Source organism: Notothenia rossii, assembly GCF_949606895.1.
Source record: "Notothenia rossii genome assembly, chromosome: 3".
Taxonomy (NCBI): domain Eukaryota; kingdom Metazoa; phylum Chordata; class Actinopteri; order Perciformes; family Nototheniidae; genus Notothenia; species Notothenia rossii.
This window is the reverse complement of record NC_136901.1, coordinates 17,782,222-17,854,310: the sequence shown is the minus strand read 5'-3', so window position 1 is coordinate 17,854,310 and position 72,089 is coordinate 17,782,222. Positions and strand designations below refer to the sequence as shown.

Genomic DNA, 72,089 nt, shown 5'->3' with positions numbered 1-72,089 from the left:
AGATCTATATTTAAGAGGGGATACAGTGAGCGTTTAACCTTGCAGCGGAGGTGACTTTGAGCGAGTCACAGAGGCGGGAGTTGCTTTTGTTGCCGTGTCTCTACGAGTGAGTCTGTGAGCGGAGAACTGAGAGCGGAGTCTTCCTTTTGAAGATGACCTTGGGCTCAACGTAAAACACACTGAATGTTTTAACACATGCTCAAAGTTGTGTGGTGTTAGGCTCATATCTCTTCCGACAGTCCTTTCAAGGTTCAGAACTTCTGTGTGACAGGTGAAATAGACTGTTGGAATATGGAATAAACAAACAAACAAGCTACCAGTACTTTGTATCGTAGAAACATATCATTAGTCTCATTTAATTATATATACGTCACTTTAACTTTCTTTTCCGTTTAAATTCACGCCAAGCTACTAAATGTTCTCAAACAGAAGGGTTGACCATTGTCAGGCAATTATCATATGGATCTTAGGTTTGATATTACCATATATTCAAGTTTCGCCCGTCTGGCCAACATTTGAATAGCCTGTAACGTAAATTCCCTAGCTGAGACCTCCCCTTTTGGGTTTTTCCTGTATAAAGTGCTTGTTTTTCTGTTGTAACGGTGGTTATCTGTCCTTCCAGCTGGAAAAAGATTGATTCTGTTAAATGCTATAACTCTTAATTAAATAACACCACTTTGGTTTATGGGAATGGGTACGTCAACTTATCCATACAAGCTGGGAATGATTGCAATTCGGGAAAGTAGGATAAGGTTTTTAGTTTTTCATTAGCATTGTCAATCGTTTACCTAAACCAGGGGTTCTCAACCTTTTTTGGGCCAGCGCCCCCCTGTCCATTATCCAGGTCTCTTACCGCCCCCCATCAAAAAAAGTAGACTTATTTTCTTCCCTGAATATTAATGTTGACTAATATTCTGTGTTATATCATTTAAAAAGCATGTCACTGAATGCCAAACAATAGATTTGATTTAACTGGGCAGTTGGAATATCATTATCATTAGTTTACCAGAGAACAGAAAAGCCATGTGAATGTGAATAAAAATGATATTTATGAGTGTTAAACAAACTCAGACAAGAGCAGAGAATACAAACAGACTGCTACGGAACAGCAGCAATTTCACACATGTCCAGTGCAGAACAAACAGTAGGCTACAAAACTGTACATTAGGCCTACAGAACTAACCGGTCGGAAAGGTGTTGCATTTCGCCAAATTGCGGGGGGGGGAAGGTTAGTGTGAGCCCTGCGCTTGGTGGTTCTCCGCCAGTTTCTTCACTGCGGGTTGCAGAGAACTTAGTTTCAGTCGCAGTGCACCTGAGGCCGTCAAGTTCAAGCGATTGCGGTACTTGGACTGCATGAGGAGGACCTGGCTGAATCCCTGCTCCACGAGGTATGTGGTTGGGAAAGCCAGAAAAAGCAGCCTCGCTTTCTCCCAGAGAGCCGGGTAACGCTGAGAGTATTTGACCCACATGTTGCCCCAGCCAGAGGTGCGGAAAATAGCCTGGGCCTCATCGTCACTCTGGATGTCGATGAGATGCTCCTGTATTGCTGGCTCGCATTCCACCACGTCCGCCTGAAAGGGCTGCACCACCCAGGTGGGAACATCGAGGTCCAAAAGATCTCTGAAGCGGATCTTCAAGTCGGCATTCACCATCCTCAGGTGGTCTGTGTAAATGAGGAGGCGCTCATCGGTAAGAGCCTCAAACACCTGCAATGAGTATAACCAGGAAATTGTTATCGGTGCAGAATGTTACCATCCGATTTTAAACTGGTTATTTTATTGCTAATTAGTTTACTAATTGATGTTTCTTTATTCTCATAATACATTCAGAACATAAGTTATTTATACTAACCAGGAACACAAATATAGTGTTGCATAGAGTAGCCTACATTTATTACATGTATTATTTATTATTATCATTATTTAGTAGCCTAGGCTAGATCACCTTGGTCAACAGCGGGAAATGAGCAAACTGCCTCCTGCCTATGCTCTGCCAGTATAGATCCAGCCTGGAGGTGAGACTGTGGATGACCGCCTTGCTCCGGATCAGAGTAACTCCTTTTCCTTGGAGCCTCAGCGTGACTTCATTCATTTTGCCAAAGAAGTCTGCGAGGTACATGATGTCGCAGCGGCTGGATGACACCTGTTCCCCGAGAGCTGCATCCACCTCCTCCAGGAACTCCACGATGCTGTCAAACAGCTCACAAAAATGAGCAAGGCAGTTTCCTTTTGAGAGCCAGCGGACATTAGTGTGGAGAAGAAGAAGCTCAAAGGTCTCATCATTTTCCTGACACAGCTGTCGGAACAATCTGTTATTCAGGGCGTGGGCTTTTTTATTTTTTATTGCCTTTACTGCAACATTGAGAGACTCGTGGAGAGGTGGACTTTTAGATTTGGCCACAAGGTTTTGGCGGTGCAAGACACAGTGGACTGTGAGGACATGCGGGACCTGCTCCTTCAGCAGAGTGGTGAAGCCACGGTACCTGCCAACCATGGAAGGAGCACCGTCAGTAGCACATGCGAGGATGTTGTTGATCGGGATTGACTTCTCCTGTAGATAAGCATCCAGTGCATTAAAAATGGTCTGGCCCTTGGTGTCTGTGACCAGATATTTGGAAAATAAAAATTCCTCAGCCATCTCCTGACTGTTGGAGGTGCTATAGCGGACATAGGCCATCAACAGAACATTGTTGTCAGAAGTGGTTGTCTCATCCAGCGGAAGGCTGAATGGAGTTTCCCGCAGGATGGCACACAGCTGCTCCTCTGTATCAGCGCCCATTTCATCAATCCTGCGTGCTACGGTGTCATTACTGAGTGGGATGGATTTCAGCACCTGTGTGGGATCACGCTCCATCACAGTAGATATGACCTCTTTGATGGCAGGGAGTACCAACTTCTCTCCGATTGTGAACGGCTGCCCACATTTGGCTATCAGCAAGGAGCTGTTATATGACACTATTAGCCCGCTGTCAGTCTGGGTGGTCTTCCTAGCGAAGAGACTGCTGATGGTGCTCCTACCATGTTTCTCTTTGAGGGCCTGGAAGAACGGACGCTCCTTATCTGCCTTATCCGGGTGGATCTTGGTAAGGTGCTCCTTTAAACGTGAGGGTTTCATTCCCTCATTGGAAAATACATGTTCGCAAAGTAAACACATTGGGAGTTGTGCATTGTTAGGAGACGGTATGAAGCCATAGCTAAGATATTCAATAGAGTACTGTCTGCATTTTATCTTTTTCGTGGCCATTTTGCTGATTTGATATGATTTTTGTTGTTTTATGATGCTAATATTTAGGGGGTCAGGGCGTAGTGTCACGATATGGCGGCAAACGCTAGAGGGCTAGCTTGTGACATGACAAGACATCGTGCCGGGAGCGGACTGGAAGTCGTTGTAATTTTGAACAAACAGAGCTCTGTGTGGAGCAGCCTGGCTAGCCAGCTCTTCCATGTCGTAGTAGACATAGAAACGGGTATTATTTTCATAAACTGACCACTTTGTTCGAATCTGTTAGTGGAATTTGTCATATCAAAACATATCAAAATTTAACAAAGTGACACAGATTATTAACAGTCGCGATCCCAAAATTACAACGACTTCCGGTCCGCTCCCGGCTGCTTTTTGTAGGGTACGTTCGTAAATGCGCTCAGAGCGCTCCGAGCGTCCCCATTCCACAGTCCAGAGCGCTGCGCTCTGAGCGCTCACAGCTGGGTGCTCCGACCGAACAGACGGATTGTCCGAGCGGACTGACCATTCGTGCATTTACGAACGTACCCGTAATAACACTGCTGACAGCTGACCAATCGCAAGCAGAGTTGTGGTTTCCTATAGCAACAAAAGATGCTGACAGCTGCTTTTTGTACAGGAAAAGACGCTGTGGCCAGCGTTTTTCATGACAAAAATACATTATGCGTGAACGCCCCCCAAGAACACCTCAACGCCCCCCTTTCAAAAATATTGCTTCCAGCGCCCCCCGATGTTCTCTGAACGCCCCCTGGGGGGTGGTACCGCCCCCGTTGAGAACCAGTGACCTAAACTGTAGAGAGAATGTATGAAATATATAAGAAACAGGGCATTATTTGTAATGAATTTATACATTTCAGTGCCTTTTGGGGAAATATCCTCTCTGTTTTCTGATGTAATTCTATATTAATGTACGGCTGATTCATGAGTTACATTTTTAATATAGTCAACAATGTCATTAAGCTACTTAAGAGATTAACATTGGTACTGTTTAAAGTTTTTTTGTTGACTGTAATTGAAACTCAACACTTCCTGCATGTGTTTCAGAGAAAAGTCTAGAAACATAAAAGGCATGAACTCTGCCTTTCCCTTTTATTTTTAAACATTTTATTTGTCCAGTACGATTAATAGTGACCTCACATAGTATTATAAGCTGAATGTGCACCACAATAGGTAATTCTTTCATTTTTCTCACCTGCTGTTATTAGCTTTATTCAGTATCTGAACCTCTGTGTTATTTGCCTTTTGTTAGCTGTTACAGTATATGAAAATATATGCTTGGGCAACACAAGTTAGCATCTGCTGTGCTGAAGAAACACTGTAACTAATCTGTTTACAAGCTCGTTTTTCTCCTTCTCAGACAGCGGGCCTGCAGGGTGACAGAACATCGGAGAACACAATCCTTCCTGTTTAGCGCTGGCTCGCTCCTGCTTCTGTTATTCAGTCCACAGCTATGCCAAGCGTCTGTACACAATCCTCTGTTGTTTGGGTGTGCAGCGCTAGGTAGCGTTAGCATCACCCCGGCAGCCGAGCCCAGGATAAAGCGTGTGTTTCAAGTGGAGGAATGCCAGTCAGCCCAGAATTTCCCTGCAGCATCTAATCCATGACCACAGACATCCCTCTCATTACCGCCAAATTACATGCAAATTTCCCCCCAAATAAATGAGTTTTAAGTACTTGACAACCTGTCAGCCTTGGAATATTGAATCGTCCTGACGACTAGATAAACAATCAACAATAATCACTCTATGCAAATGTGATATTTCCTGCACAATTACGAACGGGAAAAAACAACCCACTATAAATAACTGGACACAAAGGCATCTGGCATTTGTTCAGGTTTTGAACAGATACGGATGCAAATGAAAGATTCTTTAGGATGTAATTGATTCAAACGTCGCTGCGCCTCCTCTGCCTGCTTTTATTGTTCTTCTCTTCCTCTTCTCCTGGCACTTGTTTTTCTCTCTCTTTATCTCGCCGCTTTCAATATACCCAGATAATGGCTGATGTAAATGAGAGAAAGGGGAGAAGAGAGAAAAGAAGGACGTGAATCACCCTTTTCTGTCTGGTCTTTTCAAGTGCATGCTGAAAGAAAAGGAGATGTGTGCAAAATAACGCGCTCTTATGAAGTGGATTGGAGATGACTGTGGAAGTGAATGCTCTGTCCGTTTGCTTGTGAAGGAGATTACAGTGCACCCCCCCACACCCCCTCCTCCCTCCCACCCGCTCCTCCACAAAACCCAGAGATTAAGACTGACAAGAACATATCAAGTCATTTGAGGACATCGCTCACTCTCATCTTTTGAAATAACTTTTTTTTCTATTTCTCCTCCTTCTTCATTCATCTGTCCACACTCTGATGCATGGGGAGGGGGTTTGTCTTGAAGGTGTAATGTGTGCAGAGTCTGACCCCCGGTGACCAGAAACCTCCAGGATCAGGACATCCTGTGACATCCTAGTGGGAGCTAACGGCTTCATCCCTGCCCAGCACTGACACCTCCCGTTGGGCCTCTCTATTTCCGACTCCTCCCATCATGGAAGCTTCTCTGTGGGCTTCAGGTTCATGTTTTTAGCTGCAAAACACTCACGATGTCAGGGTGGAGACTGAAGAGGACACTATTGTGCCTGACATCCAGTTAAAGAGAAGGGGATGTGGCTAAATGCTGGAGTGATTGCTGTCATTTCAATGTGACGTATCACACCTGAAAAAGTCAAACAATCCAAACTGTCCCTTTATTTATAAGTAAATGGTGTATTCAAATACATCTGAAAAGACAATCCACACACATCTACTCTTTTTAAATCAAATGTCAAAAATCCAATCAAAGTCGCTACTTTAGACACGATCAGTCAAACCAGAATTCTTTAAAGATGAAAAATGTAAACGTTTTTTTACTTTGAATCAGACTATCAAACCCTACATTATGACCTGTCTCTCATTTCTAAGCAAGCACTGTATACTTGACTTCAGTTACAACACTCAATACTTCTGGTGACAAGTTATGGTTTTGGTATTTCGTCCTTTGACCTTGGTACACGCTAGGGCTGCTCAATTAATCGTATTTTAAATCGCGATTATGGCGTACAACGATTAGGAAAACAAAGTAATTGAAATAAAACGATTATTTTTTTATTATTATTATAACTTTTTTTTTTTTTTTGAATTATACTTCAAGTTCAGGGTAATCAACTGTTAAAAACATATTGTTCACATTTTTCTCCAATAAATTGATGTTTTCAAAGTAAATGGATAATCGTTTTTAATAATCGTGATATCAATTATTGACCCAAATAATCGAGATTATGATTTTTGCCATAATCGAGCAGCCCTAGTCTTCAGTACAGGTGGCAATATTGTCGCCTGCCTGAGCTCATCTCTGAAACCGGACCATGTAAACAGGCTGATGTTTCTAGCAAAAAATCTTTAAGAGATGACATGAGCAGCCCTATCAGCATTTGCCATGGTGGCCAAAACATTTTTATTTGGCCTTAAATTGTAGTTCAACATTTATTTCCTGTTACTTCTGGACAGTGGCGGCCGGTCCATAGGGGCGCTAGGGGCGCCGCCCCACCTCTTCCCACATAAAATAAATTAAAAAATATATATATATTTATTTTTTAAATTTTTTTTTTAATAAAAAAGGTAAATATTATATAATTTGTATCAGTAAAATGTATAATCTACAATAAAATCTCGTTTAAAATTGTGTTACGATGTCTAAAGTTACTGATAAGTCACATGTTTCCTGCCTGCCTGGCCTTGCCCATGTATCAACATCATTACCCTCTCTCGCCTGGGCGCTAAGAAATCAGCCTTCATCCAGTGCAGCAGCAGCCACTAGCAGCTGACTGTTGCGAAACATAATTTCAGCCAATCAGCGTTGTCAAATCTGATTATGACCGGGCGCCAATGTCAGCGCCTGGTCCAATCTGTGAGTAGTTTGGACAGTGACTCGTATCCAGCTGACGCACTAGAGCAGAGGATGGCTTCGTGTGCAGGTGGGGTCTCCGGACCTCTGTCCCCACCCAATTCAGTTCAAGAGCTAATCTCCAATCCTTTCGAAAGGAGAAGTTTGGGAGATAAACAGTTGCTAAAAGATCTTGGACCGGACCAACCCGATTTGAAGCTCGTGAAAAAAACAAAACCTATCAACGAGGCTTCTCACGTAGCTGGTACACCAGAAAGGAATGGCTAACTGGATGCAAACAGGTGAATGCTGTCTTTTGTTTCCCATGCTTGCTCTTCAAACAGCCGGGGACAGATACGATGTGCCCGTGGACTGTGACAGGGGTGAACTATATGAAGCATTTGTCCGAAAAAATTAAAAAGCACGAGTGCATGAAGTTACATATGACAAGTACCTTCAAGCTAGCTATGCTAGGCAAAGCTAACATAGCCGCGAAGCTAGATCAAGGGTACAAGATCTCATTGAAAAAACACAATGAAGAAGTGGACAAGAATAGGCACGTCTTGTCTAAAATAATTGATTGTGTGGTATTTTGTGGGGGCTTTGACCTAGCTTTGCGTGGCCACGACGAGACTGACACATCCGACAACCCCGGCGTTTTTCGGGGTTTAGTTAATCTTCTGGCCTCGTTAGATAGCGTGTTGGAGGAGCACCTTGAAACAGCTACCGTTTTCAAAGGCACCTCAAAGACGGTGCAGAATGAACTTTTGGACTGCATGTTATCAGTTTGTAAAGACTACATTCTGGAGGAAGTAAAAAATGCCAGTTATTTATCTATTCAGGCGGATGAGACAACTGACATTTCCACCCACTGCCAGTTAGTGCTTGTGCTACGCTACATTGACCCGCATAACAACGTCCAGGAGCGTTTTTTTGAGTTCATCCCTCTTCAGAGTGCAAATGCTGACACAGTTGCCACCGCGGTGATGGAGATGCTGGGCACTATCCTCCCGGATGGACAACAGGGCAAACTAATCGCCCAAGTCTATGACGGTGCAGCGGTGATGAGGGGAGCTAAAGGTGGAGTTCAGCGGAAAGTGAAGGATGTGTACAGTAGTGCGCACTACATCCACTGCTATGCTCATCAGCTGAACCTCATTATGCAGCAGGCAACATCCCACATCCCCAAGATAAGAACATTTTTTTCAGACCTTGGTGGATTTGCTGCATTTTTCTCCAGGTCATTTAAGCGAACTGCGATCCTGGATCAAGTGGTGGCAAACAGACTTCCTGGCACTTCCAAAACAAGATGGAACTTTCACAGTCGTGCTGTTAACACTGTCTATGAGCACAAGGAGAACATCCTGAGGTGTTTCCAGACAATCAGAGACTCAGGTGACTTTGATCCCATAACAGTGAGAGAAGCCGGGGGCTTTGTGAGAATGATGGAAGATGACGTTTCTAGCTTTTTCCTGACATTGTTCCACAAGAGCATGCCACATGTAGACATGCTGTTTAGCCAACTGCAGAAGAGGAACATCGACTCTGTCTACATCACAGGACTCATCAAGAGGTTCACCAGCAGCATACAAACAATCAGGTAAATCATTATTTACAATGGCTGAGATGTGCTTATTATAGGAAATCTGTGAAACCTAAATGTGATTTAGCTGAACACAATAGACCAACTCATACATACTTACTGGAAATGTATATATTATATCACGTTTATAAGGTGTATCTCTGACTACTATTTCAAATATTCAAACCTAATTTGTCAATTCTTGCCACAATGAGTAATTGTACATGGTTACTCGTGGTTTGGATCAGGGACTCCATTCCTTCTGGTGAAAACAGTGGATCTGTGCAGCAGCTGCCCACAAAGAGGAGGGGACTTGGACATGAAGAGCAACAGCTGTTGGCTAGAGAGGTAAGCAGTAATAGGAACGTGTTCTATGACCAAAAGCTCCTTTCATAATATATAGGTAATTTCATGTCACAATAATGATACATTTCACAAGAAAGCCCATTGTCTGTAAATTCAATAAATAGGTAGGCTAGTTAAAATATCCAAATGGAAAGGCCTATTGCTTATTACATTCTGAATTGTATACACTTAACAAGGCCTAAACTGCAAAAAGTGTCCCACAGTCTCTACATTTCAAAGGGGATCAAGACAGATCAGAAAAGGTTTAGGCCTCCAGAAGCAACCACAGTAGACAGAAAGGGCCCAACAATTAATTAATGAAGTGTAAACATAGCCATTAAATGTATATATTGTAGTGACTTAATTTTAAACAGTAATATTGTTCTGTTGACGCTCAGATAGATGTCCTGTTATTCTGATTCAGTTCCATTCACAAGAAAGCTCTTTGTTTGTTACACATCTTATAAGGGGACACTAATGATATTATGAGTGATAGATGTGAAAAGGTGATTCTGTTATTTATTATGTCTTGATTTTTTCATTGTGCATTATTTCATAGGTATGTGATACCATACTGAAAGATTCTCCTTCACCAAACACCTCATCAGCTCCACCCTCCTGCAAGGAGACCTGTTCCAGCAGCACAGCCGAACATTCCCTGAAGCAGCGCTGGAAACAACTGTGGAAGCCTACCCTCGACTGGACAAGGCAAAGCTCAAAACGGAACTGTCCCTCGTCTATGAAAATGACCAGTTCAGGGCTTGCAGTGGTGCTGTTACTCTGCTCCAGTTCTTTATTGACAACAATCTCCAGGAGACATTCACAGAGACTGTCAGTCTTCTGAAGATTCTGGTAACCACACCCATGGCTACGGCTGAGGCAGAGAGGTGCTTTTCCACTCTGAAAAGAATAAAGACTTTCTTGAGGAACACAGGATCGCCTGAATGCTCTGGCTATGCTGTCAATTGAGAAAAAACTCATTATGAGCATTCCTGACTTCAACACCAGAGTCATTGAGAGGTTTGCCACTCAGAAGGAGAGAAGGGCAAAATTCCTCTACAAATAAAGACACACACACACACACACACACACACACACACACACACACACACACACACACACGACCCTTAAACCAATGCGTTTCATTAGAGACAATTAAACGGCCGCAGATTGTTGTGAAGTTACTTTTGGATACCTAAGATGTTTTGTTCAACCACAAAGTCCAGGAACATTGGGACTGTTTGGAAACCTGTTGCGTTCGACTCATTTCCCCCAGAGGAAGTCGTTTCTTGTTTCCTTTTGTTTTTGTCTTTTTTCTGCCTGTTGCACATTTGTTATTCAAAGCAGTAAAAAAGGTGCTATAGGCCAATAAGCTGGATATCACTTTATATGTAGAGAGGAGGTTTCCCATGGTTGTGTTAGAAGTTTATTAATAAGTGGGCATTTATCACAGAAGTGATTGTTCTGTCTCCACCTTTGTTGCATTGTCTGTGATGTATTTTCCAACGGTTATAGCTCCTCCTGTCCTGTCCCAACAACACTACACGGTTGCAGCTGCACCACATTTTTGGTTTATCTTCGGTGTCGCTTAAAATCTGCTTCCCATCGGACTAAAACCTCCATGTAATCTGAAGACAGATACTTGAAGTTAAACCTTTCTTGCTCTAGCCTTGCCAGTTACATTGTACAAATATATTATCATTATGCTAACTGGTTGTTCGTGTTAGACGATGTAGCTTTTTCATTTCTGAGTTATTGCTATATGTAAATAAGCCTGTTTGTAAATAACCCGAAAACAGAGAAGAAGAACAGACTACGTAGTCTGTTCTTCTTCTCTGTTTTCCGGTTGTTTTCTATTTGTTTATATCTGTGTGTGTGTTAGCTTCACCTTAGCATGTGTTCTTTGCAGGTGTATTGAGGTTTGATTATGCCTGATTTTAGTAAGTAAAGAAGTAACGCGTGTCGGGGCAATGTTAGTTACTGAATTATAAAAGTAGTGCGTTACACTACTTCGTTACCGAAAAAAAACTTTTTACTCACAGCCCCACCAAAGATATTTTCCACCAGCCGCCACTGCTTCTGGACCATGACTGTGGGCCAGCCTTTAATGTTTAACTGAGTGGAATATGTTTTACCAAAATGTTGGCTATATGTTAAGGAATTGTATTTATTTAAATGTATATATGAATGTATAATTTATTTTATATTGGTTTTTCAGTTGATTACCCTGAACGTATAATTCAACAGTTAAAAAGTTCAAATTATTATTTGTATTTGTTTATAAATAGATGTTTTCAAAGTCAATGAATAATCGCATTTAATAAATCACAATTACAATTATTCACCCAAATAATTGAGATTATGCTTTTTGCCATAATCGAGCAGCCCTAGTACACGCCTGGCTTTGGCCTCCAAAAAGTTGATCATCAATAAATCAGTGAATACATAATCCTACAGGCCCATAACTGACATTATCATAGACTTAACCTGTTAAGCCCCAAGCCTGTTTTTCAGGTCTCAGGCTCGAAAATGACATTCCCAGAACAAATGACTATACTTCTAAAAAGGGGTAAATTAATCAACTTTTTTCTCAAACAATGATAAACCTGTGAGTTGGATATAAAAAAGTCAGTGTCAATATAGATGTTTTTCTTTTAAAATAAATTCAGATTGAACATAGTAAAAACATTTAAATTATTAATGTAATCATTATCGGCCGATATTCACTCTTAATAGTTTGATCGGTGCTCTCTATAAAGGCCCATCAGGAGAGCTGGATCTGATCGATATGGACATAAACGCGAGTGAAGTATAACTGGAGGCGAGAGAGCGATCAGAGATCAGCTGCTGAGTCTGACGGAGACAAGCAGCTCTGCATAATCACCTGAAGCCCCGCCCACTGTTTAGCGAGCTGCATGAGAAACTGACAGGCTGCTAGGAGAGAGAGAGAGGGATAGAGGAAAAAGAGAGGATCCGTTTCTCCCGTGTTATTATCCAAAGTTAATGTAAACTTTTGAATCTACTATAAGTAGTTTGTTTGAATGTAATAATTATGTTGTTTGTTGTTTGTGGAAGCGTATCATTTATTGAAAAATGAATCTGAACTTTTCGATCTGAAACGATTATAAACTGAAGCAATATAGAAAAGAGTCCCATTAACTGAGTTTTAAACATCAGCATATACGGTCATAGTCCGGTAATTACCAGAGTAAAAATATATACTCCAAATAAAGAGTTAGATTTTAACACTTTGGGAGTCAAAATGTACTCTAGAACTGGTACTTTTTTTGACACTGTTTGAGTGTTTTCCAACACGTGCACTGTAAACCTAGAACCCTCAGAGAGTTAAAAATGTACTGGTAGTCAGTCTTGTAGTGTCACTGTGCAGAGCTGATTATTCAACACTTTGAGAGAAAATGTACTCCATGGTCATTTTTAACACTTTTTCAGTGCTGTTTAGCTAGTGAACACCAAACAAACAAATTGGGGTGAATCATTAACACTTCAGGAAATAAAGTACACATCAGATTCTTGAAGACATGTGTTTATTTTCAAAAATGTGATTTTTTTATGTGTTTTAAATATAACATCTAATCAGTAGCAACATTAAACAACCCGCAACATTAAACAACCCACAAAATTGCTCATTAGGCCTCTTTAGCCTGGGGAAACACTTTAGAGGTCATCATTCCAAAATCCTGTTACAACAAATGGACAACGTGGAATACCATACACTAGTGCTAATGTGCAAAGTATTTTTCCAACATTAACTGACAAATTGTGTTTTGAAAGTCTACATGCACAGCAAATTCTGTAGTGTGAAATAGTGTTAATTATTTCGAGTTGATAAGTGTTGATTAGGGTGTTCTTTAAAATCTTGCAGTGCTGAAAAAACTCTAAGGCCGTGGTTCTTTTAGGGAGTTGATTGCATGCACTCTAGTTTTAGTGCTCCTTTTTTCTTTATCTCATGGCGGAGAACAACCTGTGTCTGGAAGGGGAGCCTACATTATTTTAAAAAGGTAAGGACCATGTATATTCAATAATTTATGCTGATAATCTTTGTATTAAAAGTATGTGTAAACGTCACGTACAGTAGGGTGGGACTCAAAAGTGTCAAGGCTGGTGTGGTGGCCTTAGTGGTATGATTCTCACTAGTATTACATTGCGCAAAGTCATGTGTAATTTCCATGCAGCCATGACCGTAAGCGGGAAATCAGGTGGAGATGAGTTTCTGCTGTGTTAGCCAAAACGTTCCAAAAACGCCATTGAGTTCAGTCAGCGGCAGTGAAAAGGTAAAGATAAATAGCTACTGATGATGGAACGGTTATTACAATTTTCAATAATATTCTTTTTACGTTGTCTTCTCTGGTTCTTACCACTCATGGTCTAGCTGCTAGCTAGCTCTATGCTAACGCTAGCTCTATGCTAACGCTAGCTCTATGCTAACGCTAGCTCTATGCTAACGCTAGCTCTATGCTAACGCTAGCTCTATGCTAACGCTAGCTCTATGCTAACGCTAGCTCTATGCTAACGCTAGTGCAGGGGTCGGCAACCTGCGGCTCATTAAGCCCTCTGCTCTGGCTCCCTTGAGCTTAGACAAAAATAAGAAGGAAGTTAAATAAAAGTACTTATCTATTTACATTTTGTTGCACGGTTGAACATTTCTCGTATCTTGTATTTTGAGGTGATACTGTGAAACATAAATAAAAAACAAAATGGTTTTAATTAGGTCAACTAAAATATGCGTCACATCCTGCTACGGTCCCGCGCCAGCACCTTTTCTTACAGGTAGAGATGCGCCGATCGATATCGGCCGATACTCACTCTCTGCCGATCAATCGGTGCTCTCTAAAAATGCCGATCGCGAAAGCCGATCGCATAACGTAAAATAATGACGTAAAATACATGACACTTTTCTCTGTGTGCGGCAAAACAAGCTCGCTAAAATGGCTTCACCAGTCTGGCATTATTTTAAGTGTCCAAAAATGACAATAAAATAGCGGTATGCAACGTGTGTGAAGCAGAAATCCTAAAGCTCCACCCGCTGTGACGGACCGGTGAGCGGAGCCAAACACACATTAAGAGTTAGACCTAACACACTTAGCTATTTTATCTACCTCTGGAACAAGCTAAATTAGTTATACATATATTTATTCTTCACTGTCGGGCCACTCACAGGGTTCGTACGGGTGCTTGAAATCCTTGAAAATGCTTGAATTTTTACGAGGTGTTTTCATGACTTGAAAAGTGCTTGAATTTTGGGAATGGTGCTTGGATTTGAGATAAAGTGCTTGAAATTGTAAATGCTTTACTTTTAAAATAAATTGCTGTCTGACTGAATAGTTTGCTTTTTAGATTAAAAGAAAATAAAGAAGTCAGAGCGAGCTTAGTTGCTTCGCTTCTACATAAAACAGCTCCGCTCCGGCCTTCCCGCGCTATGCGCGCGACCTGCAAGTGTTTTATTTTTTGTGACCTGGGCATTCTAATGAGAGAATGACAGTATGCCAGGAGGTTGCTGTTTTGACGAGCGTTGGCTATCCGAAAAGAAATACAAGCTGTGGCTAAAACGACGATCAACCCAACGATTCGCCTTCTGCACAGTTTGCCACAAAGAATTTCAATTATTCGCGATGGGAGAGTCTGCGCTGACGAGCCATATGAAAGGTAAGCCGTAGTAGAGCATTTTGGATTAGGCTAACGTTGCATGTTACGTTTGTTTAAGCTAGTAACGTTAGCGAACTCGATGTGGGATAATTGCTTATGCAGGTGACAATAATAAAAAGGAGCGTACCTATGTCAGTATGTGCGACAGTCGCCATCCTGTGGTTTTCAGAGGATGAAGCACATAAAAGCAATGTATTTCTACTGGTAGTATTTTTCGTGCCTAAACTTGCTCCATCGAAATCAGTCACATTGACCCGAAGACACATTTTGAGTTATACACTGTTGGAAAGAAGATATTCCTAGCTTTCTAACGGAGGAAACATATTTTCGTTTGTATTACTGGTCTGGGGGAAGCTCGCGAGTGTGTGTGTGTGTGTGTTTGTGTATTTTTGCGTTTGTGTGTATTGTGTTAGTTTCCCGGGGAAAACACTCACGAGAAACACCGGCTGTTGTTATGCCTGCTTTGACGTAAAGTTACTCCGTTCTCCGCTTGTAATTATGCCGGTACAAGCTTCAAAGTTGTATTTATCATCTGAATTTGCAGAAACAAGTTTAATATTCTGAAAGCCAAGACTTTGTTTATTTGAAATCAGATGAAAACAAACTGTAACGGACCCTGCCGTGTTATCTATGATTACTATACGCCATACATTCATAATGTCAGCGGGAGGGAGGGGGGAGCATCGCTACGTAAAAGCATTAGTGCGAGGGAGAGCTGTCATCTTCCCTTTACAAGCTTCAAACATGTATTTATCGGGAGACTTTGGCAATAAAAGTTTCATATTCTGAAAAAAATTCCCTGGAAACCTCCAAAACTCTTACACAGAAAGAGGATCTCTGCACACGCTTTTTTTATATCAGCTTTGTGTTTCAATGGTTTTGTCCTAACCTTGGAGACGTATGTTTACTGCCACCCTAAAAGGACCTAAAAAATGTTAAAAATGTTAATAAAGAATTTATTGAAAAGTTAGTTGGCTGATTGTTTTATATTGGCTCAGCCAGGTTATATGGGATGCCCAGTCTATTATATATGATATGGGTCACTCATTTTACAATATTAAACTTTGTTTTCTTATCTTTAATTTTTCATCCTTATGTAGAATGCTATTACGAAACACACATTTGGTTGTTTATAGCATAAAGAACATCTGATTTAATGTGAGGTAGGGAAATAATCATTTGAGTATAAGTATGTGCATATAAATATGTAATTTACAACAGCTGTACGCTGCTTGAAAAGCTTGAAAATGCTTGAAAAGTGCTTGAATTTGACTTTGGAAAAGGTGTAAGAACCCTGCACTCATTACTGGATCATTGAGCTGCATGAGATACTGACAGGCTGTCAGGAGAGAGAGAGTCATTATTATTATCCAAAGTTAATGTAAACTTGAATAATGTACTTCATTTGAATGTAATAATGATGTTGGTTGTTGTTTGTGGAAGCGTCAGTGAATGAGCTCCATTAACTGAGTTTTAAACATCACTTTAAATGGAAGATCCCCATAGACCCCGCCCACTCGATCGGATCGGCGATCGGTATCGGCCGATACTGATTCCGGCGATCGGAGCATCCCTACTTACAGGTGAATAACCTGACCCCCGGCTCAATCAAAGAAAAATAAAAGTATCGGAGGGACACAGAAGGTTTAATTCTGCGTGGATAGAGTTATATGCTTTCACAGCAAACGATGCTGGCTTACCGTATGTTTGATATGTGGAGAGTAGAGATGTTAAGATTCACCGATTCGCATCGGTGCACCGGCATAAACGTTCAAGATGCGAGTGCACCGGTTGAAAGAGTGCACATCGGCTACAGTTTGGGTTGAACTCGCGATGCATCGATTGCGTAGCGTCTTTGCATCGGTAAAAAACCGATTCATTCATATAAAATCCCCTTATCTTGTCAACGTTCAGCAGAGACGATCTTTGATATTTGCTTCGCCACTACGGAGAACGAGAGTCTCAGTTATCAACACACACGGAAGTTGAGGAGAAAGAGAAACACAGCGCAGCGAAAAATACCTACAAATCAAACGTTTGGCAACACTTCGGATTGTTCAAGAAAGACGGTGTAATAGTCATTTATGCTATATAGTTGACCGCAGGTCATGGAGAGTAATAAGGTATCCGTAGACCTTTGTATGAGGTATCTTTATTACTTAACAGGTCTACAGCCATGATACATAGATCCGTCCTAGATGCGGACTTGCATACACACAGTATCACTCCGCAGCCGCACCCCATCAGTAACGTCCTGATGGTATATGTGCGCGGCACTATTACTACAGACGGTCAACTTGAAAAATCACTCGCAAATTGTTAACGATGCCGAGCCGCTTTAAAGTACACAAGTAGCACGAGGAACTTAGCGACGCACATAAAGAGGCGACATGGGGTCTGCGGCTGAAAAGAGAAACCTGAAAGTGAGACATATGAGTTAAATCACTCAGTGAGGTGTTCTGTCAGAGAGAGGTGTTTAGCTTACAGCAGCCTGTGACGGCCAATAATAATTTAAATGTCTTCCTTACTGTAAGCAGTTATGAAATACCTGTTTGTGAAAGGTTATTTGTTTTCTTTATTGTTCATATAGAAACCACTGCTTTCTGCTCACTGGTGTGTTAGCCTCTGAGTGTTAAGCACATAGGGCTGGCAGCTGTATGGGCATTGCTCTATGGTAGCTGTTATTTGCACATTGTTAATCATGAGCAATGCATCCTTACATTGTTTAACTGTGAGGTGTTATACAATTGTACTCTGGAGAGCTTTTAAAGGTAAAAAAATAAACGGCATGATGGGATGTGCAGTACCAAATATGTAAAGCACTTTTTTGTTAATGTATGATTTGCTGCATATAAGGAATAAAACAAAAATCCTCTGTCGTACCATATTGAAGTATCATTATTTTTGCATCGTGTTGAATCGCATCGCCCCGAATCGCATGATGTTGAATCAAATCGTATCGAACTGTATCGCAACAGGGGTGAATCGTATCGCATCGCATCGCCTGGTGTTTCAAAGGTATCGTTAATGTATCGTATCGTGGTAACGTATCGAGATGCGCATCGCATCGGCCTCAGTGATGGAGATGCACATCCCTAGTGGAGAGAAGTTGTTAAAGGTGCTGCAGCCTTTACGTATTGGAGGAAAAACACGGGAGAGGAAGACAGCTGACGATCTTCAGTCATAATTCAATCAGTTTACTCTTTTTAGGGTGCAGCTATATGTTTTATTTATTTCGAAGTGGGTCCATTTTAAATTGTATTAATTTTCTTCAAATGTGCAGAGGACTCTCAAAGTGCTGTGTTGACTTATTTTAAAGTAGGCCTGTTTCTTATTAGAGGTTAAAGAGCATCTTGCAGGTTTTTATTTTTTCTACATTTATGCTTAAACTTGCTTGAAAAATACACTTAAAAAAGTGAATGCAGGATTTGATATGTTTTACGAGACATAAGGGCAGGAATTCCGAGGGAAAGGAGCAATTTTGAGCTCTGCTCTTAAAAACGGCTTTTTTTTAAGGTCATACGTCAAACGCGTCATATTACATCACGCAGGGGACACATCTCCGCTCTCTGACCGCGGGTATAGTGGAGTTGCGTTGAGTAGAGCGGTTGTGTTTTAGTGAGCTGGTATTTTTCGGTAGTTTTACATTGCATTTCACCATTTGTAATCATGGTGCAGTATTGTGTTTGTGCAGGTTGCACAAATACCAGCCTGTCAGGACATCGAGTCCACAGTAAAAAGGACCGGAGCTAGCGTTCGTTCCTGGGTGCGTTGTGCATCCACCTCCCTGCAGCACATACTCTCCACAGCTTTATCAGGAAACCGTATTACTTCTATCTCTCTTTAACAGTTTTATAAATAATAAATGCAAAAAAACTGTATTTTTTGTGTATGATATAATATATACAACTTTATAAGCTATCAAATATGTTTTGCGGCTCCAGACAAAACAAATTGTTGGAAAACGGGGCAAAATGGCTCTTTTGATCGAAAAGGTTGCAGACCCCTGAGCTAGCGCTAGCTCTATGCTAACGCCCAGTTTTTTAACTAGCTTAGTAACTTGCTCACTAGCTATGGCAATTAGCTAACCAACATGTCCCTTTTTATCAAGTGCCAAAACTGATTCTGAATGAGAAGAATAGTGATTTGGGAGGCTAATCAAGCCATAGCTGTTTTGCTAACGTACATTAGCTGGCTTAGCTAGCTGTAGTTAGACACGTTGTGAGGACAGGAGGGGGCTTAACACGTTTATATCATTAAATGAATGTACAGTTGGATCACTAAAATCTGCATGAAGAGGCTAAGCCTACTTAAATGGATGATTACGTATTTAAAACAAAAAAGCTATCCATTATCTTTTAGATTTTTAGATGTGGCAGCTGAAAAAGTTGACTGCTAATATTATCTCCACGCCATTATTCTGGTTTCTTTAAGAAGCCTCATGTTGCTGAAGGTAAAATACCAGAGCACCAAACAGTACATCAGATAAAATCCATCAATGAAGGTGAGTAGCCATCTTGTGTAACAAAATGTACAGCTTTGCAGAAGCAAAGGGATTCATGTGGTATTATTTAAATGGTATCCAAAGCTCATTGGATATGGTTAATTTGTTCATCCTTTATTAGCTTTCGCCAGCGGGGACAATATGATTTTAGCTGCAGGCCTTTTTTGTTTATTTTGTCTTCCAAAATATGCTTCCTAATTCGGAAACCGTTTCCAAATTCCCTCATCTGAGTTAACTTGCTCACTTAGCAGTTTGGCTTAAAGGTGCAGTATTTCAAATGCTGTGTAGATTTGGCATACATTGAGTATAATAATAATAATAATAATAATAATAATAATAATAATCATGATATGTACAGTTAAAAACCTGCCTCTTGTATTTTTCTCTGGTGTCACGCTAATCTTCCTATAGTCAAAAGCAAGTTTGGGCTTTTTTGATGGGGCTGAACTTCAAATCTTTGATGAATCTGACACAGCAGTGGAAGAAGACATCTTTCTTGAACTGATGGAGGCCAATCCCGATTTATGCCTGACAGTATGTGACAGCTTTTTAGGTGAAGGTAAGCTTATCTGCATAATCTGCTGCACAAACGTGTAAAGATGAGACCCCTTTATGTCCTATAGTCTACTGTCTAATCGTTACTAGGTAGATTAACTCAAACAATACTAGCAACCAATAGATCAGCGCCCACTTGCCAAAACAATTGAAAGAATGTAGGTTGGGTTTTGGTTGTATCAGGTAGAGACTGACATTTTGTTGTTGTCTGATTTCTCCTCCTGATAGGCTGGGACAGTAACATGGCTTCACTTGTTGCTGCTCCTCTATCTCTTGACATCCACATCTGCTGGCCGAACCCGGAACCGGATTGACACCTTCTACATTGTAATCGACAAACGGCTCATCCCATGCCAAGCCACCAGCTCATTGGGTGCTTTTGACGAACTGTTCAAATCTCACTATGTGTTCAACCTGTCCTACGAGGAGGCTTTGGTCAAGCTGTACACATTTGTCCAGACAACAGATTACAACATAGACATCAACATAACAGATGAGTCTCCCAGAATCCGTGAGTTGCGGGCAAAACATGTACAAGTGTTTCATACGTCAAGCTGTGCAAAAGACTTGCAAGTCCTTGGTAAGCCATTTAAGAATGGATCACAGTTTCTATCTTAGCAGCAGGTTTAAGTTGGTTTGTGCACAAGATCGTTATAGGCGTCACTTCCTTACTTACATACTTCCTTGTGAAAAAGCTTGTGGCTCAGTCTCCGACGCTGAAGCTTCATGCTACTCCGTGGGAAGGTGGCTTACGTAGGACAAAGCAAATAAATACGCACGAAAATATTCCGATTTATAAAACACTGCGCACGCACGTCCTACGCCGGTTTCCCTTTATAAATCACAATCAACTCGAAATGCGGCGCAGCTTTTGCGAGCTTCACGTAACGCCCATATATGCCTATAAATAGTCAAAGAAACACCCCGTATTAATATTCATTTTGACTGACTGCATGAAGAAGATCGCAGGAAACGAGGACAGAACATAAATAAATAGTCAGAAAAAAATGAATGACAAAAGAAATACACATAACCTTCCTCAGGCAGTGTGTCAGTGTGTTTTTACCGGGGACAGGAGATCCCCATTGATGAGAAAATGTAAAAAATGATCGGGAATCCCTCCGGAGTGGAGTCATGACGACTGGATCTGAATTGTTTTATTTTATTTTGTGGTTTGTGCGCAGCGTCTCCACTGCAGCCTGTGCGTCTCAACCCCCCCGCAGCAACTCTATCCACCAGTTAAGGCGAGACACGGCAGGCAGAGTCCTGCATCGGGTCGGGTATCCGCGGGTACCCGACGGGTGAACCGCAAAAAAAGTGATTCGCGGGTGGTATTTTTTCAAACGCTTTTTTCAGGGTTCGGTTCTGGGTAAAACAAAGATGATGCGGTCGGGTCGCGGGTGTTGCGTAATAAATATATTAAAATAATAATAATTTAGTTTAATGTTTAAATTCTCAGACCTCTCCCCCGCGGGACCGAGCATAATCATAACCTCTGCAGCGCATCTATCTGCTGGTGAGCGCGCCACATTCTGAATGGCTGAGGTGAAGCTCTCTAGCGGAGAATACAGCATTTTCAATAACACTTCCTCAAGAGCGAAACCCAACATCTGGGAGGCTTTTGGTGTCCTCCTAGATGGAGAAAATAACCAACATCCCACGCTTTGTGAGACAAATATGCAACTGCGTGTGTTAATAATTGCACGTTTTCACTGCTCGTATATATGCTGGTTCGGGTCGGGTTGCGGATCTTGTGCCGACGGGTCGGGTTGCGGAATTAATTGGTAATATGTGCGAGTAGCGGGTTCGGTATTGCACGTCGCGGGTGCGGAGCGGGAGCGGGTCTTGAAAATCAGACCCGTGCAGGACTCTTGACGGCAGGCAAAAACATAGTCTTTCATGCACTGGTCAATTTTGATATTTTGTGCTATTTTGATTCAATGACATGTTTTCTTTCAGGCTTTTGGAAGGAAAACGTTCAAAATACACATTTTGGTGTTTATTTTACTATAGTATGTCTATTTGCGTCTGTAGATTTCTCCTAAATTGACCAAAAGTTAGCATTCTAAATGTAACATAAAGTACCGCGACCGCTGTGTGCACCATGTAATCACTCAGAGGTATCGTTGGAAAGCTCCGTCTCTCCTGAACAATCTCATCAGATCCAGATATGGTCATTTCCTTTGTATCAGCAACCAATCGTGAAAGTACAAAGGGGTCTTAAACCAAAAAATGAAATCTTATTGGCTGGTGTCGATTTCTGACAACGTGATTCGTTCAGCTGCGTTACGTGGTGTGCTATGAGACACTCCCTGGTTTAGCTTTCCGCTGAAAATGTAAATCTCAAAAATTACAAAACAGCGAAAAAACGTCCACAGAGGAGACAGAGAAAACAGTTGTCACTTGCACAAAGCAAGGTACAACAAAAAACTAATGACGCCAAACCTGAAATACCTTCACTGAGTGTGTTGATGCGCAAGCTTTCACCCAAGTGCAGGAGGGTTTAGATAGCACCACACAGCAGTGGCTGATAATTCATGTATCGCGGCTGAATGAACTGCTCGGTGGGTTGATTAGTCCAAATTGCGTAGGGATAGGGCTCAAAGTCAATATCGATCCGCAAAACCATGGTTTCTGTATCATATGAGCACTCAAAAATGAAGCACTGCTCATTTGACCAAGCAAATGCGAGAGACAGCTGAGTTGACTGCAGTGGAAAATAGACCTGATAAAATAATTTTGAAGATCCAGCTGACAATTTTAGATCTCTCGCTCTCTCCAGAGGGGCAGGTCAGCCAAAAAGGCCAAACGGGCCGTTGCCCGGGCAACATAATTGTGTTTTTGACTAACGTGACCGTTGGTTAGCTTGAAGAATAACGCTAGCTATACGTCAAATTTAACATTAACTTACCTTTTCACGTTTCCTCCTGTACAACACCGGCGTCCGCTGACAACAGAGTGCACTGTGCACGAGCTGAGCCAACGATCGCCGGTAATCGATCAGGGAGTTTGGTGTGGTTCTCCACACGGACCCTCACTGTTGCGGTAAGCGTGTTGTAACTTCAGGTTGTTGTTGTCACCTCCGGGTATCCTGTGTGCCTGTTCTGCTGCTGATAGCTTATATTATCTTAACTTAAATCGATCGCTTTAAAACTCTTGATCACGGAAACTGCCTGACCTTGTAATCACACGTTACTAGGGGTGTAACGGTACCCGTACCGAAATTATTCGGTACGGGCCCTTCGGTTCGGTACACATGTGTACCAAACGAATATAACGTTAAACGTAAACAATTGAAAACTTGAACAACTTTTTGGAAGTAATCTCAGGTGCTGCGTCGCAGCACTCAGAGTAATTTGCTCACATTGGGTTCAACGCGTCATAGAGCGAGCAAGTAATTTCATTGGACGAGAGGCATACTATGAGAGCTGGTCGGGGGGATGCGTTCAAATTTAGTCAGTCATTTGAAGAACTGTCGAAATGGCGAACGCAGATAAAGTTGAGCTAGAAAATTCTCCAGCATCATTGAAGTCTCCGGTTTGGGAACATTTTGGTTTTGCAGTTACGTACAAGGATGACGGACAAAGACGGGTGGACCGAACCAAAGCTGTTTGTCGGCATTTTTCAACTAACATTGGTTACCCGGCTGGCAATACATCAAACTCGCACACTCATTTGAAAAGGCATCACCCGTACGTGAATATCACCGGTACCAAAAGAAAAAAGACTGAAGTGCAAACCCAACTCCCACTAGCATTTAAGCCTCCACCACTCGCAAAAAGTTCAGACCGAGCCAAAGCTATTACAAACGGCAAATATCCTTATGTTGCCATGTTAGCAAATCGCTACCTGGCTGCATCTGCTACCTCTGTCCCTAGAGAGGGTGTTCTCCACAGCAGGAGACATTGTTAGTGCCAGCAGATCTGCCCTTTCGGCAAGCAATGTGGACAAGTAAATCTTTATTTAAAAAAACATGAAAATACAATGACAAGCAAGTCCTAATGTCAAACTGGCTGCTTAGGTACTAGTACAGTAAAGTTCAAATACAGATTATTTCAGTTCATCAAAATGCTGCACCTTAATATTTATTTTGATTATATTTTGTATTTATTTGAGTGAATACATTATTCACAGTTTAATAATAATAAAAAAAAATATATATATATTTTATGTTTTGTGATAATGTTTTCTGCTCTACCGAAATTATACCGAACCGTGACCTAAAAACCGAGGTACGTACCGAACCGAAATGTTTGTGAACCGTTACACCCCTACAGATGTAGCGATTCATTTCAGACAGTTTGAAACGCGAGGGCCGTGATTTGTACGTGATCTGCCCTCGCTCGGACCTTATTTCGGAAAAATTATGTATTGAAGTCAATGGAGAGAGAAATATAATTTTTCGATCCCGTTTGAATTGTGCCACGAATTACACATGATGCTTCTCAATTTGAAAGATAATTTTGCAAGTCAACAAAAAAAAAAATGTGTCGTAAAACTGTGAAGAAACACATTTTTTTTTTTTGTGTGAAACGCTTAATGAACTACATCTCTGGTCTCGCAGACTGTCACAACAACACACGTCACCAAGATGGCCGTCACTACTGTCTTGTCAAAACAGTGATTGGTTACCCTCACTATCACCACAATGAAACACGCCCAGAATAATGTCATGCAAAGCTGCCTGCCTGCCTTCCTTTGATTCTCTCTGAACTGCCTGACCTTTTTAATGTTTAATGTCAACCATTTGTGCAGATAGCATGAAGTAGAACAGATCGCCGGTGTTAATGTAGCGTTAGCATTTCTTCCCCGGGCTTACAGTTTTTCTCAATCGCTAAACCCACTATTTAGAATCAAAATTCCTTTCATCAAACCAACAGCACAGCCATCGAAACAGAAAACCATTTCTCTACAACAGTATACCATTTATCATTGATATCACACAAAATGCAGATGCTAAGCAGCGTTTTGCAAAACAGATCACACAATTCTCTAACTGAAGTTACAATTCTCTACACAAAGATCAAAAATCTGTTGTGTAACTCATGTCTACAAAACAACAAATAATCTTCTCACAGTGGATAACACTTCCTCATAAACTTAGACCATAGCTACACTAATTGACACTTGATGTGCAAAATATTAACACTTGTTATCAGTCAATCACCCCATTGAAAAAGGTAACTCCATGGAATGTACTGTATACCTTACAGTAATGATGTTACATTGAAAACATTTACATGATAGAATTTGCATGACTGTACTTAAAATATTTTTTTAAATGGTGCCGGTAAAGCTATAATAGTGTTGATATGACTTGCATAGGTCTTTGAGATGTTCATATGGGGAGGATTAGCTATAGCTGATACAACATTTTTACAGTCAATAATTGTGGTCTTTTCCTTTTTGCACATTGAGAAATGTTCTTTTTTGTATTGGGGTGAATTGAGTACTTCACTTCCATGTAAATGAATTGCTCACAGCTGACATCAATGAATTTCCTATAGTAATTGTAATTAGTGAGAATCCTATAAAAGACCTCCCTCACTTCAGTAAGATGTTTGTGTAAACAAAATGGCTGATCGAGTAGGTAGAGGAGCTCTGAGAGGAAGAAGGAACCCTGTTGTTCAGCGAGGAAGAGGGAGGGCTGATGTTCAGAGAGGAAGAGGGAGAGCTGATGTTCAGAGAGGAAGAGGGAGAGCTGATGTTCAGAGAGGAAGAGGGAACCCTCATGTTCAGAGAGGAAGAGGGAGGGCTGTACGTATGCGTGGTGGAAGAGTTGAAAGGGGACCAATGCGAACAGTAGTTTCGGACAACACCCGTGCAACTATTGTGGACCACGTCATAAACCATGGCATGTCCCTCAGTGAGGCTGGCCAAAGGGTTCAGCCCAATATACCGAGATCAACAGTGGCATCCATTATTAGGATCTTCAGGCACGAAAATAGGTAAGCTACTGTAACCCTTTTTTACAGCACTTCATGCATTTCTATTTTGATGTAGGTTTCGATCACTGTTTTTATATTACAGTACATAACATTCTCAAATATTTATTGATAGAACTGAAAGAGCACCCCGCTCTGGTGGCAGACGAAAGGCCTTTACTCCAGAACAAGAGTCTGCCATTGTTGATATGGTTGTGGCCAACAATGAAATCCGCTTAAGGGAGATTCAGGCCAGAATAATTGCAGACCAGGATGTCTTCAGTAACATTCAGTCTATAAGTGTTGCAACCATTGACCGGGTGTTAAAGAGGCAACACCTCAGAATGAAACAGATCTATAAGGTTCCTTTTGAACGCAACTCTGACCGTGTGAAGGAGTTAAGGCACCGGTATGTACAGGTAAGGACCTCAATCACACTGATGGCTTGCCTATATTTTTAGTATGTCTGACTGCTTACAGTAATGTAAAACGGTCCTCTGTTTGTTTCATTTTCTTTAGCGAATGATGGAGCTGGAAGGCAATGCATTACCACATGTTTTTGTATATGTGGATGAAGCAGGCTTCAACCTCTCCAAAGTGAGGAGACGTGGGAGGAACCTTATTGGGCAAAGAGCGACAGTCTTTGTTCCAGGCCAAAGGGGAGGAAACATAACATTGTGTGCGGCTATCTCGACACAAGGCGTCCTTGCTCACATCCCTTTAATGGGAGCATATAACACGCAACGTGTCCTTGCCTTCCTGGATGTCCTGTATGACGGACTTGTGCCACCAGAAGAGAGGGATCAAGTGAGGTCGGTTCACGTGGTCATATGGGACAATGTGGCATTCCACCACTCTCGTGACGTGAGGGCATGGTTTGAGGCTCATCCACACATGGCCATGGAGTTCCTCCCTCCATACTCCCCATTTCTAAACCCCATTGAGGAGTTCTTCTCTGCCTGGAGATGGAAGGTTTATGACCATCATCCTCATGACAGAATGCCCCTTTTGGACGCAATGAATGCTGGCTGTCGGGACATCTCTGCGGAATCCTGTCAAGGGTGGTGTCGACACGCAAGGAGATATTTCCCACGCTGCCTTGCAAGGGAAGACATACGCTGTGACGTAGATGAGGCTATGTGGCCAGACAGACGGCAAAGAGCAGATCAGTAAAGTTATATAGATCTCATTCTCTGCTTTACTGCTGATTTACATCATTTACCCATGTTATTTTTTTCCAGTGTATTGCTATTCGTCTTTTGTTTCTGTTACGGTGCTCTTCTGAAAATGAGACAATAAAAACAATGGCATAGTTACAGTAAGACTCTGTTTTTCCTATATGTAAGTTTGTTTCTCCCAACTTGTCAGTTTTCCGTTCAGTTTCCAATATCGATAGCTTGAGGTTTGTGTATTGATGATTGTAGTCAGTATTTAGTGTGCCACTTAGTAATGACTGTTCAAATAGTCTTCTCATGAGCTGACAAATGTTTGTTTTTGGAGAAGGTATCTGGTTTTGGAAGGGGTATTTTTAGTTTTGAGTGCCTTAGAGCACTTTGCAAGAAATGTATATTGTTATGGTAGAATGGGTTATTATGGTGACCGGAGTTTCAGTTATGAAAACACATTTGTCTCATTAGAGGACAATTTGTTCTGTTTCGATCGACTTATTCTTTTTTGTGACCAGTATTTTCAGTTTTGGTCATGTAAGTGCATTTTGCAAAAGATATTCAGAGTTATGGCAAGTGTGTTTCTGTTTAGATGGCTATGCTCTTGTTTTGAAGAAATGAATTTAGATTCTAAAAAGTGGGTTTAGCGATTGAGAAAAACTGTAAATGGTGTATTATAGAATGATCACACCGGTGTGACAGTACTCTTCAAAGGATTCAGGAAATATGACTACTACTCTTACTGTTGAACATTTTGGGTTACTTGATGTTACTTCATGTTAAGGCTAATACAAATGACAAGGCTAAGACTGTAATGCTATCTAATGTGCTTGCTACTAGCTAGGTAGCTAACTTGATCAAGCCAGCCACTCCTGGTCCTTTCATCAGACGGAAAGCGAAAGAACGAGCAAGACCCATTGCTGGTATTACAGCCTGGTACTAAGCACACAGGCATCTTGTTAAAGTTATCTTATCTTAGCTATCTCTTATATTTAGCGGAGGAAAACAATTGTGACATCAGTTATGACATCACTTACGTGACTCTGGGATTTGTAGTCTTTCTAGTTGCGTATTTTTCATAATCTTATATTTCAACAGTTTTACGACAAACTGACTTTTATGACATGGAAATTATTTTTTTAAGATTGAGAAACAATATGTGTAATTTGTGGCACAAATTAAACGGGATCAAAAGATACGTTTTCTCTCTCCATTGACTTCAATACATAATTTTTCCGAAATAAGGTCCCATGGAGCTCCCCCGGAAGGGGAGGGACTTTGCCACTCTATAGAGTCCAGTAGAGGGCGGAGCCTGTGAGAGATATAACCACAGTAACACACACTGCCACCAGAAGAACTGTTAATTTGCCTACTTAATATCACACGTCCTAAAAACAAACAAAAAAACATTGCACGTCCTGCGATGTGAATATCGCGCTTGCGCATATCGCGATTATCGTCATGAAACGAGCCTAATGGGTACTACCTTATCCTGCGAGCATTCTCCTACTGAGATTTCTATAGACGTAGCGGCCTTGGGGCAGGCCTACCTGGATGCGCGCGCATCTCACCGTACAAAAGGAGGCCTCGCCTCCTGACTATCATCCCTTTCTCTTCAGCGGCGGAAGTGAAATCCACTGAGTATTTGAGACGAGAAAGAGTATGGAGTCAATCCTCGAACACAGGACCTGCCCGAACCTGATCGCGGGGGCTGCGTAGGTGCTCCCCCCACCGCGGCCACCGAGGCCTGTAAGCCGCCTGAGACAGGGGTTTTACGGCCCGGTGCTCCGTCTTCCCGGAGCTGACTGGCGGGGGGAGGAAGTGGCCCGGCGGGGGGAGAGAGTCTCTCCGCCCGGGACGCAAGGGCGAATTCCCGCCTCCTCCCTGTTTAATGCACAGATCACAAGGTATTTTTCCAATAAAATTAAAGTTGATCTGTATCCAAGTCTAAGTGTCCTTTGTTTCCACAATGCTACACTTACACATAATGATGAGTGTACAAATTCCCCACTCGCCGCCCCAGCTGTAGCTCCTGTAAGGGAGGTGGCTAGTGGGCATGCGCAGATGAGAGTGATAAACCGCAGGAAGCGCTATCTTAGTGCTATGCGGGTACAGGGACATTATGGCCGCCGTATTACTGTCAGAGAACACACTACGCCTAGAGCAAAGACTCCAGTTAATGCAGGTTACCGTAGTGGTAAGGGCTGCATTATGGTGGAACCCGCACTCACACAAGAGCGTGCGGCGGTGTGTTCAGGGACCTCAGTAAATAACGAGAGAGAGCCAAAGTCTAAACCAAGGTTACTCTCCATCTAGTCTCAACCAATCATAAATGTATGGGCAACGCCCTGTGTAATCAAATGTATTGTTGCACGAGGTTCTGGGCTCTTTCCAGAAATAGACTGACCGATTCAACACATCCTCACTCCCAGGTTGGCCTATGTTGACGTTATGTCAAGTCCTTAGCATACATTTTCAACTTTCCGGAGATGTCCATAGGCTTCTATATAGCTCCCTAAACGTATGTTGTAGACGACTTGAGATCGCGAGCGAATGCTACCCGCAGATCCATTCTCACAGCGTCTATCAACCTTTTTCTAACTCAATATCAAGCCACACTTATTGTTTATACTTCTTTATTTTAATTGAATAATGTAGGACTTTTGTTGCCGTCAGTTATGGGGAGAGTAGGGGCTCAGAATACTGAAATCTGTATTGTTTCATCGTTTTTTCCTTTTAATTTTGTACTCTTTTCTAAACCTGTGGGGAACTTAGTTCAGGGTTCACCAAGGTTGACCAATGGGAAAGACGTTGTATTCATTTCCTGACCACCATTTGGCTGGAAGACTGGGATACACCCTGGATAGGTTACCTCAACATCACCGGGTGAACACTATAACAGATATTGAACATTTTTACTTTAATTCACCAAACTTGCATGTCTTTGCCCTATGGGAGAACACTGGTGCAGTGGTAGGAACTTCTGAGCAAGGACTCTACAGAAAGGACAAGAGATAAGATCCCAACATATACATTGCTTGTTTAGTTAAATGTTAACAGCGTGATTGTAAAGCGTATTCTGGATGAGTGATGTTAACCTAAAAAATGTTTGTTCATGTTCTAACATGTATTATTTCTGTTTCTTTTCAGATTGAGTGCACCGGCTGTACCAAATGGTACCACACAACATGTGTTGGGCAGCCCTCTATCTCACTGGACTATTACTGCAAAGCCTGCACTTTATAAACACACACACAAATACACATAAGCACAAACACACAAATTCCTTGTTTATGTTCACATGCAGTCCAGGCTGTTGTCATCGCACACTTAAAGCTGAAGTATTAGGTTTTCAAAGGCAACTTTTATACATTTAATTGTATACATACATACACACCTGTACACCCACTGTTATATCATTTGGAATGGAATCTAACATTGTTACGCCCCACAAAAATGGCCCTATGGAGCTAACAAAATTCCACCACTGACCCAAATATAACACGAAAGACACCTTTTAAAATCATCGAATCCATAGGATTTATTATAGACAACACATCAAATATTTCTCCTAGGATGAGAAGCAGAGACACAGCAGTCTCCACCCCAGAGGCTTTTCCCTTCTGCTGCTGCACTGGAGCTTTTAAGCACTTCCTTCTCCAGGTGCACCTCGTCTGAACCTCGTTACAGCAATGCAGCACACCTGGGTAGAGGAACCAACGGGAAAAAGAAATAGGGAATACATGCAGCCGTAACAAACATACTGTAAAGCTAGTTGAGTAGCACTTTAAATGTTTTGGCTTTATGAAACTTGATGTACTTATATGATTCTGTGTTACAGTATCACAGTATTGGAAGTCGCTTTGGATACAAGTGTCAGCTAAATGCAATGTCATATAATGACAATAAATGTTTTAATGTTGAAAAAACGTTTCCAATAAAGTAGTTTTTCCTTCTATAACAGTAATGTAAGTTGTGAAGCTGACAATTGAGCGGCCCGACCAAGCAAGGAGGCAGAGGCAGAACGTCCAAAATACAACCCGTGTGGGCATTTATTAAGTCATGAACACATGACACACCGCCTCAATCCTGCTATTTCTCCCTGACCACAGCCACAAGGATCTCACACACACTCCCTTTCTAACAGCAAAACCCCAGAGCCTAAATGCCCAACCCAATCAACCCAACAGGACACAGGTGAGGGGGGAGGAGACAACACAGGGCACCAGGTGCACACAATCAACGACAGACATGGGGAAAGGGAACACTTTTCAACAACAAAAAACCTAAACAACCCGTAACGGAGGCCGAGATCTATGAGCCCAGAGATCACCTCCGTGACATAGGTTAAAACAAATTTATGTAAAGTAAACTGACATTTGGGAACCAAAAAGTTAATGTTGCAACCTAGGCAGTTAAGCATTTGATAACATTGGGTGTTAATGCTGCAAGAGTGGGAAGGTTGACATAATTGCTTACACGTATAGGCTAGAACAGTGGTTCCCAACCGATCTGATCGGAGCAACTGTGACAAATAATCCAACTGAAACCGGCATGAACAATGACGTTTTAAAAATGCGCTTATACAGAAAAGCCTGGTTTGGACACTTTACGGGCAGAAGAAACATGTCTATTAAAGAAATAATTATACATTTCTGTCTTTTTATAGCTACCAGCTTGAATTAATATTCAAATTAATCAATTATTTTTTATATTTTTATTGTAATGTAGAGACAAGGCTTTTAGTGACAATCATGTATTGCTTTACAATACAATATGTAAATAAAAAATAAAAAAAAAGTCTAAATATGAAATTTGGGCTCAAATCATCTGAGGCCTGGCGCCCCCCCTGCAATCTTTGGCGCCCCCCAGATTGGGAACCACTGGGCTAGAAGGCATGATGGAACAAAGGAATTCTATGGATTACATTTGTTATTTTCAAAGCAATAACATGTGAAGTCTGCAAACATCTTCAATGGTAGGCTACTGTTTCACAAACAACCCAGTGCATAGTTATTCGTTTTATGTTGCTATATATTCAAATTGACAATTTACATTCAATAATAAAGACACATCTCTGATGCACAGTGTAGAGGTTTGTTGTGATGAGATGGATACAGGCAGTGCTTAATTTGTAAATCATAAGGTGCCGGAACGCAAAGTACATATGACAGCTCAGGGATGACGAGACGCGTACAGGTCCCGGAACGTATACAAAAAAGGTGCTGAAAACAACATGAAAATGTCCACTTGCAACGCTGTGGGACTTACAAGCCTCAATTTCAAATAGTATCCATGGTATAAATGTTATGACGATAATTTATAATTTTTTAGGCTAGTACGCACAACATAGGCAAATGCCCACATCACCACAGGTGGGACTTCAGTATACAGCCAGCAATTAATTTCTCAACAGGTTTAACGTGTAAAAAAAATATGTATTAGGCCTATTCAAAGATTGGCACGGCGGCCTATTAATAGACAGTATGTTTGCTCACCATATTTAGTTGTTTAAAACACCCCACATCACGAGCATGTCCGGATTGTCCTCTAGCTCTTTTTTTCTGCTTTTACTGCGTGTGTCTGTGGCAGTTCTGTGTCCTTTGGCCACCCAGGACCTCACGTACGGGACTGGATTGAATTTAGCCAGGGGGGGTCCAACAAGATTTAGGAAGAGTAAAGATGACATGGTAGATGTGAGCAAAGAGCTACGGTTGGGAGTGCAAATCAAGTTCATTTGAGAAAACCCGCGCTCACATTCAGCACTTGCAATGGGAATGCTGTTGACAGCAACAAGTAACTCCATCAGCTCATCGGGGGTGTCTTTACCATCTGAGTCCCTGTACGTTCTGTAGGCCCGTATGACTGCGCGCGGGTTGGCAATGTTGAAGCGCTGACACAGTGACTCGACCTCAGTCTCTCCATACAGCGCACCTGCGTCCTCGGGCCAGTATTGTGCGTAAAGCACCTTCAACTCCTCAATGAACTTGTTATATCCAGTTTTATCTGGCATCCGGCCTCCTTGAGATAACATACGGTCCTCCAAGTTCTTGGCCACAGTTAGAAAAAACTGACCTGTCGCTGGACGTCCCACACTCTTCTACGCTCAATGCGCTCTCCTCTCCTACTGAATCTTCCTGCTGTAAGCCAGCTGATGTCGCGGTTCCGCTCGCCTCTTGCTCCGGCTGTTGTACCGGGCTAGTTGATACCAGGGTACCCACCCGTTGCTGTTGGTGGTCCACCTGGCTGACGGTAGCTGACTCCTGTTCCGGCTGGCGGTGAACCTGACCCGCTGCCCGGGCTTGGCTAGCTGTCGGTTAGCTAGCTGGCTAGCTGTTGCGGCGCTAACCTCCTCCTGGTTTTGACCATCAACATGACCGCTGCAGCTGCCCTCGTCGCTGCTTGTGGAGGCTTTTCTGACTCGTTTTGAAGTGTCTATTACCTCTTCCTTCTTTTTGAAGAAAGACAGTAAATTTAACTGTCTTTTTGACATGCTTGCATTGAATCACCGTTTCTTCCTCTCTGCGACGTGCTCCTCATGTGGCGAATTTCAAAAGTGAAAGACGTTTGTCCGTTGGTCCAGCTTTTCAGTGCGTCAACACAGATCTCCGACTCTTTCAAATCTTAATCTTAATAAACGACATGAAATTCTTGGGATTTTTTCTGTAAATTAATATCTGCATATTTTATTTCATTTTAACCATTTTTTTTAAAAAAAATTTGTGAGAGGTACCGGATCTGCCCAAATAGGTGCCGGAACACAGGGTGGCCAAAATGAAGAGGTGCCGGATCCTGTTCCGGCAGGACCCGGCTCAAATTAACCACTGGATACAGGTATTTAATAAAAATATTGATCGCTTGAGAATGGCTGAGAAGTTGCATCACCATTTCTTCGGAGCGGATCACAGCTTGCCAAAGATGATCTCCAGGCTGCTTTCGGGCTGTGAGTAAACAACTTGTGTTTCACATAGAGGCGGTCTGAAGGTGTGGACAGCTATAAAAGCTACTATACATCACATTAAGAAAGATGTACAACTGAAACTCCGACAAAAATATATTGTTAAAATGATTTTATCAAAGTTTGCAATGTTTTGCACAGGCATCCCCAGAGTCACCTACTTCGTCATGCTCTAGTCGTCACTGTAAGCTTCACGATATCAGCCTCTCACCCACAACCTCACATACGCGTACTGAACGTGCATCAAAGTCTTCCTATTCAGTCAGATATACCAAAAGATGAATTTGAACGACAGGCGAAGCGATCAAGATGTTTCTTTCCTGGTGAGTCAACAATGGGTCCTCAAGGTATACGCCCCGATACATCTGTCGAAAATAATAGAATATCGCCAGTTGTTCGTCCCACAATTTGTTCGGTAACACCTGCACCATGTCTTTTTGTCCGGTCGGGTCTTGGAAGACCGGTGTAGGTACCATATGTGCACGGCCTACCTGATCAGCACGGGGTCTGTTACGCTTACTAATGACGTCACGCATTGGCTGTACGGCAACCCAAGAGGACATTTTACACTGCCAAATTCCGCAAAGAGTATTAAAAAAGTAACAATCAATAGTGAATGTATGTTAGTGGAACTGTGTCAGGAAAGTAAAGTGTTAATTAAGTAATGTTATTGAAGAACTGAAATGCATAAAATGTCAAGTTAATATGTAGCATATCCCTCCGAAATATGGTCGTATAATTTACTGATGATTTAGAATTGATTGAAACTCCAGACTCAACGTAAGAGCTTGTGCCCCTTCGGGGGGTGCTAACATTTAAAAATAAAGGCTTTACTTTCTCCGTCTTTATATGTAGAAGATATCAGATACCGTCATGTTGGTGGGGGTTATCACGACTCGACTACTGCAATAGCATCCTCTACGGCAGGGGTATTCAACTAAAATTCAACGAGGTCAAGTTAGAGAAAATCTCCCCATGCAAAGGTCCGGAACATCAAAATGTCTAAGAAGCTTTATGAATTAGTGTGATATATATTGAAGTAGCCTGTAGCTTTATCAACGTCTGCATGTACAGATGAAGCGATTCATTTCAGACAGTTTGAAACGCGAGGGCCGTGATTGGTACGTGATCTGCCCTCGCTCAAGGGAAAACCTCCAGCTTGACTTGAGACCGCCCCCGTGATAGATAAATGTAATTATAATGAAGCCAGCTGCAATGGATCATTGATCCACCAGGGGGTGCAGTGGGGTTCCACACTGGAGCTCATGTGAAATAAAGTCAGATACAGTATGCTGGATGTACAGCGGAACTTTGTTAAGATCCATATGTCACGGATATCATACTACTGTGCTAAATAAGAGACATTTAATCATTTACAAAACATCACCATGTTGTTATTTAACAAAATAATTGTGTTATTCGAAATAAACGAACGGGAGGAAATGCAGCCCGGCTCTCGATTTTTAATCCTAATTTAATCATCATCTTCACCACGATCATTTATGTTTATGTTCGCCGAATTGACATGAAATCACTGACACATATGAATATACTGTATTCAACTTCATTAAAACGTTATTAACGGGCCTAAACTCAGTAATTCACCAAAAATATGTATATTTTAATGGAGCTTCGTCGGTCGATCAGGATCCCAAAGCGTAGCGGAGGGATCCTCATCTGGATGAAGGGTGTTATTTTCCCCATAAGGAACAAGTCGCTGCAAATTATCCCGCTTATTACACGGCCACATTCTCAACAAAGTAACGACATGACTCCCAATATTAATTGAAATGCTTTTATGGATTTAGAAAATGTTTTTATTGATTTAAAAAATAGTTGTATTGATTTAAATTGACATGCATCCGCTAAGAAAAATAGTCCGTTGTTACCGTTTTTTCAACAGTCTGAATGAAACGGCAGCTCTCAGCTGTGTATTTACACAACTAATGGCCCATCAACCACAGCTCTCTCCCCCCTCCCCCCCTGATCTTTCTTCTCCAGCAGCTAAATTAACAGTAGGTTACTCTGAGTGACCATAGACTGTATGTGACAAGCTTACAGTTAGTGACGTAACAACACCATAAAAGCTGGTGGGTTGAAAGCAATACGGGAGGTAAAAATAACTAGAATAATTGTGATTTATTTATTGTGGCTTTTATGTTTTTAGGTATAAAATGTTATGTAATTCAGGCTTATAGTTCACCCTTCTCTAAAAGCCTTCAACAATGACAATATTCATAGTAATTTAATAAATCCTTCCAACACACATTGTAAAAAATAGCCTACTGTAAGTTAAGAAATCATTCCAATATGTACACCTTCTGATGTAAAAACAATAACATTATAAATAGTAACATAGCTGAACATGGTATTGCACATTTAGCTTTGAGTGTTACTGACCTGAGATGTTTTTATGACATGAATTAAGGTGACTGAGGCTTTTTAACATACAGGGATGCAAACTCATCAGGTATGAAAAAGGTGACAAGGATCCGAGCCCCCGGCTCCCCCACCCCACGGAATAACAGAGGATTTTAGCAGTCAGAACAACTAAAGCAGCAGTGTTAATAATAACAGAAACGCCAAAGAGTCACATCTAATAGAAATATATAAAAGCATTTATTTTAAATTGTGTAGCAGTCAGTTTATAATTTTGGCAGCACTGTTGAGCATTTTGAAAATGTATTTTCATGCCTCTGTGCAAGGCTTAGTCTTTCTATCTTTATAGCCACATGGTGTAAAGTAACTAAGTTCATAAACTCAACAAGGACTATACTTGGGCACAATTTTGAGATATTTGTACTTTATTTAAGTATTTCAATGTTTTGCTACTTTGTTCTTCTACTCCACTACAGTTCAGAGGTACATGGTGTACTTTGACTCCACTACATGTATTTAATACCTTTAGTTACTTTACAGATGTGGATGAATGATGTGAAATATAATCAAGTGTTAAATCAGACTTTAGTTCCACCTGGAGTAAATCCACAAGCTACCCTGCAGTATACAAAGTCATTCAAACTAGCTGCACCTTTAACAGCTTTGAGAACACTTTCATGATCAATCATTATAAAACATATCATATATATTATTCTGAAATGGACCAATCTGCACAATGACTACTTTTAATGTCGCTACTTTCACTATATTTTGATGATAATACTTTTTCTACTTTTACTTGAGGAACATTTTGAATGCAGGACTTTTACTGTAACAGAGTATTCCTACACTCTGGTACTTCTACTTTACTATAGTACAAGATCTGAGTACTTCTACTTTTACTCAATTACAAGACCTGAGTACTTCTACTTTTACTCAAGTACAAGACCTGAGTACTTCTACTTTTACTCTAGTACAAGACCTGAGTACTTCTACTTTTACTCAAGTACAAGACCTGAGTACTTCTACTTTTACTCAAGTACAAGACCTGAGTACTTCTACTTTTACTCAAGTACAAGACCTGAGTGCTTCTACTTTTACTCAAGTACAAGATTTGAGTACTTCTACTTTTACTCTAGTACAAGATCTGTGTGCTTCTACTTTTACTCAAGTACAAGCTTTGAGTACTTCTACTTTTACCCTTGTACAAGATCTGTGTGCTTCTACTTTTACTCAAGTACAAGATCTGAGTAATTCTACTTTTACTCAAGTACAATATATATATACTTATACCACCTCTGTTTATAGCCTATGAAAAAAACTATTAGAAATAGAAGGCTAAAGCTAACGTTAGCAGATAGTGACAATGTATGCTAGCTAGCTAGCTCAACGATTCCTTAAATAATATTGCCACAGAAAAACTTTTCAGTTCACATCACGCTCTGCCGCTCCGACAGGGAGCTCTGCTCTGAACACCTGAACGGCCCGTTCTAACAGCTGTTCACCAGCGGTCCAGTCTGTGCCACAGTGACTCCGGACGCACAGTTAATATTAACGAACGCACCCGTAGGTAATGTAGCTGCTGAAGCTAGACCATCATCTCGGAGCAGCAGAGCCTTATTAATCATCCATGAGCAGAGCCGACAGGCAGGAAGACTCGAGCACACAGCTCGTACTTCATTATAATATATAAAAAAAGAACACCATGCGTGTCATGATGGCACATAACAGCTCACGGCCGCAGATTACTCCGGGTCCCAGACCCCCCCATACCCTAAAAATATTTGTATTGCAGATCTACATGAATCACACAAACGACTTATTTTGGATTCAAAACGGCGAATTTCGCCGAAAGGTGACAAGTTTGCATCATTGAACATAGACAGAGCACAACTGAAACATAACATCTGAAACGATGTAACAACATAATACACTTGTGGGGATGCTTGGGATGTGAGGAGTGAGGGACACGGCTTAGAACGGGCGTGTCGCCTGGCAGGACAGGAGAGTGTGTGCACCAGTCTGCCTTGATCTATGAATTCATGTCCGTGACACTCACTGCTGCCAACAGCTGTTTTATAGAAGGAAATTCCTTCACTTCATGAAAGTGTTTTAACCACACACACCTCTACACACACATGACTGCTGTTATTTTCCCCATAAGGAACAAGTCGCTGCAAATTATCCCGCTTATTACACGGCCAAATTCTCAACAAAGTAACGACATGACTCCCAATATTAATTGAAATGCTTTTATGGATTTAGAAAATGTTTTTATTGATTTAAAAAAAAATTGTATGTATTGATTTAAAAAATAGTTGTATTGATTTAAATTTACATGCATCCGCTAAGAAAAATAGTCCGTTGTTACAGTTTTTTAAACAGTCTGAATGAAACGGCAGCTCTCAGCTGTGTATTTACACAACTAATGGCCCATCAACCACAGCTCTCTCCCCCCTCCCCCCTTGATCTTTCTTCTCCAGCAGCTAAATTAACGGTAGGTTACTCTGAGTGACAAGCTTACAGTTAGACACAACACTGTCATTGCAAGTGACCCTCAGTTAGTTGACTTTTATGTTCAACTGCTAAATTTGTTACTGATAAAAAAGGGCTTCTACTGTACCTAATTACCTTAACACTAGAACCGCCAGAGGTTTTTGTATAGGCCTACCTAAACCCGTCAAATCACGCAATTAGAATGCAATTTTTAACAACATAGGGTGCTACATAACACACTTTCAGGAAAAGTCACGGACTGGGAGACTTTAATATTTTATTGAAAAAAAGTTACATTGCACACACACAACACACATCACACAAATTGACCTGATTGGCGGTTCTAGTGTTAAATAAACTCACTAATTAATGAAACCAGTTCAATACGCATTATTCTTATTCTTATCATTCTTTATGAGCGCAGAAATTGTCTTAAAATCAGATCTGTTTTTTAAATCGTGCATATTTGTGTCACACAGATTAGAAATGTTGAGTTTCTGTAAATAACAGTTCTTGAAATAAATAATAGTTATTGTTCATTACAGTTTCTGCATATTTGTTTTATATTTGTGAATATGTCTGGGTGTTGCCATCTGTACTTTGCGGCGCTGCATTCTTAATTACGTTGCTATGGTTATGGCGGTGATGCCGGCGCGGTATTTGAAATGTTCATATTGATATTTTTTTTAACTCTCGCTGTGTAATAAAAAAATATGGCAAAACGAAAACAGCCAAGCGTCACAGCTTTTGGATTCACAAGCAAAGAAGCGAAGGAGTCTAAAAATGACAACGTGAACGGAAACAACTTTTAGTTGGCCGGCTGTAAGCGGCGTTAGGGTCGAGTTTGACAGCTCCACACCGAGGGAGAGGCATGCCGATGCGGAGCCTGAAGAGGCTTCAACAACGGCCACATCCGCCGGCATAGTGACACCGTCTGTATTAGTAGAAGAGTGTTTTTTATAGCAATTGATCGCATCCGCGCTGCTGCGCCAGTCAACAGAGCGTGCGTGTGACATATTTAGTAGCAGGATGTGCTCCGAAAAATAGGGCTCCCCGAAAGCAAATGGGTAATTCGAAAACTGACAGAGCTCCCTTTATACAAATCAAACTGTAGAAGGTGTGAAAGCACCTATTGTTTTAAATAATGGTCGGAATGTGACCTGTGAGTCTTCTGAATTACCGTGGGACAGCACATTCTAAACTAAAATGTTCAATCAATAAAGTAACATCTTATCTTATCTTAATAATATCTTCATATTAATAATAATAATAAATCATACAGTATGTGTCCGAAAGGGAGCAGGAGGAAGCAAACACAAAAATATACTGCATATTAAAGCAAACGATTGTAAAGGTTAAAGTATGAGCATAACAAATAAAGAAGTGTAATGTAAACATTTACATTATGATTATTTAATATATAAAGACTATATATTATTGAATTACAAGATTAGATATACTTTAGTTGATCTAAAATATTGATGTGTTCAAATGCTCTTCAAAACACAACTGAAAGTCCATGAAACTTGTCTTTCTGTATTTGTGAATGAAGCGCCATCTCCTGGTTAAAACCTGAAATTGAAAATCTGGCAACGCCCTCTTGGAAAATAGTGGGAGGGTTTAACATTCCTCTATACTGGTCTTTGGCAGGTCGTAGGCAGGAAGCTGTAAGCTGGAGTCCGAAATTCAGTGCTACATCTGTAATCAACAACTGACTGCCAATCAAATAAAAAAAGTACAATTCATAAATAACAATATTTATTGTCAATTAACATTGAACTCTACAGATATACAGTAAATACTGTGGATATGTGTAATGTTCCTCTCGGGCTGCATTTAAAAATAAAATAGAGAAAATAAATAAAATAGCTTTTGAAAATATGTGCATCTTAAAAGTATTTAATTTTAGATAAATAAAATAAAGTGTAGCAGCAGCTTGAGTTTCCCTTTTCCTTCTTAACCGTTTCACATCATGACTTAACAGTTTCAGACGATTATAGAACAATATCAGTATTTACACATCATAACAATTGAACAGTTTTAAAGTTTTTCTTTCTTTCCCTATTATATTGCAGTCCATCACTCAGTGCGAGAATTGAGCTCGAGCTTGTCCTGCCAGGAGTTTAGATCTGGGCTGAAATGGTGTCAGGGCCATTCTCATACACATGCAGGTGCTCATTGGTTAGCCTCGGTTAGCCTGCCCTGGAACGATATTTAGTTTTTGTGACCTCAGTTCTGACTTGAGAGGGAATGTTTGGTCAAACACTTTGTGTTTTGGCACTTTTAATGAGCGCCATGGTCTCTGAACAAATGAGACTGTTAAGCTTGGGTGCACATGAATCGCGTATGAACAATAAGTAAATCAGACTCGGTATTCTCTTCAGCATGTCTCCGGTAAGTTTATTCACAGACTGACAACAGTCAACGTAGTGACGTCACATTAGGACGTACCTTCATACAAGAACAGAATAACAGTGCGACTGCTACCGTAGTACACAGACTAAGGGCGTCATCAAATAATAATACTTAACACCCCCACTCGCTCTTAGCTTACTGGGTTACCTGAGAACAAAACAAAATAAGGCTTCTTTTTCTTTTACCTTAACTATGTTAACTCTTTGCCCTTCTAGGTGCCAAACATATCCTGAGCAAACCTCTTTAGCTTTATTTTGGTGGCTGGTTTTGTCATCACATCAGCGATCATTTGCTCAGTAGGACAGTATTCCAAAATTACCTTTCCACTATTTACAGTCTCCCTTATGAAATGGTACTTAATATCAATGTGCTTGCACCTTTGCCTGTTTACTGGGTTTCTGGCTAGTGCTATAGTACCTTGGTTGTCTTCGTACACCTTTGTTTGTGCATATTTGTATTTGTCTATACCTCTGAGTAATTGTTCTAAGTAGATGTATTCCTGTATGGCTGATGCTAAGGCCATGTACTCTGCCTCGCAGGTAGATAGTGCAACCGTAGGTTGTTTCCTTGCCTTCCATGAGATCAAGGAGCTTCCTTCACTGAGACTGGCACAATATCCTGATGTACTACGTCTGTCTGTTACGTCTGATGCCCAGTCAGCATCACTGTACACTCTCAGACCTAGTCTATCTGTGTCATTTCTCTTAAAGCATAACCCCTGTTCTGCTGTACCTTTAAGGTATCTGAACACATGTTTTACTGTGTTCCAGTGCTCTTCAGTTGGTTCAGCAAAGTGCTGAGATAGTTTACTGACCACAAAACATATATCTGGTCGAGTGCATGTGGACAAGTAGATTAAACTTCCTACTGCCTCCCTGTACTTTCTTGGCTCTTTAATGTTTTCAGCGTCTGCTGTGTATTCTAGTTTTGGCTCACATGGTGTGTCTCTGGACTTGCAATCCTGCATTTCAAATCTCTCCAGTATTTTGCTCACATATCTCTTTTGAGACATTTTGACTTGACCTTCTGTTTGCTCAAAAACTATACCTAAGAAATATTTCAACTTTCCCAGGTTTTTCATTTTGAACCTTTCAGTGAGCATCCCCTTTACACTTTCCAATACACCCTCGTTGCTGGCTGCTATAATGAGATCGTCAACCCATATTATTAGGATTACCTTTTCGCTGTGCTTTTCTCTTGTATACACACAGTGATCAGCGGGGTTTTGTACAAAACCATTTTCAGTCAAACATGTATGTAACATAGCATTCCAGTTTCTGCCTGACTGCTTTAAACCATAGAGAGATTTGTGCAACTTGCATACTAACTCTTCACCTGTTTTTGACTGTTTCTCATAACCTTCTGGTTGTGTCATATATATTTCACAATCAATGGGTGCATGTAAATAGGCTGTTTTAACATCCATTTGGTGTAAGATTAAGTTCTCCTGTGCTGTCTTTTGCATGAGTACTCTTACACTTGTCATATCAGCTGTGGGTGAGAATGTCTCATCATAGTCGATTCCTGGTTTCTGACTGTAGCCTTTAGCTACAAATCGCGCCTTGTACTTGTCTGACCCATCAATGTCACTCTTGAGTGCGTAGACCCATCTACCCCCCACTGCCCGTTTGCCTGGTGGCAATTGGGTGAGGTTGAAGGTCTCGTTCTCCTCCAGTGATCTCATCTCCTCGTTCATGGCATTTTTCCACTGCCTTGATTTGGGTGACGCTATGGCGTCCTGGAAGGTTTGAGGAATGTCGCATACTGCTCTGTAACAAAAATCCATGCATGTTTGCAGTTTGTCCTCCGTATCGTCAGTCTCAAACTCCTGTAGGTGAGCTGGTCTCCTCCTGGTTCTGGGTGGGTTTTTTCTGTTTGGAGTCTCGGTGACTTTACCCGGCTGTGTACGTTCAGTCTGTTCAGGTAAAGTCCCAGAAGCACCACTTTGAGTATCGTGACCTGGCACATTTCCCACATCACATTCATCAACAACATTTTCATCGCTGTCCTTGACCCTGGGATGTACATCACTATCACCATATTCATTGTATGACTCTGGTGTTTGTGTTTCCTTTTCTTTATCCCCCTTTGTTGTGAATTTTACCAATCTGTGCTTTTGGACCCTCTCTGTGTCTGGATAATACACCAGGTAAGCTGGGCTATTTTTATCATAGCCTATGAAAACACCTTGCTCGCACCTAGGGTCGAGCTTTCCCTTCTCTTGTTTGTAAGCAAAACACACTGACCCAAATTTCTGAAGTTTGGATATATTTGGTTCTTTGCCTGTGAACAGCTCGTATGGCGTTTTCTTTGTGCGCCTACTGTAACACCTGTTCCTTACATAAGCTGCTGTCTGTATGGCGTAGTTCCATAGTTTATTTGGTAACTTGCTTTCTATCAGTAAGCATCTGCCCATATCATAGAGAGTTCGCCAACCTCTCTCTGCTGTACCATTTTGGTGGGGTGAATAGGGTGCAGACGTCTCGTGTCTAATCCTATTTTTGGTTAACAGTGCCTGGAAGTCTCGGCTTGTAAACTCAGTGCCGTTATCTGAACGGATACACTTAACTTCTCCGTAAGGTGCTATGTCTGCTAAGAACCTTTCTGTGGCCTGCACTGTATCACTCTTGGACCTTAGAAAATACACAAAAATAGTACCAGAGTAGTCGTCTGTAAAAGACTGTGTATATCTGTGCCCTTCTATGCTTGGTGTTGACATGGGACCGGCTAAGTCTGTGTGGACTAGTTCTAAGGGCATCTTAGCCTTTTTGTCTGGCTCCCTATTTCTCGTTTGGGTGAACTTGCCCTGTGTACACACTTCACACAACTGAGCTGGTTTGACTGCACTTCCTCTTATCTCCATGCCTTTCACTACACCTTGTACATTTTGTACATCTTCGTAATTGCAATGACCCAAAATTTCATGCCAAGTTTGCATGTCGTGACACCCTTTACATTGGTCAACATTCCCCTCAACAGTTGGTAAGTAATACAAATTTACACTTTCATGGATGTCAAACCTGCTGCCGTCTTTGGTAACCATGTGACTGTCCCCTTTCTTGAAGGTGATTGTCGCCCCTCCGTTTGTTGCTCTTGCCACCGAAAAGATGTCATGTGGGTATGAGGGCATGTACAGTGCATCCCGTAGCTGTGCTCTGTGTTGTCGTCCGGCGTCGTCTAATTGACATATCACCTCCGTTCCTCTTCTCTGTGCTGTTCCATTGCACTTGGTCCCGTCAGCTAACTCCACTGAATGAGACTCGGGCTGGAATGAATCGTCGAAGCTTTTAAACTTTCCGATGTCGTTCACGATGTGGGATGTCGCTCCTGCGTCCACCATGATGCCTTTCATCTTCACGTTGTCTGGTGGTTTCCCGCTCTTTGTGTGCTTGGCCTTGAAGAGACGGGCTTGGTCGCCATTCTGTTCCTCTGCGACTTTTCTGGCACCATCTTCTCCCCCCTTTTTCTTACAGAGTGATTCATCGTGTGTATTCCTTTTGCAGTAACCGCACCACACTTTTCGAAAACATTTTCTTGATATGTGTCCTTTTATTCCACACTTGTAGCACGTCACATTGGCATCTTCATCTCTTCTGTTGCTAGCGTGCGTCTTGGTGCCTCGGCCTTGCCTTGCACATGTTTTCATCACATTATCTGTGGATTCTGCTGTGTTCATTTTCTCCGACTCTTCATAGACCCTTAATCTTCTTCTAAAGTCTGTGAACGTAACGTTATCTTCGTTCTGTGTTACATGGACGGCGAATGGCTTGAAGGAGTCTGGTAACCCATTTAGTATCATGGCTATGGTCAGTCCATCACTCATGGTCTCGCCTGCATCTCTCAGGGCTGTAATCACGTTCTCTGCCCTTATCATGTAGTCGGTAACACTCTCGTTGTCTGTCATGTGCAGCCTCGTTAACGACGTGTATAAGTTTATTATCCTCGGCTTGCTTTTCCCTGAATAATGTTCTTTCAGTATTTTCAGAGCCTTCCTGCCGTCATCTGCGGCCTCATGTCTTATTAGCGACAGGCTCTTATCATCTATCAGCCTTATTAGCTCAGCATAGCAATCAGCATTCTTCCTTCTATCTGCATCTAGCTGTTCTTGATCAGCACCGGTGGGCTCATGTAAGATAGTCTCTTTTAGCCTCAGAGTATGTAAGCAGCCTAGGAATCTTGTTTCCCAAAGGTCATACTTATCTTCACATCCTTTGAATAAGAGCTGCGGTGCCAGGAGACCTGTTGCTCTGCTTGCCATTTTTGCGCGCCAACTTTACCGCGAGGGCTACTAGCTTGCTAATATACTTCACTTGCTAAGCTAGCTTGTTAGCTTAATTGGCTAACGCGTAATACGTCGCGTAACACTTCTTCCGATAATCTAACTCACTTATCTCCAAGTCGGTTTGTGTCCAACTCTGCCTGGGCCCATAACCTGTTAAGCTTGGGTGCACATGAATCGCGTATGAACAATAAGTAAATCAGACTCGGTATTCTCTTCAGCATGTCTCCGGTAAGTTTATTCACAGACTGACAACAGTCAACGTAGTGACGTCACATTAGGACGTACCTTCATACAAGAACAGAATAACAGTGCGACTGCTACCGTAGTACACAGACTAAGGGCGTCATCAAATAATAATACTTAACAGAGACACACTGGTTCTGTGCTCCCAGTGGGCAGGATGAACATGAATGAGTCCGTCCGCTCAGGGTTAAAAGCGTTGTTCTCAATGTCCACTTTCCTCTTCTTGGAGAGCGCCATGTGTAATTATTTGTCTCTCCCTGTCTGCCGCTAACACACCTGTTCACACTCCACTCCGTCTTCTCTCCCTGTATCGCTAATTATTCTCTTCACTCACTTTCCTCTCCGCTTCTCTCTGCCGCGCTCTCCTCTCTTCTTCTGTGCTTCTCTGCCTGTATCGCTCACTTGTCTCTTTCGCCCCCTGTCGGCAACGGTTAAAATAGAATCGCCTGTCAAAATTGAAATCCCTTATTAATGTATTGATTATAGGTCCGTATAGGTCGCCGTCTGGGTCCGGATCCGGACCGCGGTCCGCCTGTTGCCGACCCCCCCCCTACCTCACATACCTGCTGCACCACCACACCCCTTCCCGTTGCCTCCACTCATCAGAAGCCAACCTCCTATCCATCCCCACCCGCATCAATCACCGGACCTGGGGGGACAGAGCCTTCTCCATCGCTGCCCCCTCCCTCTGGAACTCACTCCAACCTGATCTCACCAGAATGCGTGATTCCACCACGACTCCTTAACACCGCATTGCGTGGTGGAGTCACGAACTTTGCTACATTTACGTGTCTGCACCACTCAAACAACACCAATGTAAGTGAATGAGGCTGCTTTGTCGTGGTGCACACACGCATTTCTACAACGTCCTGCAGTGGTAACTCACGGGAGGCTTCTTTTATTTTATTTGTATTCATATTAATTTGTATTTTTCGTCAGAATGTATTATGGCAACCCTGTCTCCTAAAAATGACGGACCCACAGAACTAAACTGCATTCTCAATTACATTCAGCTAGAAACGTATTTTCTCCCACGTTACGTTCGTATCTCAAATGTGTTTATTTTCTACATATCTTATTGTCTTGCTTATGATCATGATAATAATCATTTATAAATATAATTTTAAAGCACACATTTTAAATCAGTAGGCAAGGCTGTAATTTCGCCAGCTGTTACTCTCATGAGCGAGGCAGAAAATAATAGTTTTAACAGGCCAAAAGGCTGCCGTGTTGTTTATTGCAGCTCAAACATTAAAACAAATCCAGAGTTACGTGTTTCTGCACATCCTCTAAGAAGAAAGGACAGTAACAGAAGATCTCTGTGACGCCAGATGTGGTGTTGTTAATGCGATATCATATCCGAAAAAAAAATCAGTTTAGGATTGCCGAAGACACTACACTACCCATAATCCCCAGCTATCGTTTGGGACTACAGTCCCGTTGACAAACCCCGTGATTAATCTTCAAGCTCTAGGATTTGGATGTTGGAGTGGCAGTGCGCCAAGGTTACGCCGAGCGTCAAGCTCTTTGAAATGGAACGAAACCAAGGCAGACTACTCAAAACTGGACTCGAACGCCCACCCAGAACTACACATGCTGGCTATTGTGTTTCGCAACATGTTCTCTATAGCACGTCTCTACTGGGAATTGCAGTTTTAAAAAGACGTTTTTCCCAAAATTAGAAGTTTACAGTATTAAACTGTGTACAGCCCTGGAGGTCTAGCCGATAGGAAACAAACGAAAATAAAAACAAACAAATAAAAAGATAAAACACTGGCATGTAATTTACGTTAGAATAAATAGAATGGTTTTGAATAATATATGAGAGTAAAATCTACGTCACTTTACAGCCCCACCCACTTTTGGGGAAACCAACGCTGTCATTTGAACGGCGGTCAAGCCCGAAGCCACAGAGATCTTCTGTTACTGTCCTTTTTTCTTAGAGGAAGTACAGAAACACGTAACTCTGGATTTGTTTTCATGTTTGAGGTGCAATAAACGACACAGCAGCTTTTTGGCCTGTTAAAACTATTATTTTCTGCCTCGCTCATGAGAGTAACAGCTGGAGAAATTACAGCCTCGCCTACTGATTTAAAATGTGTGCTCTAAAATGATATTTATAAATGACTATTATCATTATTATAAGCAAGACAATAAATGGCAAAGATATGTAGAAAATAAACGTCTTTAAGATACGTTCATAAGAAACGTAACGTGGGAGAAAATGCGTTTCTAGCTAAACGTAATTGAGAATGCAGTTTAGTGCTGTGGGAACGTCCTTTTTAGGAGACAGGGTTGCCATAATACATTCTGACGAAACATACAAATTATTATGAATACAAATAAAATAAAAGAAGCCTCCCGTGAGTTACTACAAGCTATAAAGTAGATTTGAAAAATGTTTTATATAATAAAAAGCTCACTGCAGGACGTTGTAGAAATGCGTGTGTGCACCACGACAAAAGGAGCCTCATTCACTTTACATTGGGGTTGTTTGAGTGGTGCAGACACATAAATATAGCAGAGTTCGTGACTCCACCACGCAATGCGGTGTTAAGGAGTCGTGGTGGAGTCACGCATTCTGGTGAGATCAGGTTGGACTCGGAATACTGAAATCTGTATTTTTAAAATCTTTTTTTCCTTCTAATTTTGTATTATTTGGTGCAGGCACGAAACATACAACCAATAGAAATACATTGCTTAAAATCGTGAACACAAATCAATAGATTACATTTCGTGACTACTGTATAACACGAAATGCCGTGAGACTGGGTTGTCTTTTATGTTTCATATTTGCACCACCTTACACCAAAGCAGATTCCTTGTATGTGTAAACGTAACTGGCCATAAACTGGATTCAGATGTTACATCATTACGAACACAAGAAGTGGATGTCTTCGTTCAGGAGAATTCAGATGAAGAGGATGCTGATGGTTAAAAGTGCTGCGATTGACAGATGGGCTTGTGTGGGACGTGGGGCGACGCATGGTCATGACAGTGGCGCAGTTATCAATCACCGGCTGCTCTATTAATTTTATCAAGGCCCCGGTGCCCGCTAATATTAAATGACGCGCTGGTCAGTCCGATGGCGTCCCTGAGGAGGCAACATGGCCGACCGCCGCTTTTGAAATGCAAATCAGGCTTTAACCTTTAACAGAAATTATCTTTCTGCCTTCAAGTCAGGTGCTTTCGTTTTGCTCCCTTCCCCCTGCTTCCTTCACACCTATGCCTACATTCCCCTCCCCTCCAAGTTTACCCCCGGGGGTACGGAGAGAGCGTCTTTAGAAGAGGCGACAGATAAAGGCAAAGGTGGAGGAGGGCGGGGAAGGAAGAGGGGGGGCAGCAGTGCTGACACCTGCATTCTGTCCTGATGAAGGGGGCAGAGGAGCGCCACCGCCGAGCCTCCGAGATGAAGACGTCTCAAGGACAAGGAATCATGGGAGGGAGGATGGAGCACGGAGGGGGGAGGTCGGAGGGCATCCGCTCCTCAGGATGACCACACACAATTGGCCTGTCTGTCTGATTACCACACACTGAGCAAGGTGAGGTGGAAAAAGTAGCCTACTCAGATCTTGTACTGAAGTAAGAGTAGAGTGTAGAAATACTATTATTATTAATAAAAGCCCTGCATTCAAAATGTTACTCAAGAAAAAGTAGAAAAGTATGAGCATCTAAATATAGTGAAAGTAGCGACAGTAAAAGTAGTCATTGTGCAGATTGGTCCATTTCTGAATAATATATAGGATATGTTTTATAGTTATTGATCATTACAGTGTTATCAAAGCTGGTCAAGGTGCAGCTAGTTTGAATGACTTTGTATACTGCAGGATAGCTTGTGAATTTACTCCAGGTGGAACTAAAGTCTGATTTAAGAGTTGATTATATTTCACATCATTAATCCAAATCTGTAAAGTAACTAAATGTAATGGAGTAAAAGTACACCATTTACATCTGAATTGTAGTTGCGTAGATGTCATCATTTTAGTTTTGTGTGGGTATAGTTTCCTGTTTTATTTTGAAATGTATTCTCTCCTTGTGTCTTGACCTGTCTGCCTTCCTCTGTTGTCCCTCCTGTCTGATTGCCTTATTGGTTTCACCTGCTACCCCTGTCTCTCAGCCCCCCTCCCCAGGTGTGTCTTGTCTTGTGATTACCCTTCTGTGTATTTAGTCTGGGGCTGCAGTCGAATTGTCAGTTTAGCTTCGGAACCTTCCTAAGGGAGTGAAATGAGCCGGAAGTACCTCAGTGGCAGTCATGATAAGAGCCGTTAGAATTCTCTTGATGATAGGAAAGGAGGTTTGAAACTTCCTTTATAACCTCCTTTAGCTTAGGAACCACTGGACCTTCCTTTACGAAAGCAAATGAGAAAATGATGCCCCACAATGCCTTGACACAATCACACAACATTCAGCCGTTCACGGACACAACCGATGACCGAGAAATGCGTATCATGAAAGTTATGTTACGGTGCTTACTAAGCATTTTACAAGTTATGTGGTAACTTGCCAAAGTGCTTTGTTTCGAACGTTCATGACTTTAATAATCAAAAGGAGAAATATGAATGTTACTTTTTACTGAAATGATCACATAAAGTCAACATTTCATAGTGTTTACTGAGCTCTGTCAGCTGTGTGGGGTTTCTTAAACTTTTAAAATATGTTTTAATGGTGATCTATACAGTGATAGATGTTAAGAACAAACACGTTTTTAAGAAATACATTTGTATTTATTTTAAGATCTTTTCATACAATCATACGTATTGGGATTCATCTGGATTAATACGTGTGGACCGGAGGCTGACGAGCATAAGTTTCACTTTCCTTTTTTATTTCAATTCCAACCTTGGTCATGAAGAATATGTTTCTCTGTTGTCCACGTTCATGAATCATAAAACAACAGCATCAGAGCACGGTGCAAAGTATCTAGATGAGTTTACAGTAGTCCGCCGTTCTTATTATACATCCATGTAGTCCGCATCATAAACACGTTGGATAGTGTCAGTGCAGTCGGATTCTCAAAGCACCGCAGTCTCGTTTCCTAAATCCTTTTGAATTCTCCTATCCACTATTCCTTAACCCCGTGACGTTTCACACAGAGGTCAAGCAATAGACGATAGGAATAGACGGTAGGAGCTGATTTTTCGGACTATTCGACTGCAGCCTTGCTTTCCCGTAGGTTCATCCCAATGTCCCTCCTCGACTCCTCTCTCCTCTCTGCTCGGTGACTTGACTCGGAAATCGATTGAGACACGCCATTTTGAAAGACGTCCCAATCGCTTAAATGCACAGGGAGGAGTCGAGGAGGGAGGAGGCTTCCAGAGGAGACGAGAGAGAGAATACTTGAGTGTAGACTACGCGGAAGTGTTTTCAATCCTCGCGTATCAAAGCTCCGCCCCCAGCTGCACAGCCTCTAAAGGAAGACCAGTCATTAAATGTTTAAAGTGCTTCAATAAGAGTAAAATATATAAATCTCTTAAACTAATGAGGAGATCCTACTCTATAAAAGCATTAAAGTGTGTGAAATATACTTGATTTACAGACGTCTCTTTCCCCATGTTAGTCAAAGGGAAAACGTTTTTCTGGGCCGGGTGACGTCACGGACTGATACGGAAATTGTAGTACCGCCGTTTGGACACAACAAATATTTTCTCAGAGTCCGGAGCACTTCCTGGGGGCTTGTTTCAGGCCCCAGCCTCCATGCTTCCAGTCCCCGCCTCCATGCTTCCAGGCCCAGCCTCCATGCTTCCAGGCCGGTTATGGCTAGAAGGGATCCGTCTTGTGTAAAACTCTCGTGAGAGTTTGTAAGTCACATGGCTGAATGTTTAGGCACAAAAGTGGTTAAGTATAGGGCAATCCAATAGGGTAAGGTTTAAATGTTATATCGATGCGTATAATCTAGGTTTTAGGTGTAGGCACAAGAGTCAGAGTGGTTAGGTTTAGATGTTATATTGATGCATATATAGGATTTAGGGTTAGGCACCAGCAGGGACGCCGCCAGGGACTTTGGGCCCCATGAAAAGATATCAAATTGGGCCCCACCACCAGGCCCAGGCCACGCCAACCAAGCACAATGCTGTAACCACACCTCCAGAACCCAACTGACTCATTTATGCTTTAAATAACTATATGTACAGGCTTGCATCTATCTTGTAGTCCAATACTAACTGCACAATATTTGCTGACACTGAGCGGTGAACATATAACACTGTGCAGACGTGCACATTCTACTGCAGTAGAATTCACTATTTGATATAATACTAACATTCCTGACAATAGACCTCAATAGTCATCTTTTATGGTGTACATGCCTTTTTCATAACATTTTTGAATGGAACATTTAAAAATCAAAATAAATATAACTTAAATATACATGACCTCTTAAATGAAAATAAAGTGAACATTTACACGAATATTATAATTTTATAAAATGCTATAACAAAAAAAAAAAAAAAGCAGCAGATTTTTTTATTAAATATACATGATACTACAAAATAAGCGGGTATTAAAGTGTAAAAAATGGAAATGAAAAGGCCTGATGGTGGTGCTAAATCAGAGCCTATCACCTGTTCTCAGTCTTTTTCTCATCATGCATCTTCTGTTTAGTGAACCAATATTCTTACCATAGTCTTGCCCTTTAACAGTTATTACGAGCCCTGGCTCAGCCTTACTCACCAAGAGCCCAGCGCCTAGCCACCTTACCAAGCGGCAAACTCTGGGGAACAGCCGGGACGCCAATACGGAAGTGCAACACACTGCAGTTCATACATGGGCCGCTAGGGACTGACTGCAGAAAGGAGCAATTTCCATAGACCCCCATGTTAAAATGCCCAACTTTACAGCAGAAAATAAAAAATAGGGAATATTGTTACAAATAACAGAAAATTAAAATGTCGTGCTGTGCGCTTGAATGTACTAACAGAACTTTGAAGAAGTCTAAAATGATATTATACATGTTAATCCCGTTCGCAGGGGTTTGTGTGCTTGGTAGCTTAGCTTGTTACTTATTAGCCAGCTAAGGACGTATCCCTTTATACATACATATACATTTTAGTTTATGATTCAGCCTTGGGTAAGACTTTTATAGTCTATGGCTATGACGCCCATAATGCTAAACGGGAGCAAATGTTAATAGGGGACCCAATTATCCCAGTCGTGGCCGCCGGAGCTAACGGAGCCGCAGGGGGCTAGCTCCAGCCGGCGTCCCGGAGCTAGCCCACTGCGGCTCCGTTAGGTCCGGGCGATGGAGTCCGGCGTAATAACTGGAGATCAAGGAATGCAGCGAAACGCAGACTTGGTTCGCCTGCTGTAGTATTAGCTCAATAAATTATGTTGAACAAGGCTTATTAAGCTGAACATCGCCACAATTGTTCTGCTATGTATCGGTACTTATTTTTCTTAACGTGTGAATGACAAGCATTAAGAATAACAAAATATAGCTAATTCTCTTGCAGATTGTCTCATTTGATTATGAATGTAACGTTTTATATAGGGGAACTACACTGTTAGCAGTAACTTGGTATGCATGTATTTCATGTTAGCTTAGCTTCTTAGCCTGAGCTAGCTCTGTTTAATTCCAGTTCGGAGGCAGCAGGTCCCGCCTCGGCTCCGCCTCTTTGCCCTTATTTGGAGCAGGCGGGATAAGACTCTGACGTCGCTGTCAAGCGTTAGTGGCCGACTCCGCCTACTAAGGGCTTCTCGGCAACTCTGCAGAATCATATGGGTGACGTCACGGACCCTACTACCATTTATATATACAGTCTATGCTCCTTACAGGCAAAGTCACTGATCAAGTCCTTGAAGTCCAGCTTTCTAGCCAACTGGCTTTCAATGGACAGCATGGTAAGACTGCAAAGCCTTATGGGGGGACAGGGCTGCGGAGCCTAAAGATGGATCTGTTGGTCCTGGCACCAGGGGAGGGACAACTGATTTAGTATGAATAGCTGCTAAAAATGTACCTGCATTTATTAAATGTCAACTAAAAGAGTGAAATGAAAATCCTCTGAATTTTCTGTGAATATATTAACAGTATGGTGGGGTAGGTAATTTTGGCGAAACCAGTTCGAGTGCGCTATAATTTGAAAATACACAACCGGGAAAAATCTGCCACTTCCTTACAGAGCCCCACCTCCAACACATACGAAAGCGCACATGACCAATGAGGGCACAAGATAAGTTTGTGCAAAGATGGAAGGCTGACAGGCAGGTAGGCCATCCAGTTATTTTAGCCGGGCCGGCTAAAGTGATTGGTCGTGCTTTTTACAGTACTAGGCTTCCACAGATGACATTTTTGTATGTATTTTTTGTCAAAGCACTCAAGATATTCATTGCAATCGGGATGTTAAGAGCAATCCATGCAATATAACAAAAAGTGTATCTCGAGCCCACCTTTAATGTCAGCAAAACATTACAATTATTATTTACAATGGACTACGCTTAGCTAACAGACCACTCATGGACCACAACACCCACCTTTTTCTTTTGAAAAACTTGATGACATACTGTCGCCCTTTAGTCCCTCTCTCTTTTCTTTCTCTCCTGTCTTTTCTTTCTTGAAAGCCTGACTTTGTTAGTCGTTGAGACATCGTACACACGCAAGTACTAGCATCCCTCCTCACATGCTCTCACTAGTCTTTCTGCTAGAAAGGGCCGGTCAGGTGCTGCACAGCGTTTGGAGGCAGGACCAAACCATTACATGTAAATAGAGGGGGGTGTTCGATGCTTTGGATAATTAACTTTTGGAAGAAAATAAGTTAAATGAATCATAAGTTTAGTGAGTACATTATCAATATGACGTTATATTAGTGTTAATTATTGATAATTGATGAAAGGTTACTTAAATTTCTTTTCGTAATGTTGTAAAAACAAAAATTGGGGCCCCTGTCAGTCACGGGCCCTTAGAATCATCCTAACTTTTCACCCCCTTACGGCGCCCCTGGGCACCAAAGTCAGGGTGGATAGACCTTATTCCCTTTGGCGCACATGAAGAAACGGGGGCAGCACTTCGTCACAAGTACAGAGCGAATGTACTCGCTGACCAAAGGGACTAGAACGCAACCACAAACTTAATAAAGTCAGGCAACACTAACCAGGCTTCGTGTGATTCTGTTTATTTGTACCTTACTTTGACCATCCGTTTGCTGTTATTACATGTTACTTTTTAGATGCTTTTATCCAAAGCGACTTCCATACTCAATACTGTGGCCAATGCCCACAAGAGTAATTTGGGGTGAAGTGTCTTGCCCAGGGACACAACGACATGCTGGGGCTTGAACCTGTGCCCCCCCTGATCCGAACACCAAGGCACTACTCCACTACGCCACACGCATCCCGTTATTGATCATTGTGGAGAGCATGTAGACATTTTGTTTTATATTATAGAAGCTATCGGATGGAATTAATACATGGGCTACACAGGTTGTCGTGTCCGACTATCACAAGTAGAATCATAATGAAAAATACGCCAGTAAAATGTGCCTGTAGAAAACGGCTTATGCCACAATAGGATAGCAGCAAGTAGTCAAGATGGTCGGTTTAGCTTTGGTTGCTATGCTAACATCACCCATTTTATACCAGAGAAACTTTCATAACAATGTTGTGATGCCAAACAGCGGGCAGCACTGCAGCGGTCGGTAAATGCCGCTGAAACACATTAATAAACAATGAACCACGGCACTCAGGAGAAAAGTATAAGGGTAGAGAAGTAGTTATTTAATTTAATCTTGCTTTGTATGATTAAAAGCAACACGATCATCGACCCAACGCCGTTGGGGAGAAGATTAACGACGTAAACGGTGACCTCATGACGCAGCCGCGGCAGCACCAGTCGGACTCTGGGCGATGTGAACAACGGGGGCTGAAAATAAAAACCGGTTCCTAACCAGAAAAGCTCTAGCACGGAGCTAGAACGGGAGCCGCGTTGGTGTGAAAGGGGCATAACAACGAATAAAAGGAGAAACAGTTTGTTTAAAACCAGTCAGGATTGTACCATTAAGAACATACAGAATGAATGTTGAGAATGAGTGTTGCTTCAGGCAGACTAAGTGAAAGTATGTTGAGGTTGAATGTCTCCTCTGCAGACAAGCTCAGTTGGTATCCCTCAGCAAGATCTTTAGTGGAAAAGCTCTCAAAAGAACTGTTTTTTGCTCAAGGCAGGCTGAAGGTCTCCTCTCTAGACAGTCTTGGTGGGGTCCAGTATGTTGAAGGTCTCCTCTGCAGACAAACTCCGTTGGTATCTCTCAGCAAGCTAGTCTTTAGTGGAATAGCTCTCAAAATAACTGTTTTTTGCTCTAGGCAGGCTAAGCAGGTTGAATGTTCCTCTCCAGGCAGGTTCAGTTGGGTTAGGGCAGTGGTTGCCAACCTTTTTCAGTCAGGCAATTGGAAATATTTCCACCCCCCCCCAATCCGGTTCCCACCGAGATTGGTAGAATTCATTGTATAGTGGTACAAACATTACATTTTCTCTGCTAATAATAACAAGACAAAAAGGTCCAACTATAATTTTATATTTGATTATGGATTAAACATGAACAAAAGTGCTTGTATTGGCAGATGATCCTGTGCCACTGTGAAATAATGAGGCCTAATTGAAACAATTACAAATACTGCTTATCGATCCGGTATTTTAACATTATTTGTATAGGTTATTTTTGTTATTTTTTAGGGGAAAAGCTAAACAAATTAGAAATAGAATTCACATTGATTCATTTTATGTATAGTGTGGATTATGGGCTGCTAGCACACATGACATACTTGCTATGGTAGCAAGTAGATTTACTCAAGTACTGTACTTATATTAAGGTACGTAAGTATTGCTTCTTTGTAATTCTGCTCCTCTACAGTTCAGAGGTAAATGGTGTACTTTTACTCCACTACATGTATTTAATACCTTTAGTTACTTTAAAGATTTTAATTAATGATGTGAAACATAATCAACTCTTAAATCAAACAGCTGTGTGATTATTTAAAAAACTATGATTTATTTGAAGATGTTCAGTCTGGCTTTAGAACACATCATAGCACAGAGACAGCTCTGGTTAAAGTCACAAATGACATTCTAATAGCCTCAGACAAGGGACTTGTCTCTATTCTTGTTTTGCTCGATCTCAGTGCTGCATGAACAAGCTCACATCTTACTATGTTGGTCTGAAGAGCTGAAGCATTCATACACAATGGATACAAAGTGTGTTGTTTCATTCTATATCCTGTGAGAACATGATATACATTTAGCATTAAAAACTCAACATACTATTCCTAGCCTGAGGAAGATATGAATAATCAACAGATTTGAATGGAATCTAACATTTTCATGTAGAATAAAGACAAAAGTTGAGTGATTATACAAATTACATTTATTGAAATTTGAACCAGAAGATGAAGTCTCAAAGATTTTTTTAAATAAAAGGACATAAAACAAAAAGGTGGATAATAATACAATCTATTAAATGTATATGTAAAGACATTTTGTCAAATGAAATGACACTCAGCAGGTGATAACAGTAACACCAGCGTGGATGAAGCTGGTGCAGTTCTTTCTAAAACTAATCCCATAACAGGTCACATTCCGACCATTATTTAAAACAATACTGTAGGTGCTTTCCCACCTTCTACAGTTTGATTTGTATAGAGGGAGCTCTGTGATCTTATTTTAAGACTATTTCTGCGCTCATAAAGAATGATAAGAATAAGAATAATGCGTATTGAACTGGTTTCATTAATTAGTGAGTTTATTTAACACTAGAACCACCAATCGGGTCAATCTGTGTGATGTGTGTTGTGTGTGTGCAATGTAACTTTTTTTCAATAAAATATTAAAGTCTCCCAGTCCGTGACTTTTCCTGAAAGTGTGTTATGTAGCACCCTATGTTGTTAAAAATTGCATTCTAATAGCGGGATTTGACGGGTTTAGGTAGGCCTATACAAAAACCTCTGGCGGTTCTAGTGTTAAGGTAATTAGGTACAGTAGAAGCCCTTTTTTATCAGTAAAAGTTGAATATATAAATATTATTATGAATATGAATAAATACTAGGCTATTTATTATTATAAACGTTAGTTCTTAACATCTATCACTGTGTATATCACCATTCTTTAATTAAATGCTTGATAAGTGCATGCAGATAAGTACAGTAAAACCAGACACTACATTATTTTGTATTTTTATTGAACAATGACAATTTCACTTTCCACTATGTCCACCTTTATTTTGCACAACCAATGGCAGAACTTTATTGAGGCCTGTAATCAGTCGACTACAGGTGTCTTGGGTCAGTCTTGTCTTCCCAAAATCCTCTATCGCTTGCATCAGCTCCTGCTTCGAGCCTGGTTTAGCCTCCTTCCGAATATAGTCTTTCATCAAGTGCCAGACCAACTCGATGGGATTCAAATCCGGAGATTCGGGTGGAGCTTTAACCCAGTTTATTCCCTCCGCCGCAATTCCAGCTGCAGCCGCGCTGTGTTTCGGGTCATTGTCTTGGAAGAAGCGGTGATCTGACCCAAAATGTTCCCTGATGTATGGACCTGCAGCTTCCTTGATGATACTGTTTTCAAAGTAGATTCTGTCCATGATTCCTTCAAAGATAACCAAAGGGCCTGGACCGTGGCGCGAAATCAATCCCCAGACATGCAACTTTATTGGATGTTTCGGTTGAGGCTTTGCAACAGAATGGTCCTTCTTGTTGGAACTGAACCTTGCAAAGTGTTCCAGAGCTATTGTGGATTCATCCGTAAAAAGCATATCATGCCACGTTTCCCCAGACTCGATCCACTGGAGGGCTTGTCTCAGCCTTGCTTCTTTGTTGTGATCTCTGATCATTGGAGTTAAACGGGTCCTGCCATATTTCCAGCCAAGTTTTCTCCTGGCCTTGCGTATGCTGCTCAGTCCTAGCGAAACCCCAAACTCCGCCTGAATTTTCCGCTTTACACCCTGAGCCGTGAGCTCGTCGTCAGCCTTTGACGCATTCTCGATCGCAGTCACGATATTGCTGTGAAAGAAAAAGACAAAAGCCATCGGGGAAATGCAGAACTGTCACATACAGTATCAGCTGTTTACGATACGTGCTATACTATTAAATAAGGTAGGCTACTTACTGTTGGAGTTTTCTTGGACCTGAGCGGCGGGGTGGTTTCTCCTGAAAGTGGTTTCGCAGAGTGCTTTGTGAAACTTCTATGCCGAGGCTTGCAAAAAGTTCTTGGATTTCTCTTGTTGATTTTCCATTTGCCCGCATGACACGAACCTCCTGGGACCTCTCTCGGTTGATGCGCGTCATCCTTGCTGTAATAGTAATACGTAATAAGCCGGTTACGCAAATTAGTAGCCGACAAAAGTAGGTGCGGCTGTATACAGCTATCCTATTGGTGCGTCTATAGATGCACCAATAGCAATCCAGGTGCACGAACACCATGTACGATTCACAGATAAATAGAGTGCATAACTTGCTTTTGGCACAACGTCTTTTTTGTGAATCAAGGAAGAACGCACAACCTCTTTTTTTGAAGAATGGATTCCAGCAATTTTTACCAGACCCGGAGAAAACGTCTTGCACAGGTGAGCTGACAGATTGTAAATAGGCCTAACCTATACTCTGCCCTTTAGACCTACTGTATGTGTGATTATTTGTTAATTTCACTTGTGCTTATTTCTAATTGTGTTATATTCTTTATTCCTAATTCCTATAGTCCGGCCCGCAGGTGGCTGCAAAAAAAGTGAAGCCGTCTCCTGCGCCAAAAAAAACAAGCAAAGTCAAACTTGTTAAAAAAGAAAGCGGTACTTACTATTGGCCCTCATTGTCAATCATTAATACTTACACCATCTCTCTGCTATACAATATATTGTTTATTTCCATGTGACCACTGGTATTCATATTTTTTTTCTGTTTCCTATCAGGCCATCACACTTGCTCTGCTCCCGGCGTCTGCTTCGTGCACGGCTAGATTGGGTGACGCAGAAATTCGTGCACTTAAAATCCGGTTGACCGCGACGGAGGCACAAGTGTCCGACCTGACTCAAGAGCGGGATGCCATGAGGATTATGCAGCAGACTGCAGAGTCGGAGCGGGCTGCCATTACGTTGGCACAGAAGACTGCAGAGTCGGAGCGGGCTGCCATTACGTTGGCACAGAAGACTGCAGAGTCGGAGCGGGCTGCCATGAGGTTGGAACTGCAGCAGCTGAACACGAGCGCCTACCAACCCAGGCGACTGTTTGGGTTCGATGTGGAAGACGTAGACCCACAGCCTATGCAGCCAGATGTGCCAATTCCGGCCGATCCCATACGGACAGTGCCAGCGGCCAATCCAGCGGTCACTCCGGGGTCCGCAGCAACACCACGTCCGTCGGCCACACTTGGTGGGCCCACACCTGATGCGCGCCCACCTGATGCGCCCACCATCACCAGGGCAGTTTCGTCGGATCGCGAGGACATGTTCTTCGAGGACTGCTTCCAAAAGGGACAGCGTCTCCCTGAGAAATTTGCGGGGTATATGTTCATGGCCATATTGCCATTTGAAACATATGAGAACATGGTCAGAATAACTAACTGGAGCGGGAGCAAAGGGAAAATGCCCCTTCCCCTCAATGTAAGGCAGACACTTGAGTCCAGTGTCTCCCGTCGGTTCCCAGGACCAGTGGCATAAAATTAGGAACCGGTTAAACGAGAGACTGAGGAGCCCACGGAAAACGGATCCAGAAACACCTCGCCCTGGTTTCCGCCGCAGATAGGCATAGATAGGCCGCAGATAGCCTCTCTATATGCTTGTATATATTATAAGATTCAGATTTTTTTTATATTTTGTTTTGTAAATGTATGATCCTATCTGTGACATATCTTAATAATATTACACTCGTAAAAATAAATGGTAAACATATACAATGTTTTCCTCTTTTTATTTCTTCTGTACTGTATGGTGAATTGCCCTAATGTGGGACATTTTTTGCATTTCAGACTTCTGGAATATAGGCTATTGCGATATGAAGCCAATACAATAAATCAAAATCCAGTACCATTCTGAAATCCCCAGTATGTGTCCTAATCAGGGTTGGGTTGTAACGGAATACATAAATCAGAATACTAAAATCAAGTAGGCTAACTGTATTCAGCTCGCGTTACATTTGAAAAACGAGTAATCTGATTACAGTTACTTTCGTAAACCTGAAGTGAATACATTTTGGATTACTTATTGGAATTATTGGTGGAAAGATTTCCTCACAACATTTAATATTCATTACTAAAGGAACAGCACAAAACCTAATAATTGTAACCCTGAATTATATAACATTTTATACCTAAAACATAAAAGCCACAATAAATAAATCACAATTATTCTAGTTATTTTTACCTCCCGTATTGCTTTCAACCCACCAGCTTTTATGGTGTTGTTACGTCACTAACTGTAAACTTGTCACATACAGTCTATGGTCACTCAGAGTAACCTCCAGTTAATTTAGCTGCTGGAGAAGAAAGATCAGGGGGGGATGGGGGGAGAGAGCTGTGGTTGATGGGCCAGTTATGTCTTGCCTTTACTGAAAGGAGGGGAGGCAACTATTTTAAATAGCTATAGGCCAATCTCTAAATTGTCAGTTCTGGCTAAAGTGCTCGAACGAGTGAGTGAGCAAGTAAAGGAGTTTTTATGTAAAAATGATATCCTGTCTAAACATCAGTCAGGCTTCAGAAAGAAACATAGCACCATCACTGCGACAATGAAAGTGGTGAATGACATTACGAGTATTTTAGATAATAAGCAGAGTTGTGCAGCTCTATTTATTGACCTTTCCAAAGCGTTTGATACCGTCGATCATCGCATCTTAAAGCAGAGGCTACTCAGTATTGGCATATCCAGCCATGCAGTGGGGTGGTTTGTGAATTGCCTCTCTGAAAGGTCCCAATGTGTTCACTTTGATGGGCTGTCTTCTGAGTGGTTAAGCATTTCTAATGGTGTACCACAAGGTTCTGTTTTAGATCCACTTTTATTCTCCATATATATCAACAGCTTAGGTGAAAATGTGGATGTATTGTGCAGGTACCTTCATTAAGGAGGCGGTTGTTAAATTACAGGCTGTTTTTAACACTGTTCAGACTCAGCTCTCTGAACTAAAGCTTCTTTTAAATGTTGATAAAACCAAGGTAATGCTCTTTTCTAAAGCTAAAAAGACACCAGAGCCTGTTTTAGATATTGTAACTACGAAAGGAATAAAACTTGAAGTGGTTACCTGTTACAAATACCTTGGTATCTGGCTTGATGACTGTCTCTCTTTTAAACTGCATGTCAATAACCTGCTAAAAATACTGAGGGTTAGGCTAGGTTTCTTCTACAGGAACAAGTCCTGTTTCTTACTTGAGGCCAGGAAAAGGCTATATAGTCTCTGTGACCTTTTGACCTGTGCTGGACTATGGTGATCTGTTTTATATGAATGCACCGGCCAATTACCTGATCAAGTTAGATGCCGCCTATCACAGTGCACTGAGATTTGTGACAAACTGTAAAGCATTAACCCATCACTGTACCCTGTATGCAAGGGCAGGTTTGCTTTCATTAACTGTACGGCGGCTCAATCACTGGTATCTTTTTATTTACAAAGCAATGTTAGGGAAACTTCCATCCTACATCTGCTCCCTAATCTCACGGCGTATTGTAAATAGCTACTGTTTGAGATTGAATACTGTGGTTGTATTAAATGTGCCAACTGCTAGGACTGTCTGAGGGAATACAGCTTTTAGATGCGCAGCTCCGCTAACTTGGAACAGTCTGCAAAAGGAATGGAAGTTGAGCAGTTTGGTTCCATTACATGTTTTTAAAGCAAGGATAGAATCGGAAACTGTTGGTATCTGTAAATGCTACTAGCTATACAAACTGTAGTCAATGTAAATATGCCATATGATGTCCTCTTTGTTTTTCTGTCATGTTTGTATTCATGTTGGAACCTAATTGCAGCAGGTCACCATTGAAAAAGAGGTCAATGATCTCAATGGGTTTTCACCTGAATAAATAAAGGTTTTGAATTGAATTGTGTAAATACACAGCTGAGAGCTGCCGTTTCATTCAGACTGTTTAAAAAATGGTAACAACGGACTATTTTTCTTAGCGGATGCATGTCAATTTAAATCAATACATACAACTATTTTCTAAATCCATAAAAGCATTTCAATTAATACTGGGAGTCTTGTCGTTACTTTGTTGAGAATGTGGCCATGTAATAAGCGGGATAATTTGCAGCGACTTGTTCCTTATGGGGGAAATAGCACCCGTCATCCAGATGAGGATCCCTCCGCCACGCTTTGGGATCCTGATCTGCCGACGAGGCTCCATTAAAATATAAATATTTTTAGTGAATTACTGAGTTTAGGCACGTTAATAACGTTCTAATGAAGTTGAATACAGTATATTCATATGTGCCAGTGATTTCATGTCAATTCGGCGAACATAAACATTTAAATGATCGTGGTGAAGATGGTGATTGAATTAGGATTACAAATCGAGAGCCGGGCTGCATTTCCTCCCGTTCGTTTTTTTCGAATAACAAAATGATTTTGTTAAATAACAACATGGTGATGTTTTGTAAATGATTACATGTCTCTTATTTAGCACAGTAGTATGATATCCGTGACATATGGATCTTAACAAAGTTCCGCTGTACATCCAGCATACTGTATCTCACTTTATTTCACATGAGCTCCAGTGTGGAACCCCACTGCACCCCCTGGTGGATCAATGATCCATTGCAGCTGGCTTCATTATAATTACATTTATCTATCACGGGGGCGGTCTCAAGTCAAGCTGGAGGTTTTCCCTTGAGCGAGGGCAGATCACGTACCAATCACGGCCCTCGCGTTTCAATCTGTCTGAAATGAATCGCTACATCTTTAGTCATCAGTTTTTGAATCAATATGTAATCTTTTACAGCTTGTTTATTAAATATTTATTATAAATGACATATTTCTCAGTTTTTTAAAATATGACTATTTTCTTATTCTCTAGATGGAACCACGCTTTTGAAAACGGGACGGTATTCTCAACTTGACAGACGCTTTGGAAGCAACAAAGGTCAAGAAGTTCTACGCACAAACTGGCTCCAGTGTGAAGGAAGGGCACCGCCAAAAAGAAGACCAGCTTTCCACCCCAAGGTGATGACTGAGACCACCATCCAGCTCCCAGAAGTGAATGTTGCAACTGTCACACAATGGTGAGTAAATAGGCATACTACATATACTGCAAAACTTGTAATACTTACCCAATAAAATGATTTACCGTTCAAAATAATCCCAACTCTTTTTCATTACAAATATTCAATTTTGTTCATTAATATTGATTGTTTCATGTTTCCGCAGGTTCAGCAGGCGTTGCAGGTCTCAGGAACAGCAGATCCAGAAGCAGGGTATCCCCGCTCCTGACGCTCCCATGGCAGGACCTGAGAAGCTTATTGTGGCAATGCAGAAAGGGACATCTCTGTTTCCTTGCAGTTTGGCTGAGCCTCACACCTTTGTTCTGTCACCAAACACTGCTGGTGAGGCAAAGCTCCAGAAGAGACCCCAACCAGTGGCCATCTCCCAGGTCCCACCACCACCTCCATACTATGCTCTTCCCTTCATTGCACCGACTCCACCCTTCTCAACACCATACATGGTACCATCTGTGCAGCTTCCTCAAGTGCCTGGACCCTCACAGGTTGTGCCTGGAAGCTCTCAGATGATGCTTCTCAACATGCCATTGCCATCAGCTATTCAGGCGCTAACATCCGGTCAGAGTAACGTGCCGTACACCACACAGCAGTACAGGGAAAGACAAGAGAAGAGGGAGCAATCTGGATCAGGCAAAAGAAAATATGTCAAAAAGACAGACGCCATCATTTGCAAAAAGTGCAACAAAGACAGGAAGCCACCAGCCCACTTACAGTACTTTGGCAATTGGTACTGTAAAGAATCAGAGACCCAGTCCTATGAGGACTGGAGGGCTGTGCTGGAGCAAAGAGGGTATGGGGAAAAAAGAGAGGGGATGCACCTTAAATGACCAAATGTTGTGAGCCGGTGCAACTTGTTCACTTTGTGATACTTTGCACTGTTTTTATTGTATAGTTTTATTTTACACTTTACTAAACATATTGGAAGAATTGTTGTTGTTATTATTACTGTTGTTTTAAATATATAAATACATATAAAACAAGTATGGATGTTTCTGTTTTGAATATTTCATCATCATATTTCACTTTCATTATTGTTATATTTACTTAATACTTTGTTCTTAAGTTTTAATACATTTATTAAAAGTTGTAATTATAATAATAAATGCACAACATAACAATAATGCTCATACATATTTGTCATATTACTTATATTCTAAGTACTATTCTATATGAAGTACATCTATAGAAGTACTGTACAATGATGTACTTCCTTGCATGCTCCTTAATACTTCACTACATTTCAGAGGCAAAGATCTGACTCTGAACCTCATTGATTTGATAACATGAGTTACTTTGAAGATTTAGATTCTGTTACAAAGTACAATCATATAAACAGACAATGAATCACGAATGATTATGGTGATGATCCATTGATTTTATACACAACCCAAAAGTGTGGTAAAATAATAAATAAGCTCCACCTTTACATTTATGCATGTTCTGACATAAAGGGATTGAGCGGGATTCGAAACCGGCTTGCAGGGTGTTTGGGGATTTTATATCCAGTTTACCCGTTCGGGGGCGGGAGATTCATGTGATTGGTTGTTGGTCGCGTTGCTCGCAAAAAATCCCCAAGCTTCAGAAACGCCCACCGCCAAGCGTCAACGCACGTCGCTGTGTGGACGGGCCGTTTAAGCGATTGGGACATCCTTCAACATGGCGTGTCCCAATCGATTTCTGGGTCAAGTCACAGAGGAGAGAGGAGTCGAGGAGGGACATTGGGATGAACCTACAGTCTTGCCTTCCCTTGTGTTTTTTTTGGTTTGTTCCTGGCTGTTGCCCACTTGGTCATTCCTCGTGTTCTCTGGTTTGTGGATGTTTAGTTTTTCTTAGTCATCAGCTTTTTATAAATTACAGCTCGCCTTGTGTTACTCCAATACCTGCCGCCCCTGTTTTGTCTTAAATGTGGCTCCTGCCTTCCTTACCCCACCGTGACAGTAGAAAGTAGCCACAAATTCAAATACTCAAGTAAAGTAGAAGTACATCTGAATTGTACTTAAGTCCAGTACTTGAGTAGATATACTTGGTACTAACACCACTGGTGTTACGAACTGAGGACTGAGAAAAACTTAAGGCAATGCCTTTCACAATAAAAGCCTGAAATTGGTTTGCAATCCAATACACATGCATAGGTTCCTCTTGGCCCCTGGTTTCAAACAGACCCCTTTACAGGAGCTTTACCATTAGAGCTGTCAATATTGTGAAGCATGAGCAGGGGCCCAGACAAGGAAGGATTGGTTACCAATATGCCATTGTTCCTAGAAAGGCTTTTTCCTTCTCTTTCTTCTTTATCTAAGCGGACTGAACACATTCATTTTAATTGAGACATCAGACGAGAGTGAAACAGATAGCGCTGCCTGGACAGGCGGCAGATACATTACGGAAATAAAAATAAATATTCCGATGGTGACTCAAAAAAAGAGGGAGAGGAAACGGGGGTGAAGAAAGGAGGTCCTCGCGGCAACACAAACACACATGATAAACACAAAAGCTATCTCTTTCTTTATCTTTCTGCCTCTCCTCGCCTCCTTTATTTCTCTCCCATTTTCATTCCTCCGTCTCCTTCCTCCTCTCTTGTGTCTTTAAAGAACAAAGCAAACTCTTTCAGCACACAAATTCCCCAAACATTGCCTAAATCTCAAGAACAATATGTAAGCTGTAAACAGCATTTTGTACAGTCAATGCAAATCGAGATCTATATGACTCAGCGAGCATTACAGTAGCTGAGGGATTTGATTTATCCCTTTCAGTGCACTGTAAATACAAATGCTAAAATGTGCAGCGGAACTGAGAATATGCTTTTAAAGACACCTACAAAACCCCTATCTATCAAATTGGACAATTTAGAATTGTATCATTAAGACAAGTGAACATACAGTATGCTACTGCAGTTATAGTATTTCTTCCATTTTTCTAAAAGTATTTCACTTGATACAGTTTAAAGAGGACATATACTGCTAATTTATTTTAGGTGTACATCAGTATGTAGTGTCTCTACTTTAAAGAGTCGTCTCCTGCTGATGTTCAGGTGTATATCAGTATGTAGTGTCTCTACTTTAAAGAGTCTTCTCCTGCTGATGTTCAGGTGTATATCAGTATGTAGTGTCTCTACTTTAAAGAGTCCTCTCCTGCTGGTGTTCAGGTGTATATCAGTATGTAGTGTCTCTACTTTAAAGAGTCCTCTCCTGCTGATGTTCAGGTGTATATCAGTGTGTAGTGTCTCTACTTTAAAGAGTCCTCTCCTGCTGATGTTCAGATGTATATCAGTATTTAGTGTCTCTACTTTAAAGAGTCCTCTCCTGCTGGTGTTCAAGTGTATATCAGTATGTAGTGTCTCTACTTTAAAGAGTCCTCTCCGGCTGATGTTCAGGTGTATATCAGTATGTAGTGTCTCTACAGTGACATGTCTCCATGTTTTAATGTTGAAGCCTTTTTTTTCTTCTTCTCATACTGCCTGTGCTGCAGCAACTCTTTTTACCCTCTGTCTGAAACCAGAACCGAGTCTGCTCTGATTGGTTAGCTGGATGGCCCTGTTGTGATCGGTCAACCGCTTAGAGATGTCCCGCATCTTTGCATTTACATTGTGATGTCACTATGTCCGGGAAGTAAATGAAGGAGTCCAATGGAAGCCCACAATGGAACCCCTAAAAGCATAATAGGATCCCTTTAAAAACTTGATTATGCTTATTCCTCAGGAAGATAAGTGTGTTTTAGAAAGACAGGCTGTTTGCCTGTTTTAAGGCAGGCAGGTATTTGTACAGTATGTTTGTGTGCTTCCATGCATGTATGACTGTGTGTATAGCACACAGCCAGTAGCTCAAAGTGTGTGTGTGTGTGTGTGTGTGTGTGTGTGTGTGTGTGTGTGTGTGTGTGTGTGTGTGTGTGTGTGTGTGTGTGTGTGTGTGTGTGTGTGTGTGTGTGTGTGTGTGTGTGTGTGTGTGTGTGTGTGTGTGTGTGTGTGTGTGTGTGTGTGTGTGTGTGTGTGTGTGTGTGTGTGTGTTTTCAGGAGCCAGGGGATGGAGGCGTAGAAAACGAGGAGCTAAGCCCGGGATGTTAAGCACGGGGAGACACCTGGCACAGAAACTTAAGTGCTTCCACCAAGTATCATCAACCCAAGATTAAAAGCGTCAAGGGGGAATAGTGGGAGGAGAGGGATGCACAGTGAGGAGGAGAGAGGGGAAGGGAGTGATCACGCATTTGACAAGACGCGGAAAAAATATATATCAAGAGAGGATGAGGAGGAAGGGAAAGAGAAGTATCTGAAGGGAAGAGCCTAAAAGGAAAGAACACATGTGTGTGTAGATGCAAATACCGGATGCAAAAACACACTCTCAGACTTGCATTACAGAGCAGGTTAAGCCATATTCTTGACAGATAATAACAGGGTGTTGTTTCCCATCAGACATGCAGATTGGTGACATATGGACTGGAAACACTATGAGGACAACACTGTTTTCCCATGCAAGCCAATAATAATAAATCGTTTTATATTTATTTAAGAAGGTTTCCCCAACTGATGGATGCTTCATATTAGAAAACACAACAATCGGCATAATTGGAGTTACAAGGTTTTCCTCCACAAGTCCCCCCCCCCCCCCCCCCCGCCTTTAACCACATAGCCTGATTACCAGACAATCTTTCCTCAGATGTCTCTGAGTAGAGACTAGTCTGTCAAGGGCCTACTGATTACTGTGCACAAATACCAGGCTAATATTATCTGTCAATGGCAAACAACAGGATGTGTGCACTGCAATCTACGGCCATGTTCTGCCAGAGAGAGAGTGTGTGTGTGTGTGTGTGTGTGTGTGTGTGTGTGTGTGTGTGTGTGTGTGTGTGTGTGTGTGTGTGTGTGTGTGTGTGTGTGTGTGTGTGTGTGTGTGTGTGTGTGTGTGTGTGTGTGTGTGTGTCGTGCTTTCTGCTCCAACTTGTCTTCAGAAATCTGTGTTTTGATTGCAGAAAGTAACTGCGTGTACGCCTCTTTAAAAAGACGTCTATGCTCTCTCTTCTCCATTTGCCGCCACTCCTGCGAATGGTTATTATTATCGTCATCAGCGGAGAACGGCCAAATCAGAGCCTTGACAAGCAATCTCTTCTCTAACTCAATCTCTCCCACCACTGCAAGAAATATCCGCTTAAAGTTATTTTATATATCGAGCGTTGGATATCAGTCCTAATTTTCTTGAAAACTACCAAAGAAACTGAGTGAGATAATGGCACTTTGTTCTAACTCTACACTAAAGAACTCCAAAAAGTACAAGTATCTTAATTTCAAAATATGCTTTTGTCATGATAATCCCCAGATATAGACCATTTCATCATTTTCTAAATTGCTGAATGAGACTAAAGGTTTGTTAGGATGTAATTTTTTGCAGAGTATCTGCCTCTCCCTTCCTCTCCATCCAGTCAGTGCTCTTACAGTCGTGTTGACAATAGGAGGCTCACTGCTGGCACACACAAGCCCCACTACAGGCTTAATAGTGTTTCAAGTGTTTTCTCCTGGACTGAATAACAGGCTGACGTCAACATGAAGGGGCTGAATGAGCAGAGATGCACAAATGCACAGGAAACATTTCTCCAGATCTGGAAAAATCTCACGTAAATGCTTGTCCTACTGTTTTTAAAGATCTCCTATTATACTATTTTTAGGCACATATTATAGGTCTCATATGTATACAAAACATGTCTATGAAGTGTTTTGCTAAAAATACCAATCACCCATGCTAGCCATGCCTCATACCCCTCTATTTCAGCCCTGTTAGAGAAGTGCTGATTCTCGGTCCGTAGCTTTAAAAAAAGATTCTACCTTCAGATACTCAGCTAAATGCTGCCGTGACTAAACGCAAAAACCACATCAAGGATTATTTCTGAAACAGTATGGACCTCAAGATGAGTACGTTTTTTTATATACTGCTTTTGCACATACTCTCTCCAGTACAGCGTGAGCTCTGAGTGTTAGCGATGCTTGCTAACGCAAACAAAGACCATATTACTTTGCATTGTTTCTGAAAGCAACGTTTCTGATCCGTGGGCGTAAAGCCAGCCCACATTTCCAATATAACGTCATATCGGCAGCAAATCTGGATCAGCTCCGTTGTTCCCCCGTTTTTAGAGAATTGGGTACGGAGGAAAGAGAGCGTTTTGTTTTCTGACACTTAGTGAGTCTACTGACACACCGGGGACACATGGTGATATATAAAAGACATAAAAAAGTGCATTTTGCGTGATAGGAGACTTTAAAGTGAGAGGGATTCATAGTATTCTCCTTTCAGATTAGATGACCCTTGGGTCCACGTTATCTCCATTCAGAGGTGAGTCAGTTTCTTCTGTCTGGCAGTGAGTCAGGGAGATAGTCGGTTAAGCTCTTTCTGCGGCTTACCACCAATAATCCAACCTACAATTCTCCTCTCGTCCTGAACCCAGAGAGAGGATGAAAGATTTAGACGTTCACCCTTGGTCTCTCTGAAGCCTGGCTCTTTCTCTCTTTTTTTGATATTTCTGGCTCGCCCTCCTCTCTGTCTCTGTTTGTCTCTCGTTATCCTTCACCCCATGACTCAGAACACAAAAAGATCTTGTGATGATTATTTCACAAGCGTGCTGATATCATCTTTGCAGGTTCTTTCTCGCTTCGTCTCATCTCGGAAGAGGTTAACAAAGCTCCAAAGAGAGAGATGCCTCATCTTTTCAATCGCTCTAAGTAGCCTTTCAATATGGATCCTACTCAATACCATTGGAACAAAACAGTGTTGTCGGCATACAGTTCATCCTTGTGGTTTCACAACTAAAAACTGTATTGTTTCATTGATCATGCTTTTTCAGACGTTCATTTCATCCATGCTGATTTCCAATCAACAAGACCAACCAGAAGTGACAACACCTTTCTTAATCTTAGACCAGAATCAAGAGAATAGATTAACTTGCCCCAAAAAAAGTGAAACAGTGAACAGACCTTTATCAGTTGTAAACAACAGATAAAGCCAGAAATCTAGTTGTTGAACTCTGACCTGAATTTCAACAGTCACATTAAAACAGTTACTAAGGATCACCTTAAGAATATATTTAGGATTAAAAGAATAATGTCACAGCAGGATCTGGAAAAACGAGTCCATGTTTTTATCTTCAGTAGACTCGACTAATGTAATGGTGTCTGTAATTTTGGAATATTAATTGAACACCTCGACCAAAAGGATCGAAAGCCTATGAAAAAGCTGGTAGGAGGACATTAAGCTAAGATTTTGACATTGACTATAATAAACATGACGGAGGAACGAGATAATTACAGTGCAAGCACGGACTCCGAGTTCAAAAATGTAAAGCAGAGGTGTTCAAACAAACGAAGGTTTAAAGAAAATCTGAGGAATAAAACACTAATTTACAAGCTAGTCCTGACTCTCTATATTCTCACTCATTTGGTAGCTCATGTTGCCCTCTGACTGGCATCTGAGTGTTTGATGTGGTCGGCAGACGCCAGGCAATCACCGTGGTAACCTGTGTTTGAGAAGCCCTATCCTTTTGTGTCTGTCCGTCTCTCTCCGGCAGTTAATGAGCCATGCAGGACTGCCATCATTCTGTGTAGTCATGTAGAGAGTCAGAGAGAGGAGGAGAAGTGAGATGGGGCGGGAGGGGGGGAGTGGCGCTTGGAAGACAGAAAACGGTGAGACAGTGAGAGAAGAGAGTGGGGACAAGATGTTTTCCCTCACCTCCTCCCTAATCAGGCCCGTCTCCCTACCGAACAACCACACGGCAATTAGACCTGACAGTACTCCGACTCCAACAATCCCACCAGGACTACACATTCAAACACTCAAATCAACACAAGGGGGGGGGGGGGGGGGAGATGCCTGAAAACAGACACAACTTCAAGAAAACAGAGCTCCTGATAGCATAGAGGCAAACGCTGAGGATACAGAAAACAATAAATGTGGCGTCCCATTGTGCGTGGCCAGATGTTGAGCGGGAAAGTGGTCATGACTGTGTGGGGGAGTGGGGGGCTGCGTTCCCCAGAGAGGACGCCTTTGGAATAGTATGATAACAAATACAGTTGCATGAACAGTGAGCTAATTGGGATAATTAGTTTGTTACCTCGCTCGTTATTGCATTTTAATGTGGATTCCAAATGATCACGAGGGGGGGGGGGGGGGGGGGGGGGGGGGAAGGATGAGGTAGGTATAGTTTTTATGTTTGTGTGCCACTATATCTGTTCATGCTTTTACACATTCATATTTAAGGGAACTAGCTGATAGATTCACAGGTCAGGCTACAGGAACTT

General features: G+C 41.7%; 2 protein-coding genes across 4 annotated transcripts; both read left to right on the top strand.

Moving 5' to 3' along the window:
- The first annotated feature begins 8,189 nt into the window (after window positions 1-8,189).
- Window positions 8,190-10,187, top strand: LOC307034497 (uncharacterized protein). Its single transcript, XM_079673324.1, has 3 exons — window positions 8,190-8,745; window positions 8,976-9,075; window positions 9,632-10,187. Exons 1-3 carry the CDS (start codon window positions 8,210-8,212, stop codon window positions 9,914-9,916), a joined length of 921 nt encoding a protein of 306 aa, XP_079529450.1. The 5' UTR covers window positions 8,190-8,209; the 3' UTR covers window positions 9,917-10,187.
- A 2,856-nt stretch (window positions 10,188-13,043) lies between these two features.
- Window positions 13,044-64,693, top strand: LOC307033787 (uncharacterized protein). Of its 3 annotated transcripts, none has more exons than XM_079672400.1 (3): window positions 13,044-13,091; window positions 63,622-63,826; window positions 63,972-64,693. In XM_079672400.1, exons 2-3 carry the CDS (start codon window positions 63,771-63,773, stop codon window positions 64,648-64,650), a joined length of 735 nt encoding a protein of 244 aa, XP_079528526.1. In that variant the 5' UTR covers window positions 13,044-13,091; window positions 63,622-63,770; the 3' UTR covers window positions 64,651-64,693. The 3 variants fall into 3 exon arrangements, with proteins under 3 accessions (XP_079528526.1, XP_079528524.1, XP_079528525.1); XM_079672398.1 differs by lacking the exon at window positions 13,044-13,091 and adding an exon at window positions 49,095-49,200; XM_079672399.1 differs by lacking the exon at window positions 13,044-13,091 and adding an exon at window positions 49,872-49,952.
- Window positions 64,694-72,089: the final 7,396 nt, after the last annotated feature.

Bases quoted from the DNA above. Each gene is read 5' to 3' on its own strand.
- LOC307034497 (XM_079673324.1), top strand. From the start codon at position 8,210: ATGAGGGGAGCTAAAGGTGGAGTTCAGCGGAAAGTGAAGGATGTGTAC. The intron at 8,746-8,975 runs GTAAATCATTAT...GGTTTGGATCAG, and splicing joins AGCAGCATACAAACAATCAG to GGACTCCATTCCTTCTGGTG. The intron at 9,076-9,631 runs GTAAGCAGTAAT...ATTATTTCATAG, and splicing joins AACAGCTGTTGGCTAGAGAG to GTATGTGATACCATACTGAA.
- LOC307033787 (XM_079672400.1), top strand. From the start codon at position 63,771: ATGACTGAGACCACCATCCAGCTCCCAGAAGTGAATGTTGCAACTGTC. The intron at 63,827-63,971 runs GTGAGTAAATAG...ATGTTTCCGCAG, and splicing joins GTTGCAACTGTCACACAATG to GTTCAGCAGGCGTTGCAGGT.